At 44.7% G+C, this 72,089-nt stretch overlaps 1 pseudogene; it reads left to right on the top strand.

Annotated features, from left to right (window-relative positions):
* Window positions 1-63,741: 63,741 nt before the first annotated feature.
* On the top strand, window positions 63,742-69,913 carry LOC123140639 (ABC transporter C family member 8-like; annotated as a pseudogene).
* The last annotated feature ends 2,176 nt before the right edge of the window (window positions 69,914-72,089 follow it).

Genomic DNA, 72,089 nt, shown 5'->3' with positions numbered 1-72,089 from the left:
CTGGTGGCTTCCCCTTCAGAGGCAGGTACACGGATCTTGCTGCCGACGAGCCCCCTTTGGACACGCATCCTCACCATCACCGTCGTCTTCATGGCCACCACCACCATGTCACTGCCGGCAACCTCCCGTGTGGCGCGACCTAGTGGAGGATCGAATGCTGCAGCCATCGCTGTTGAGCACGACGAAGGCAGGGTCGAAGGAGGGGTGGGGAGGCATCAAGGTGTGGCGCCAGGGAGGGAGGAGGCGGCTGCATGAGGGAAAGGTCAGAGACAGTGGCTGCGAGCGAGCGAGACGTGGGATTCTTTCCTGATGTTTTCTTTAGGGTTATTCTTTTCCGATGTTGTGAGGCGTGGATAAATCGCGAGGGTCGGGCCGATAAAACCTCCTGGACTCAAGCGTCCAAACGTCCAAATGTCTAGATTTCAGTAAAACAAGAACAATACCCGTGCGTTGCAACGGTTTGTAAATTTTCTAGTGCATCGGCTTGCTATTTACCGGTCTATAATAATGCGATTGTGTAAATAGAAGAGCATCCCATTCGGCCGATGAATTATCTTATATTTTTATACAAAGTTTGGTAAGTAAATTACAGTAGAACTGGTTCAGAAGCTATGTAAATTAAGTCAATGTATTATCATATAAGGAAGGTTCGACGAAGGGGTGGTGGGAAGAAAGGTGAAATAGGAACCTTACATTCTTTTTAAATAGTAGAGATAATTAGGATAGATTCACCAGCGATCAACAAAACCACTTGCAGCTTGTCACCAAGTTTGACTCAGCTTAAAATATTGTCACACAGCGTTAGTGTTAGACAAATATCGTCCCTTATCTTGGTCTCCAAAATCCAAATAAATTTGTCCATGGAGAGCTTTTAGGGTGCCCATATATATGGTCCATCATAAAGTTTGAGGGCGCTTAAATTAATGATCCATGCTAAGATTTTAAGCAACATCAATTGCACCAAAGAAGTTACTATTTCCCAAAGTCCCTTCAAGGCTGCCCTATATATTTTCTAGCACAATGATTGTTAGTCCATGTTTTACCTATTTTTACTAACTAGGAGCACCTTTTGAGGCACCATTGTGAGGGTGCGAAATATATCTAATCTGTTGAACCTAAAAGTGAATTTATGTAGCTAGTTCGGATTTGCAACAAAAATAACATAGTAATGTAAAAGTCCATCAACCTTACATATCCCATCTAAAAGAAATCCCACTCGGTAAACCTTGGTCGTGCATCAAAGGCGATTATACCAACTTGATAGTGATGACACGAGCCGAGCAGAACGTCTGGTTGCCTACAAGGTAGACAGCCGAGCAGATGGTGAAGCTTGGACGGACTGCTTAGCAGACGGTTTATCTATGCCGGACCGCTGAGCTGGCGGTGCTGCTGTGACGGACTGCTGGGGTATAGGAGTAGAGGCATCGGACTGCTAACCATGCGTTGAAGTAATGTCGGATTTCTGCGTAGATGGTGCCAACTTAACGGTGTGCTGAGGAGGCCGTGCCAACATGTTGGTTTGCTAAGGAGGAAGTGCTGACACATTGGTATGCTGATCACACGACTGCGGACCGACACACTGATGAGCAGTCGGTTCTGGACCTACAGACTGCTTAGCAGGCGGTTCCGAAGCATTAGACTGCCTAGCAGTCCATTCCACCAGGTTGGTCTGCTGAGCATGCGCTGCAGCTGGGTCTCCCCCAGCTGCTTCAGCGGTCGGCATCTGAACCAGTGGTGCGTCTTCAGCAGTTCTAGGCCTTGCCACTTGCTGCTTTGGGGCGGAGGATGACATGGCCTGTACGCACAAAGTCGGGTCGGCTAATCACGGGTTGATACATTAGCCCGCGAGAGCTGCTATTGCAAGGAGAGCGTCACCGGTTGAGGAGCGACAGTGGTTGCTCTTGGCGGGGCTTCAGGGATCTCAACGATGAACTCTATTTCCTTTCGTGGCCACTGGATGTGAAGTAGTAGTGTTTCTCCCAAGGTCCTTTGCTCATCGAAGTCTCCTAGGACATTCTTCAGGGCAAATTCATTGAATCCAGACATTACTTAAGTCACGTAGCACTTCACACAGCCCGGCTTCAATCGACATTGTCCAACCAGAAGCCATCTTCAAAGAAGGGTGGGCAAACCCAGGCTGTTGCACATTTTAATGTACCTTCATAATGTGTAAGCGCGCCCTTCAGTCTGTCTTTCATTCGAGATAGATCAAATATAGCATTATCACAAGCAGCTACAGTCTCAGTGTCGCTGGGATCAGCTGATGCACAGCTACTCTTGTGCAGTGTTGTCGCGCAATAAACAACATCCTCCATGCCCGCCTCCGCTCCCATCTGTTGGCTATCTGTCAGTGTTAGACTCTTCTGCATCATCATTGACTCCTCAACATTTTTTCGAACAGCCGGATAAATCTCCTTCCTCAACCTTTCGTACAATGCATTCTGCTTCATTTTACTACTCGCTTTTTCATGCTGAGCCTCATTTTTATTCAAATTTTTTTTCAAAAAAAATTTCAATTTTTTTTTCTTTTTTCTTAATCTCGGGTCACTATGGCTTAATCTCGGATCAATATGCTTAATCTCAAGTCAAATCGCACTCCGTGGTCAAACTTCCCAGGAGATCACCCATCCTCACACTACTCTAGCCAGATCACGCTTAACTTCGCAGTTCTATCCAACCTCAGCACCACCTCACTTAACAGGCACTTGTTGATATATCCATCATATCAATCCTATTAAACCTTGTTGATGTCTAGGACTTTGTTCATGTTCATGAGTGTGATGAAATTTTGAAAAAATATTTCATACTTCGCGGTCATATTACGTATCATATTTTGAACATTTTTTCCAAAAAAAATTCGAAACCAATTTTTTTTTCTGTTACTAGTGGAGCACTTAGCAAATTGTGCGCCATTACTAAGTTTGAAATTTTTTCCATTTTCCCCCCTCTAGATCTTAAAAGCCCCGTATCTTTCGTTCTGTTAGGTTTTTGGGGATTCTGAAAATCTTCAACGGAGTTCCCCCGATTGAATTCGGATGTAACTTTTCGAGTAGATGATTTTTCATATAATTTTTTTTAATCCGAGTTCGTATGCAAAACTTATGCCCATTTTACTAAATTCCAGAGAGATTTTGCAAATAAAGTCGAAATTCATATTTGTAAATTTTGCCAACAACTAGACCACATATCACGTGGGAAACTTATTTTCTTTTATTTTTTTTGATATTTCCATCATTTTCTTTTATTTTTTAAAAAACTAAAAAGGCGGTCCACATGGGGGGGTGCATTTGGTTAGCAGTGGCGCACCAGGGGATAGTGCGCCATTACAAGTTGACATAGTAATGGCACACCTTCACAAAGTGCGCCATTACTATGTGTATGACTTGGTCAAACCTTGGTCAAAGTTAGTAATGGCGCACTTTGTGTAGGTGCGCGATTAATAAGTTTGACATAGTAATGGCGCACCTGTACAAAGTAATGACTTGGTCAAACCTTGGTCAACTAGTAATGGCCCAGAATTCCTGTAGAACCTTTCAGGTATCTTGGAAGCCTCTAACTACTAGAAAAAGGCTTACTAGTGGCGCACCAGTTTTGCCTACCAATGGCGCACTACTGGTGCGCCACTAGCACCACGCCACTAGTATTTTTTATTAATGGCGCACCGAATACTATTCATCATATTAGTCTCCGAATTCAAAAGACCGCGAGTAGCGAGTTTGTCTTCACATTACAAGTCGATATCGATCATCTAAACTACCATCGCATAGAAGAGAGCTGCGGTCATCACGATGAGCATCATCACGATGAAATTGGTCTTCATCCGGTTCCTCCAACGCTCCCTCCTCTCTCCCACTAGATAGCGCGCGTATCTAGATTCCGCCTCCGCCCTAGTGGTGTACCCTTTGTAACTGTTACCGCTGAAACGGTGAACCTGTCTCCGACACTCCTCCCAGTCGTCGTAGACTCCGGGAACCTTACCCTTGTACACGACATACGACGGCATCTCTATGCACTAGCCAAACTACAGACAATACATAAGCAATATATAAGTATGCAACAAAAGGATCGGAAGAGAAAAGCAAGACATTAATAGCATGATTCATGGTCCTACTAATAAATAGCATCGATTACATCTAAGTTGAACGACTGTCCAAACCAAAGAGACATACAAGTGCATTAAAGTTTAATTACAACATGGGCTAATCAATGTTTCAGAACTACACATAGCATCACTACTTTCGACTCGACTCATGGGACCGGAGCGTGGATGAAGCCGCCGTCTGTCGTGATGGTCATGAAGTCGCGGGCGTTGTTAGCCTGCATTTGTAGCGTTGTGTCTATCTCACTGTTGGACGGTTGAAATTTGAGGTAGAACTGCCCCGAGGTACGAAGGACATCTTGATGGATGATTTCTGCAAACTCGGACTGGATGCGAAAGAATTCTTGTCGGATGTCCGCGTCCTGGATTGCCGCCAAGCTTGCAGCCCAATCTTTGAGATTATTTGGTAGCAGAAGGTGATTATGGTCCCGCACGATCGCCCGCATGTGATGGAGGGCGTAGTAGGCATCCTTCTGACCGCCAGGCGGCTGCTTAACGCAGGGGAACGTCGTATTGTGGGTGAACACGTGCCTGCCGTACCTACGAACTGGCCTCTTAAAGGTGCCTCCAGATGCGGCGTAGCCGGGGAGAGCATCATCAAGAAGTTTCTTGATATTTGTGTAGTCTATCTTGGAGTCACGGTCCGGGTCGAAATACATGGCCATGGAATATTTCGGGCTTAAGAGGATGAGTGTGCAATGTGTGTCACTGCACAGAACATGGAATGTTAGAAAAAATAAAGAACGATCGAAATCTAAGAAATCATATGTTACGGGGCGGTTAGGAGATGACTTACTCGGGAAAGTAAGGCACGAGGAAGTTATCCTTATCTGGGTTTGCCAGAATGACGCCTTCGAGGTGTGAACTCGCGACTTGCCGGTCCCCAGCGCTGCCCAAGATCTTGGCACGCATGTAGAAGGGGTCGACTATCACAATGTCCCGGGTCTTGTCTCTAATGATCCGCATCTCCATACTCAGCGAAAATAGCCGAACGAAGGTGTAGTGCAGCGGATGAAGGTTAAGCATAGCAAAGATGTCATCAAACCGCAGGACGATCGTACCCCCGACGGCGCTATCCACAAAGCCCTTGCCCTATGGCACCTTGGCCACGAAAACCGGGTATGCCACATCATTCTCTCTGAGACGCCGCTTCTCCAAAGAAAGAACACTGTCATGCAGACTCCGCATAGCACCGGTTGCAGCATTGAGCATATTTGTCGGTAGCATCGGCCTACCCGCCACATGCACCCTCCTCGAGATATCCTTAGGTGAAGGTGGCCCGTCCTGAGCACGGATCGTACACGGTGCCGGCTGGCTCGCACTGGCGCCCTTGTTAGTCTTTCGTTTCCGTCCCTTCTTCCTGATCTGCTGTAATGGGATCGAGTTCTGCTCACAGACCGCCTTCTTGAGCGTGTTGGGGCTGATAATATTTGGCATCTCAGCTATCTGAGGCTCGGTGAAGGCGGCAGCTGGAGGCGTCTCCTGAGAACTGAACGCCAGACGACGCCTGTTGCAATTGGGTTTCTCCGCCGTACCAACTAGATCACGGTCGTCTTTTTCAGGGTTGGGTTCTTGAGAAGGAGGCCCGCAGAACTCGTCACCGTACCCATGTTCGGCAAAGTACTTATCGACGTTGGAAAATGTACCACCGTCGTTGTCGTCGTCGTCCGGATCCTGTGCCATATGCATGTCTGGATCCTGTGCCATAGGGATGTCCGACATGTCCGGTAGTGTTGCGGCGTTCTTGCCATGGCTTGGTGCTGGCACGACGGGTGGTCTTGTCTGTGGGGTGGTGTCCCCCGCCCCCAAACGAATCTGGCTCTTCGGCCAAAGCAGGGGCCAGCTTACACAGGCGCTGAGGGTCATCACATCATCTTCGTCGGCCCCAGCGGGTCGAATCGGAGGTAACAACTCGTCGCAGCCTGGCAGCACCCGAACTAGTTCAACCCTATACAAGGTGGGTGGCATCGGATTACCGTGGAACACGCAGTTGCCCGGTTGAACGATTCTGCCCTTGGCGACATCGACCAACTTGCCGCCCACGAAGTGCAGGAAAGTGCAAGGAACATCGGTGGCGCCTGCGAAAACATGTAGGGCGTCAGGGATGCCCAGTCAAAGGCAACGAGATGAAGTCATCGGCCGAGAGGCTTAGTTACCGTGATGCCGTCGAGCTCGGCTAATGTCGAGGCACCGCCAACGGCGGGCGTGCGCGTGCAACTGACGGAGGGGCCGCTTGCTGGCGAGGTGCCCGCCGGCGTACACCCGGGTGCATTAAGCTCCAATGCCCGTGCCGGCGCCGGAGACACGAATACCGCCTCCGCCGGAGACACCAATGGCGCCGCCTGCGCGTTGTGCGAGTTGCTGGCCATGAAGCTGGGAACTGGGGGAGGCCCCTGTTGGCCGCCCGCAATCCACGTCGTCAGCCCCTGAATCAAGGTAGGCACAATGGCGGTGAGCGTCGTTCCTAGTTGTTGTTGCACTTGCTCTTGGACAATCTCCGGAATCCGCGCCACTTGTGCTTTGAGTTCTTGAACCTCGCGCGACTGGCTTTCCGAGCTGGTCTTTTTCTCCTTTCGCCCACCAGCGGTATAGTATGACAACCATTTTGTGGACAAGCCTTTGCCGGCCACACGACCAGCTGACGAGGGCTTACTGAGCTTATCCTTGTTTTTCATTACGTTCAACGCCCTATTTAAAGGGGTGTCAAAAGGGGAGCTCTGAGACGACCCCGCGCTACTGCTTTCAGCATCCTGCGGAAGGAATGTGAACCATTTAGAAATTTGGCTTCATTAATTAGAATGCAACCATATGGAGCTAATTACGCGGGGGTGTATTCCTTACCAGAACAAGCTCAAGTGCCCTGGTCTTCGGATCCGTGGTAAGCTCCTTTGTTACCGGGTCCTCCTTGTACCGGGCCCTGACAAAGTTCCTGGTCTGCTTGTCACGTAATTTCTCGAAGCGGGGCGGTAGGCCTTGCTCGGCACGCTCCGCGTCCTCCTTGTCCCATATAGGCTCCGCCACTCTGTAACCGCCGGGACCGAGTTGGTCGACCCCTAAGTTCAACTCCCGCATTTCTTTCCCCCACTGACTTGATTCGGAGGTTGCGTTGCTCTCGCACTTGATCTTGAACTCCTTGTAGTCATCTTCGCTCATCAGAGGATATTTCGCCTTGACCTTGTCATAACTATCACCTTTTTCAATCATTGCCTTCACCGTGCTTCTCCATGTAGACAGGGCCGTGCTCATACTCGTGAGGGCGGCACTGTTCACTTTATTCCCTGAGAGGCGTGCGTTTGCAAACTCAGCGGGGAACTTGTATCGTTCGTGCAACTTCGTGAAGAGGAGGCTGCGCAAATTCCCTCGGTCCTTATGCCTTAGGTTCTCGGTGTTGATCGAGACGGTGCTCCGGAGAATGCACCCGAGCTGAACCGAGTACCCCTTGACTACATGTTTGGGCGCCGTTGGATGCCCGTCGGAGTTCACTTCAGTAAATTCCTCCTTGACGGTGCCGAGCACGTTCGGGGGACGGTCCTTCCGTTGCCTCTTTGGTTGGCTGCCATCTGTGCGTGCGCCGCCATCATCAGTGGTGGCATCCTCGGCGGCACCATCAGTGGTGTCATCCCCGACGCCACTAGGGGTTGTGTAGTCAGGATCGGTGTCTTCCGCGGCGTCCTCATAGCGGTGAGCTTCTTCCTCCATCTCCTGGGACAGCTCCCAGAATTGCTTGCCGCCCGAACCGCCGGCCTCATCGTTGTGGGCCATGGTTCGCTCTAAATAGGAAAAAAGTTTGGTCAAAAAGTTGGTTATTGTCAAGGAACAAGATCATGGTCTCATCATTTAGGGTTTGTCGACACCGAGGCATCCTAAAAGCTAAGCTTTTATCATTTAGGGTTTATCGATGCTAAGGAGAATTCTAAGTTGGGCCTAATCACTTGGCTCTATTGCTACCTATGGTTTAATGTAGCAAGAATGGCGGGGCAGTTGATCCTACTTAACTAAGTACTAAGATACCCCGGCCCATGCATTAGTCGCAAGTACCCCATATGTCCTATTTTTAGCAAAGTCATGCTAAAATTCACGGAAAATTTCAGCATGACCTTTGCTGAAAATAGGACATATGGAGTACCCGAATTTGCCGGAACGGAAGTTAATCGACATTCCAGCAAACTCAAGGGCCTCTCGGGGTACCTGCAAATTCATCACGACACAATGGTCGGAGACAAAACCCAGCAAACTAGCAAAGTTACTGACGTGTTTACAGAAATTGTTTTCTGTAAAAGATGATCATCATCTTTGCAAGTCTTTCTCAATGTGATCACAAGTAATTCAGAGGCATCACAATAAAGCAACACCCTGCACTAGCCTAAAAACAAGTGAAGTTTCACCCATATAAGAACAACTTTATAAAATCAGAGAAGTTGCTAAATTTTTTGTATCCTTCATACACACTGGAGTACAATGCTTTATAATGTTCCATCATCATTACAGAAATCCAAGAAACACATGGTCTTGAGGATATTCTTTATGACTGATTATTTCAGTTTTACATGCAGATTTTGACCAAAAAACACATGGTCTTTTTAACAGTTTTCAGTTTGGACAGAATACTGAAAACTACAGTTTGGACAAAATTCCTAACAGTTTGGTCTTCTAGTTACAAAACAAAACTGACATAATTCTAGATGCCATAACTAAATTTTTTTACAGTAGCTCATGTTTTTGACAGTAGCTCCTCACTGTCTGTCGCCTGCAACACTTTTTATGCTAGCAGCTCAAGTTTGTGCCATTGGAGCAAATAAGCAGGAACCAACATATGTAAGGTTTCAACAAGACTCATCATCAGTATATATAAGCAGGATCTTTGTAAACAAACGAACACTAAGAGCAGAATGTTCTTGCAACAGACATTATTGTGTGACATCGAAAGGCATATTTATCACCTTGGAGGTGTTGCTGCTGCTGCTGTCTGGACTTCACTTACTTTACCTCCTCGGAAACCTGAAATATGCAGATGTTAGAAAGGTTCTAATTTGTATATGATGATTCTAAGAAAAGGGAAAAGGAGTATCAAGAACAGATTCACATGTCTGGCTGTTAGCCATTACAAACTTAAATTTATCTATTTCTGTATCTCACAAACTATCATAAATGAAAAATTGTATTATAGTTCAGCTATTCCATGGAATAATGGGCTTAAGATTAATGAACCAACAGATGCCCTAATGGAAGTAATAACAACATGACAGCAAACAACCAACAAACATGATGGGCAGGCCAAATACTCATGTCACTTCCATTAGGGCATCATCTTCCTACAACTACTCATCTTCAGCAGCACATGATACTGCTACTGTATCTAATACAACAACATGACACTTGTTACTGTAGCACATGATACTGCTACTGTATCTACAACTACAACTACTACAACAACATAAAACTACTATGCATCATCTTCCTACTATACTTGCTAGTCATCTTCAGAACCAAACAGCAGCAAAAACAGAACCAAACTACTATCCATCCATCTAGCAAGCAACTAGCACAACTCATCCATCCATCCATCAAGCATCATATACCTAACTAACATCAACATACATACATCTATCTAACATCCATTGATCCGTGTAACTAGTAGCATGAACAAGAGAGGCTCACCCCAGGCCGTGGTCGAAGGAGAGCAGCCGCTGGCCACGCGCAGGAAGAGACGGCGGGAGGTGGCGGCGAGGGTCACGGCACCGTCCTTGGCTCGCCGGCTGCTGCGGAGGTGACCGGTGGCGGAGGACGGCAGGGGCAGGCGGGGTGTGGGCACGTCGGGACGGCGCTCGCCGGCTGCTGCAGGGGCCGGAGGAGGCCCTCGCTCGTCGGAGGGAGGAGGAGAGGAGAGGAGCGCTCGGCCGATCTCGTTCGGGGGGCGCGGGGGCGGCGGGGGTGGAGTCACGCGGGGGTCGGGGCGGCGGCGTTGGGGCAGCGCAAGACCACAGCGGCGGCGGCGTCGCCGACGGCGTGTAGGCGCGGCGGACGGAGGGGGCGGAGCAAGGGGGCGACGGCGTACGGTTGGGGTCGAGTGGGGAATCTGGCGAGGGAGGGAGGGAGGCCACAGTGCGAGGGGAATAGGTGGAGTGGGGGAGGGTTAGTAATGGCGCACCTCCCCCAAGTGCGCCATAAGTACGACGATTGCAATGGCGCACCTCACCCTGGTGCGCCATTAGAAATTACTAGCCCGACTGGTTAGGTTATATTCCACCTAACCCTATCTCCATTAGAACACGCCCACTAGCCCGATTGGTCAGCATGCAGCACACACACTAGGAGGTCCTGGGTTCGATTCCCAGGCTCCCCAATTTTTGTTTTTATGCATTTAAAATGCTGTTTGATATTTATTTGTGTTTAAATATATTCAAACTTGTTTAAATCATAACAGTAATATTTTTTTATAAAAACAGTAATAATTTTTTTTAAAATATCATCAAATTTATTATTTGAAAATATCATCAAATTTATTATTTGAAAATATCATCAAATTTGTTATTTGAAAATATAATCAAGTTTGTTTTTTTTGCAATTTTAGTTGCATTCATTTGTGACAGTGGAGCGGGCCGGGGAGGGTGCGGGGGAGAGGGTACGGGGGGTGCTCGGCGGCGGTGGAGCGGGGGAGGGTGCGGTGGGTCATCGGCGGCGGTGGAGTGGGGGAGGATGCGGGGGTCGGCGGCGGCGGCCGGTGGAGCGGGGGAGATGGTGCGGGGGGTGCTCGGCGGTGAGGGGGACCGGATCTGGCGAGGTGGGATAGCGATCGAGATGGAGGGGGATCGAGATCGAGTGTCCATGAAATACAATCGAGAAATGAAGACTACAATTTAAATATAATCGATCTTAGCTAGCTATCTGTTCACAATCTTCTTGCCCTTATTTTTCGTAAATGGAGTTCTTCTCTTGAACGGACGTCCTTTAGGTAGGGTGGTCCTGCTTCTTCTTGTGGTGTATGCTGATACTTCATCGTCGTCGTCATGTTCCATCTTCGGGTCGCCGTACTTGTCGAAGTCTTGCTCATTGGCGACTCCATCCATTCCGATGATCTTCCTTTTGCCTCTCCTCACGACAACACGATTGGGCTTTGGCGGGTCGGTAATGAAGAAGCATTGGTCCACTTGGGAAACCAGTACCCATGGCTCATTTTTCGCGGTGACGTTCGCGCCTGCGGTCTTGGATTTGGCTTCGGGTATAACCATGGTGGTGAAATACCGGTCTTCTTTTATGACGCTCTTGGCCCATCTGACACGGAACATCGGGACCTTCTCTCCAGCGTAGCTCAGCTCCCAGATCTCCTCGATCCTTCCGTAGTATCTGTCCTTGTCGTTACCGGTGTAGGATTCCATCGTTACCCTGGAGTTCTGATAACCATCGCTCTTCTTGTCCTTGTCCTCGGTGTAGAATGTGTAGCCGTTGATATCATACACCTCATACGTCATCAGGTTGTGCTCGGCGCCCTGTGACAAGGCGAATATGAGTTTTTCTTCCGCGGAAGAATCCTCATGTAAAGGGTACGACAGAAGCTTCTGCTTGAACCAACGCGTGAAACATGAGTTGTGCTCTTTGATTATATCTCCGTCTGTCCTCTGTTGGCCTCGGTCATTGCACGTCTTCTCAATAAACGTTTTGTGCACTACCACCCAAGGATCGACCACGTCTATGTGTTGTAGCGCGACTAGGTTTGCTCTTTCAAAGTCGGCGAGTCGACCATCGAAGTCGACATGCATTTCGCGGCGACCCTCACGGTGACCCCATCCAGCAAGCCTGCCGAGGTGCCTGTTGACGGGCAGACCAACGGAGTTCTCGATGCCTAGATAATTCGTGTAGTAGGAGATGCACTCTTCGGTCAGAAAGCCCCTGGCTATGCTTCCCTCTGGACGTGACATGTTGCGAACGTATCCTTTGATGACACCATTCATCCTTTCGAACGGCATCATGCTGTGCAGGAACGTCGGCCCGAGTTGGATGATATCCTCCATGATACGGACCAGCAGATGCACCATAACATCGAAGAATGTGGGCGGGAAGTACATCTCAAGCTCGCATAGTATCACCACGATCTCTTCCTGTAGCCTTCTGAGTTGCCTCACGCCAACCAACTTCCGAGAGATGACGTCGAAAAAGTTGCATAGGCCAAATAGCATTTCACGGACGTGCGCGTCCATGATCCCACGGATTGCAACTGGAAGTATCTGCGTCATCAGCACGTGACAGTCGTGAGACTTCATCCCGCTGAACTTCTGCTTCGCTGAGTCTAGGTATCTGCTTATCTTCCCCGCGTAACCGTAAGGAAGTTTTACTCCTACGAGGCAGGTGAAAAACTGATCGATCTCCTCCTGACTTAGAGTGAAGCACGCGGGAGGGAAGTCATTTTCGGTCTTCTTCGCCTTTTTGCCTTTGCAACGACTTTCCGTGTCCTGCTTCGCCTCATCATCATCATCATCATTAGCGTGAAGCTCCTCCCTGATGCCCATTGATTTCAAGTCTGCCCTTTCTTTTGGCCCATCTTTGGTCCTCTCTGGCATGTTGAGCAGGGTACCAAGCAGACTCTCGCACACGTTCTTCGTGATATGCATGACATCAAGGCTGTGAGGCACACGGTGGATCTTCCAGTACGGCAAGTCCCAGAAAACAGACCTCGTTTTCCATACCTTCAGCAGTGGCTCTGGCCTTAAGCTTTCGCTTCTTTCCCGGCTCTGGCGCCTTTTGCTTCTTTCCCGGCAGTGGGCAATCTTTGCAATTTTTCAACAGCTCGTCTATTTCCTCGCCGCTCCTCGTACGTGGGCGTCTTCGGGGTTCGGTTTCACCATCGAAGAGATCCTTGTGTTTCCTCCACGGGTCATCGTCGCGAAGCCACCTTCGATGTCCCATGAACACGGTTTTCGAAGACCCGGGATCTCTATCTAGCTGGCGATACGTTGTGTCATCCATGCACCTGACGCATCCAGAAAATCCGTGGACCACCTGCCCCGCGAGATATCCGTAACCGAGATAGTCGTGCACCGTCGTTAGCAGTGCGGCTCTCATAGGGAAATATTCTTTCTCTGCGGCGTCCCACGTATTGGCTGGCGTTTTCCACAGCGTGTCTAGCTCCTCTTTCAGCAGCCCCAGATACAGATTGATGTCGTTCCCTGGTTGTTTCGGCCCTTCAATTAGCATACTCATGTGAATGTACTTCCTCTTCATGCACAACCAGGGGGAAGGTTGTACATCCACACAAACACAGGCCAGGTGCTATGTGTCCTTCTCTGGCTGCCAAACGGATTGAATCCATCGGTGCTCGCGCCCAGCACGATGTTCCTTGGATCGTTCACAAATTCTGGGTGTTCGAAGTTCAACGCTTGCCACTGGCTCCCATCCTGAGGGTGACTCGGCATCTTGTCTTTTTTATTTATCTCCGGATCATTTGCGTCATCTTCTCGCTTCTTCTCCTCCCTATCGGTGTGCCAACACAGGAGCTTTGCTACCTTAGGGTCCGCGAAATACCGCTGTAGACGAGGAGTGATCGGAAAGTACCACACCACTTTTCGAGGAGTTTTCTTCCTCTTCTTGTATTGAGTGACGCCGCACACCGGATATATGGTAGACTCCGCGTGCTCGTCCCGATAAATGATGCAATTATTCATGCACAAATGTATTTCACGTGCGGTAAATCCAGAGGACACACGATTTTCTTCGCCTCCTCGAAACTGGTCGGGCACTTGTTCCCCTTGGGAAGACGTTCGTGCCAGAATGGCATGTTCTCGTCGAAACAGGCGTCGGTCATTTTGTGTTTTACCTTCATCTCCAGAGCCATGAGCGTTACTTTCAGGCGGGTATCCTCGGGCCTGCATCCTTCATACAATGGAGTAACCGCGTCTATCTCCAGTTGATCCAGCTTGGCTTTCTCTCGGGCGGCAGCTCTTGCGTTATCCGTCTGCTTGAGAAGCAGCTCTTGAATATGAGGGTCCTGCACCCAGCCCATCGATGGTCCATCGTCGTCTGCTCCGCCGGCATCTTCATCTTCATGATCATGCCCTTCGTCTGCTCCTGCATCTTCCTCATCATCGTGTCCGGCATCTTCTACATGATGACTGTGTACAGCATCACCGTCGTGATCATGTCCTGGATATTCTTCGTCTTCTCGCCCGCCCGAGCCGCGGTGGTTCTCTTGCTGCCCATCCTCATTTCTTGCCCGACCCCCATGGACGACTTCATAGTCATCTTCATCACCTTGCCACCGATAGCCATCCATGAAACCACGCAAGAGCAGGTGGTCCCGCACCTGCCCGGAATACGGGTCCGCAATAAGGCTCTTCAGCTTGCATCTTCGACACGGACATCTTATCTCCGTCTCATTCTTTTCAAGCATCTCGGCCTTCGCGGAGCTCAAAAACCTATTCACGATGCTTTCGGTCATCGTGCGGACCATGGTCGCCTGCAGGGTAGAGCAAAACGATATTTTAGAACCAAGAAAAAATTTGGCATGACTTTCCCTAAAAATAGGACCAAAAAGAATGCATAGTGCCAAAATTCTCGCCGAAACGGAAATGAATCAACATTCCGGCAAAATATTGGCAACTATCGCATTTCAAATACCGGTACCTGCAAACACAAACATATATGCAACACCACAAACATATGCAACACCACAAACATACATAGATCTAGCTAGGACATAAAAAGTGCATGTGCACGTTGTTGGAGGGAGAACAACATAAAGATAGCTTCCCCCTTACTTACCTATCAAAAAAGGGGGTTTAACCACTTAATTTGGATGAATTTATGGTGCAAATGAGGTGAGGAGGAGGAGGCAGCCGAGACAAGCTTGGAGGAGGAGGTGGAGAGAATGAAGTGGGGAAAGTGAGTGGGTAGGTGTAGCTGTCCAAAAATCTAGCTCGTCCCAGGTTACTAATGGCGCACCACCACCTAATGCGCCATTAGTAACCCTGGTTACTAATGGCGCACCTGCTGGTGGTGCGCCATTAGTAGTTTTGCAAAAAAAACAATAATGGTGCACCAGGGAATAGTGCGCCATTACTAGTTTAAACTAGTAATGGCGCACTGTACCCTGGTGCGCCATTAGTAGTTTAGCAAAAAAGTAAAAAATAAAAAAAAATTGTAGTGGCGCACTATGTGGCTGGTGCGCCATTACTAGTTAGAACTAGTAATGGCGCACTGTGCCCTGGTGCGCCATTAATACGTCTGGAAAAATAAAAAAAATTGTTACTAATGGCGCACCGTGTGTCTGGTGCGCCATTAGTGTATTTCACACTAATGGCGCACCAGCACATGGTGCGCCACTGTTACATAGCAATGCCGCACCACATGTCTGGTGCGCCATTAGTGGCCATTCCATCTATAGCCCTTTTCCTAGTAGTGAGAAACAATACCCGTGTGTTGCAACGGTTTGTAAATTTTCTAGTGCATCGGCTTGCTATTTACCGGTCTATAATAATGCGATTGTGTAAATAGAAGAGCATCCCATTCGGCCGATGAATTATCTTATATTTTTATACAAAGTTTGCTAAGTAAATTACAGTAGAACTGGTTCAGAAGCTATGTAAATTAAGTCGATGTATTATCATATAAGGAAGGTTCGACGAAGGGGTGGTGGGAAGAAAGGTGAAATAGGAACCTTACATTCTTTTTAAATAGTAGAGATAATTAGGATAGATTCACGAGCGATCAACAAAACCACTTGCAGCTTATCACCAAGTTTGACTCAGCTTAAAATATTGTCACACAACGTTAGTGTTAGACAAATATCGTCCCTTATCTTGCTCTCCAAAATCCAAATAAATTTGTCCATGGAGAGATTTTAGGGTGCCCATATATGTGGTCCATCATAAATTTTGAGGGGGCTTAAATTAATGATCCATGCTAAGATTTTAAGCAACATCAATTGCACCAAAGAAGTTACTATTTCCCAAAGTCCCTTCAAGGCTGCCCTATATATTTTCTAGCACAATGATTGTTAGTCCATGTTTTACCTATTTTTACTAACTAGGAGCACCTTTTGAGGCACCATTGTGAGGGTGTGAAATATATCTAATCTGTTGAACCTAAAAGTGAATTTATGTAGATAGTTCGGATTTGCAACAAAAATGACATAGTAATGTAAAAGTCCATCAAACTTACATATCCCATCTAAAAGAAACCCCACTCGGTAAAACTTGGTCGTGCATCAAAGGCGATTATACCAACTTGATAGTGATGACACGAGCCGAGCAGAACGTCTGGTTGCCTACAAGGTAGAGAGCCGAGCAGATGGTGAAGCTTGGACGGACTGCTTAGCAGACGGTTTATCTATGCCGGACCGCTGAGCTGGCGGTGCTGCTGTGACGGACTGCTGGGGTATAGGAGCAGAGGCATCGGACTGCTAACCATGCGTTGAAGTGATGTCGGGTTTCTGCGCAGATGGTGCCAACTTAACGGAGTGCTGAGGAGGCCGTGCCAACACGTTGGTTTGCTAAGGAGGAAGTGCTGACACATTGGTATGCTGATCACATGACTGCGGACCGACAAACTGATGAGCAGTCGGTTCTGGACCTACAGACTGCTTAGCAGGCGGTTCCGAAGCATCAGACTGCCGAGCAGTCCATTCCACCAGGTTGGTCTGCTGAGCATGCGCTGCAAGTGGGTCTCCCCCAGCTGCTTCAGCGGTCGGCATCTAAACCAGTGGTGCGTCTTCAGCAGTTCTAGGCCTTGCCACTTGCTGCTTTGGGGCGGAGGATGACATGGCCTGTAGGCACAAAGTCGGGTCGGCTAATCACGGGTTCATACATTAGCCCGCGAGAGCTGCTATGGCATGGAGAGCGTCACCGGTTGAGGGGCGACAGTGGTTGCTCTTGGCGGGGCTTCAGGGATCTCAACGATGAACTCTATTTCCTTTTGTGGCCACTGGATGTGAAGTAGTAGTGTTTCTCCCAAGGTCCTTTGCTCATCGAAGTCTCCTAGGCCATTCTTCAGGGCAAATTCATTGAATCCAGACATTACTTAAGTCACGTAGCACTTCACACAGCCCGGCTTCAATGGACATTGTCCAACAAGAAGCCATCTTCAAAGAAGGGTGGGCAAACCCAGGCTGTTGCACATTTTAATGTACCTTCATAATGTGTAAGCACGCCCTTCAGTCTGTCTTTCATTCCAGATAGATCAAATATAGCATTATCACAAGCAGCTACAGTCTCAGTGTCGCTGGGATCAGCTGATGCACAGCTACTCTTGTGCAGTGTTGTCACGCAATAAACAACATCCTCCATGCCCGCCTCCCCTCCCATCTGTTGGCTATCTGTCATTGTTAGACTCTTCTGCATCATCATTGACTCCTCAACATTCTTTCGAACAGCCGGATAAATCTCCTTCCTCAACCTTTCATACAATGCATTCTGCTTCATTTTACTCCTCGCTTTTTCATGCTGAGACTCATTTTTTCAAAAAAAAATTCAAAAAAAATTTCAATTTTTTTTCGCTTTTTCTTAATCTCGGGTCACTATGGCTTAATCTCAGGTCAATATGCTTAATCTTAAGTCAAATCGCACTCCGTGGTCAAACTTCCCAGGAGGTCACCCATCCTCACACTACTCTAGCCAAATCATGCTTAACTTCGCAGTTCTATCCAACCTCAGCACCACCTCACTTAACAGGCACTTGTTGATATATCTATCATATCAATCCTATTAAACCTTGTTGATGTCTAGGACTTTGTTCATGTTCATGAGTGTGATGAAATTTTGAAAAAATATTTCAAACTTCCCGGTCATATTACGTATCATATTTTGAACATTTTTTCCAAAAATATTCGAAACCAATTTTTTTTCTGTTACTAGTGGAGCACCTAGCAAATGGTGCGTCATTACTAAGTTTGAATTTTTTTCCATTTCCCCCTCTAGATCTTAAAAGCCCCGTATCTTTCGTTCTGTTAGGTTTTTGGGGATTCTGAAAATCTTCAACGGGGTTCCCCCGATTGAATTCGGATGTAACTTTTCGAATAGATGATTTTTCATATAAATTTTTTAATCCGAGTTCGTATGCAAAAGTTATGCCCATTTTACTAAATTCCAGAGAGATTTTGCAAATAAAGTCGAAATTCATATTTGTAAATTTTCCCAACAACTAGACCACATATCACGTGGGAAACTTATTTTCTTTTATTTTTTTGACATTTCCATCATTTTCTTTTATTTTTTAAAAAACTGAAAAGGCGGTCCACGCGGGGGGGGGGGGGGGGGGGGTGCATTTGGTTAGCAGTGGCGCACCAGGGGATAGTGCGCCATTACTAGTTGACATAGTAATGGCACACCTTCACAAAGTGCGCCATTACTATGTGTATGACTTGGTCAAACCTTGGTCAAAGTTAGTAATGGCGCACTTTGTGTAGGTGCGCGATTACTAAGTTTGACATAGTAATGGCGCACCTATGCAAAGTGCGCCATTACTAAGTTTGACCAAGGTTTGACCCAGTCATACACATAGTAATGGTGCACTTTGTACAGGTGCACCATTACTATGTCAACTAGTAATGGTGCATTATCCCCAGGTGCGCCACTGCTAAGAATTTTTTTATTTTTTTACTAGTAATGGCGCACCACACACCAGGTGTGCCATTAGTAATATGTCAATAATGGCGTACCTGTATCTGGTGCGCCGCTGCTATATAGCAGTGGCGCACCACAGACATGGTGCGCCATTAATGTCCATATTAGCTATAGCCCTTTTCCTAGTAGTGTCTTGTGTGGGACATTAACACCTACACCCCTTGCACGGCCAAGGGGCTCTTTTGTTTCCAGGGCAACAGACAGAATGTCACATGGCCCAGAATTCCTGTAGAACCTTCCAGGTATCTTGGAAGCCTCTAACATCACTTGATACAATTTGGCGTCATGTGAGTTTTCAAAGTAATAAGTGTCGTCATCACGCCTCTTTGCGCATGCCCGCAAGTAGTCTCTGGCGCGTTGGCCCCTGATTTCACTAAAGGCCGGATTCCCACCCGCCGCTACTGCTTCTTTGTCCTCCTGGTACCATATCAGTTTCATGCCGTAGTATCCTGCCACACCCATACGGTGGGGGTGTATGTTCTTCTTCTGAAGTTTCGATTGTTTGAAACACTTCTCAGCAAACTCTTTAGTTGCCCTAACCCTTTTGAATTCTGCCCAGTCCGCCTTTGTAATTTGGGGGTATGCGGGGATGGGGTCCTTGCCTTCACTGCTTCCAGTTTCTCCAAGCATCCCTAGCCTTCTTCCGTGCAGCATGTTCCACCTGCATTCTCCACTGCTCTGGAACGTTGAAGTGATCCATGATCTCCCGGACTATCCTTCGCCGTGTTTCCATGTCAACCTTCCGAAACCTCGGCAGATTAATATTGAGCCTTGCCTTGCCAAGAAATCCACACACACTCCTGAACCTAGTGTGTGATTTATCTAGTTTAGTTGGAGCCCAAGACTTTAAATCAATATTGGTTACTTGATATACACCATTAGGCTAGTGTGTGTGGTTCCTTGGAGTGTTCGTCCGTGTCCTGACCAGAAGGGTAATTGTTGCAGCTCCATCCCGTTCAAGATTGCTTGATCCCTCACAATCTGCTGAAGACCTATGGTTGTCGGAATCAGATGAAGATACATCGCCTGAAGCATGAGTGATGTCACTGCTACTCGGCATCTGAACACATGCGAAACTCGGGAAAGGAGGATATGCATAAAGCTAACAACTTGGTATCAAGCTTTCTAAACATGCCATGCAATAATTTAGAAAAATGTACGGCTAATTTGTTAAGTTTGTGTGACTCGGGTGCCCGCGATCTGTAAATAGGCAGTAACTTGTTGGAACAAATACAACTTATATGTAGTAAGGAAAGTAGGTAGTGAACATATGTACGCTCTCCGTTATTTTATTGCCAATTTGGGAACATACGGAATGAAATAGGAAGAGGGATTGCGAGGAAATATGCCTCACCGCAATGGTGAGCAGTAAGTAACAGACTTCTTAATGCAAACTCGGCCGGACCACAGGAGAGGGGAGGGTTACTGAATCGATATGCTCGAGGGTGGCTGGCGAGAAAATGAAGATGGCGAGGTGCGCGCAGCCGCGTGTTGGGAATGGCAGTGGCGGTAGGCTTGATGCCGAAGAGGAGGCACACGGCCGGGGTGAGCACGGCGGCGCTGGAGAGGGTTCTGTTGTGGATTTGGGGAAGGGGGATCTGGGGCTGGAGGTTGGGTGGACTAATTGAGTGAAACGCGGGCGGGTGGTGGGGGGTGTTGGCGGCCTAGGTGAAAAGGGTGAAAAATATCCCCGGTCGCCGCGCGGAAAGGCCTATGCAAATGGTTGCGTCCAAGCGCTCGTGTGCACAAAGAGAATAATTTCGTTTAAAATGAAGACGTACTAATTTTGAAATGAAGACGTTAGTTCATCATTTCGCCTCTAATTTGTTCCCACGTAAAGCAATCACAATTATACCACGGGTTTGATTTGCTGGCGCATTTCAGGTCTCGTGTGCTATATGTAAGACATTTTTGGCATTCACCGTGCATTTTGGCATATAAATCAATTCCTAGCCGGACTGCATTTCCTGTCGAAAGGGATGAGGATTGCCGTTCGATCTGGGAGCATCCAACGGTGCAGACATACGATCCGTGGGGTTTGGGTTCTGGCCAATCAGAATGCACGACTCAGATCGCGCGCGCAGCAAAGGGGGGGCATCGGCCACGGTTTGGTAGGCACACGGCTTTCGTGGGTGAACCGTGTGCTATTTGAAAATATTTTTTGCGATGGGCTATTTGAAAACATTTACATGTGTTGTCAAAAGGGATGAGGATCGTCGTTCAGTCAAGGAGAATCCAACGTTGCAGACGTACGATCCGTGGGGTTTGGGTTCTGGTCAATCAGAAAGCACGACTCATATCGCGCGCGTGGCAGAGGGGGGGCATCGGCCACGGTTTAGTTGGCACACTGCTTTCGTGAGTGAACCATGTGCTATTTGAAAACATTTACATTACCTAACATCATATTTTTATTTGAATGAAAACATGAGTTCATCGTTTCGCCTCCAATTTTTTTTCGCGGTAAGAAATCACGATTGTACCCTATGGTTTAGTTTTCTAGTACATTTTACCAGGTGGCAGGCCTCGCTAGCAATCTCAAACTTTGAATATTCAAAAAAGAAGATCTTGTTTGTATGTATATATATGTGTAGTCGCGACTACACGTGCGTATTAGCAAGATCATTTGTGTGTCGCTTTGCGAGTTTTCATTGATTGTGCGAGAAACGGGAAAAAACTTGAAACAATTCGGTCGCAGGGTGCGGCCAGAGGCGTAGGCCTTGTTGGTATTTTAATTTCAGGAAATGCATATAGAGTCCGGAAAATGATGAAAATCAGTGTGTCACTGTCGCGTGCTCTCACGATCGCATTGAAATTTTTTGGTAAATTCGGCACAAGTTTTGGTGCTCGCACCTTCCATACCGGAGCATCTCACAAGAAGGATCATAGTTTCGAAAAGGAGATGCGGCACTTCGGACTACAAATCGTCAGTTACTAGCTACATCGTTCCAGCCCATTTCAGGTCAATCGTTTGCTATGTTTAAGTCATTCTTTGCACTTACCTTGCATTGCATTTTAGTGCATATAATTAATTAAAGTCAAAAACCCTAGTACAACTACATGTGGGTGTTTTAGTTAGGCTATATATACTTAGGCTACTCATAGTGGAGAGTGTCATATACTAGCTAGTATCATGTATATATATATGATACTATTGTATGATACTACCTTTAATTAATTATAGTGCATAGTATAATACATAAAGTATAGTATCATAGATCATATTTATTGCCATGCATGACACAAATTAGCATTGCATTTAACATGATACGGTATCTACCTATATGTTACTCTAACTCTCTCTCTCTACATATATTTAATTCTTGGCCACATCAACATACTTGCTATTTCGGAGTGCATGATATCATCGGCTATGATACCACCACTATGGCCAGCCTTATATAGTGGGGAGTATCATATACTATATAGTATCATGCATATGATAGTAGTGTATGATACTACGTACGTACCTTCACAGTGCATATATAGTATCATAGAGTAGTATATATCATAGATGACCGTATTTATGGCCATGCATGACACAAAGTAGTATAGCATTTATTATATATTTTACGGTATCTACCTATGTTACTGCTTCTTTGTCACATCATCATATTTTCTATTCCCAAGTGCATGATACCGGCTATGATACTCCCACTATGGCCACCCTAAGGCTGGTCGTAATATGGGAGTATCAAGCGGTATCATGCATGCCAACCAGACTTTTTGGATGATGTGGCACACGGTTAAATGAGGAAAGAGAGGGTGTTGTATCATATCATGATACCGCATCATATTAAATGTTGTGCTACTTTGTGTCATGCATGGCAATTAATAAGGTAACCTAAGATACTATAACTTATGATACTATGCATGCGCGTATTACGGAGGTATTACCGATCATATACTAGTATCATGCATATATACTCCCTCCGTTCCGGTTTATAGACTTATCTCAAAATTTTATTTTTTCCATTTTATAAGGCTCAATTTGGTTGTTCCCAATCACATGTTCAGATTCCAAGGCGCATTAAATCATTGCATGCAAGTATTAAGAGAAAATTGACCAATGCATGTACTTTATGCATCACTACTACGGAAAACCTTATACACAGAGGTATAGCAGTAGTGCTGGTTAAAACAGGGCGCTACCGCTACATGGTAGTAGTGCGTTCTAACAAACCGCGCTATAGCTACAGATATAGCAGTAGTGCGTCTTCTAGAAAAAGCGCTACCACTATAATTCACAACGTGTTGGCGGTAGGCTAGGAATAGTAGTAGCGATTCACCAGAAAGCGCGCTTCCACTAAGCACGTTGTAGAAGCGCGTTTCCGGCATAGAGCGCTACTGCTAATAAAGAAAATAAAATGGAAAAAATAGAAAAGTAAATGAAAATGAAAGAAGTAGGAAGAGGAGAAATGAAAAAAAATGTAAAGATAAACAAAAGAAAAAAAATAAAGGAGAAAGGCATAGCAGCAGCGTGTTTTACAGTCCCGCGCTATAGCTATGTTCCTTAGATAAAAGGAAAAGAAGTAACTGTTTCCTATAGCAGTAGCACGTTTTGCTAGAACCCGCTATAGCTAACTTAGCTATAGCGCGTTTTTCTACGAGCGCTACTGCTAGTTTGACTTAACCACCCGCAGGCTCAAAATTTTGCTAAGTCCTTTCCGCCCTCTCCCCCATGTTCCCCCAACTCCTCTGTCGCCGCCATCGATCGCGTATGCCATCGACCTCACCGCCGCCTCCCGAGGCCGCCCGAGCCCGCCCAGGACCGCCGCCGCCCGAGCCCGAGCCCGCCCTCGCCGCCCCTGCCTCCATCGCCGAGCACCTCCCCGCCAGTAGTAGTAGTAGTAGTAGTAGATGTTAATTAGTAGTAGGGTTCATAGATAATGTTTTTATTAGCAGTAGTAGTAGATGTTAATTAGTAGTAGGGTTCATAGATAATGTTTTTTAGTAGTAGTAGTAGTAGTAGAAGTAGATGTTAATTAGTAGTGGTGGTACTAGTTAACTAGGATAGTAGGGTTAATAGTAGATGTATTTTAGTTACGGTAATAATAGATGTTAAATAGTAGATAATGTAGATGCTAATTACTTAAGTAGGGTTTAGTTTTTGAATTGAGTTCGTTTAACTAGATGTTAATTAGGGAAGTAGGGTTTGGTTTAGAGTAAAACATAGTTCAGTAGTTAAGTAAATATAATCTATATTTGGTTTTTGAATTGAGTTTGAGAGAGCATGAGATTTATTTATATTTTATTGAGGTGTCAAACACTAGGAGATGCAAATTTCAAGTGGTCATGATATATGCAAATTCCTCAATTGTGTTTGCTCATGTTTATCTACTATTGTAGTTTCTCATGTACATATTCTTAAGTGGTCGTGTTATATGCAACATTGAAGTGGTTCGATTGTGGCCAAGTGGCCTTTTGTTGTTTCCAGGGAATGAAGCCGAGTGGCCTATGTTTTTCCAGAATGTTGATTCATTTCCATTCCAGCAAATTTCAGGTGCTCGATTTATCCACTTTTTAGGAAAGGTCATGCCGAAATTTTCCGTGAATTTCGGCATGACTTGTGCTATAAACTAGGACATATCGAGTGCCCGGGATTTGCCGCACCGGGAAGGAATCAATGTTCCTGCAAAACATACGCCTTTCTTTTTGTCATTTTTAATTTTATTAGGTCTAGAATTAGTTTACTAGATTTAATCTTAGGAAACATGGCTAGCAACGATGAAGGACAGGGTTCTGGTGATTGCGACGACGTCTACCAGGCGCCAGACGAATTTTTGAACCTTGCCGATGATCAACGGTTGTTCTTGCTGGGCCCACCTGTCGCATCGAAGACTGAGACCGACATCGAGACCGGCGCTGAGACTGAGACCGGCGCCGATACCGGCACCGAGACTATCGGAGCCGGTATAGAACTGAAAGCAAAGAGGCAACGGCGCCCAAACCAGCTCATGACTACTAGACTGGTGGTCACGGAGGTGGACGACGGCAATTTTGAGCCAAAAGAGCCCCCGGAAGCGTGCCGCTTGCTACGGCAATCAAATAGGTTGCATCGTACAGACAACCACCACCATCAACGATGAGAAACTAAAGAAGATAGATAATATGAGGCCATCCCTCCTAAAGAAGCTGCACCAGGTATTCCTGTTCCCGGGCCGGGATGAAAAGGAATATAAAAATCCAGATAGAGACCCGGCAATGAAGAAGATAAACAAACACGCCATGACCAAGTTTAGCGACGCGTTGGCCACCTGGAAAGTAAGGGTGAAACATCGGATCATCAACAGAAAGGAACCCTACTCCGGGATTGTAAAGGATATTCCAACAATCACGAAAGAGCAGTTTGAAATATTCAAGGTGGCTTGCGATGCCAAAGCTGCCCAAGAAAGTCGAAGTACATGAAGGGGCTTCAACAGAGCAGCATGGGGTGCCACCACATCGGAAGTCATGGTTTCGGCGGGAAGAGGTCCATATGGTCCAAGGAGGAGGCGGAACGCGAAATTGTGGGCATCCCAGACCCGTTGGCGGATTTCACCGTCCAGCAGGAGCGTGACATCCTCAGGGCCCGGTACCATCGAGACCAGGTCAAGAAGGTTTTCGAGACGGACCCGGTCATGACGGAGTTCATGAGACTGCTTGTAATTTTAGTTTCTTATCAATTCGACTACACATTTAGTCATATTTGTAAATGATCCTTGTTCCTTTTGCAGGGAGAGCAGCACAGGATTGCGGCCGAAAGCGACTCGCCGTCTGAGGCGTTGGCGAGGCCCAAGTGGGACACCCCATTCAACTGGGCGTTGAACATATTGAAAGCACTCCCGATGGACACTCGGCCGTCGTATGGACGCGTGCACGGTGTCGGAGACGTTGCCACATGGAAGAACTACCGTGAGACCACAAAGGAGAGAAAGGAAAGACGGAGGTTGAATGAAGAAAACATCGACAAGAAGGTTGAGATTGCGGTTGAGAGGAAATCAGCTGAGACAGTTGCAACAGCGGTAGCTGCCGCAAAACAGGCGATTGCAGATATGTCTACTGTCATGGTTCCGGCCATTGTCAGTTGGAGCCGGCAAAATCTAGAAAAAAATGCAGCGGACTTTCCCCTTGCCGAGTTCTTTGGGAGCAGCTCTACTAGCATTGCACCAGCACCTGCACCTGCTCTTGCACCGGCTCCCGCACCAGCTCCTGCACCGGCTCCCGCACCTTGTCATAGCAGCCCATCCTCCGTCTCGAATGTGCTCGGCGGTGCTTCATCTTTGGCTGAGCTCGACACCCTCACGGTATCTGTCACACCGGCCCTCTTCACTAAAAGTATAATCTCCCATTTCCATTGCCTTTTAGATGTCTCATGTCGCAGACATGTCTTTGCAGGCCGACGTAACCCCGTGCACCATATGGTACACCATTAGCAACCAGAAGGTGGATGTTGGGAAAGCGACGATAATGAAGCCGAAGGAACCATTGTTCCACAACCGGCTGATCCCCCCTGACATCTTCAAGGTTTTCGTGGCCAGTGTCAAACCGGGCCACGAGAATTTGCCTCCTCTGGTACTAGGGGGGATGACGACGAGACCCCGCGGCAGATTGGTGATTACAATGGGTGGGTCCTGTTGTGGCCAAAGAGTCTGCTTCGTCTGGAGGCGGCCGGGAGCACACCCACGAGCACCCAGCCTCAGCAAGGTATGAACATCAACACCCCACCTACCCAATTAGCATCGGCTATCGTGCTAGGTGATAGCGGACGCGGTGAGGAAGAGGCTCCATTAGTCGCTGATGACGTCGCCATAGATGAGGATGACGATGACGATGACACTCAACAGTATCTCGATACTGGCGCCTATGATGAGTACCCGGGGTTTGAGCATCATGAGTCGGTGCCTGAATTGCCGCCTCCAGAAGCTGAACATATTATAGACAACCTTCCTTAGCAAAGAAGCATAGGAAGAGACCGAGGAAAGGCAACAACGCTGCTTCTATGATCCAGCAGCCTCGGGTTCAAGACCGTATACCTATCCCCGGTGCGGCAAAATGGCATATCCCCGGTAAAACCAATCCTACCTAAGGCAGTGGTAGAGGCCACACTCGGCGATCTAAGGAGACTTCATGACGATGTGTTGCAGACAAAGAATAGCCTCATCGCCTCGGAAAATCCACGATACCCACTCTACGTGCTTAACATGTAGCGGCAAATGTCGTACGTCCATACATTCCCCGCACAGAAGTTCTTCCATCGCTTCGATTATATCTTCGACATGTTTCACTTGACGAAGCTGGATTTTACGTTTGTCCGCCTTTATGCCTTGTACATGAACTACATCATCGGGATTGAGCAGATACCTTATATCTGTGTTGTTGACCCGTACTTCATGCACGAGGGCTTCTTGGCAGTCTGCGCAGAGCACCATGAATACACGAGGGACTACATCGTCGATTTCATGGTCGCCAATAAGGACAAGGAGACGATTCTCGTGCCTTATCAACCCCTGCAAGTCATCCGCGCGGATATCCTTCCTTCGATTTCAATCATTCATTTGCACGGTGGAGGCCAATTAATTTGATGTGTACTTATTTTGCGCAGCGGCGGGCGCGCCATCCTCATCATTGTTTAGCCCCGATACTGCAACGCTCTTTACTTGGACTCGTCGAAGAACATGAACAAAAAGGATTACACCCACATCAAGTTTGTTCTCGACGGTGCTATCTTTTTCTACGGCGTGCGGGGTGGAGAGATCAAGACCAAGAAGAAAAGGGACGGCATGCCCGCCTTCGGCCATAAGACCGACTTCTGCTGCATCCAGCAACCGAGTGATACTCTTAGTGATGGATTCTATGTCCTACACCACATGCTGGAGTACAGACGGGATCAACAGAGGCTTCGCATGTCACCTACAACCAGCGATGCCCATATTCTGCAATGGGCAAAGAACGTAGGAGATATCCCAGATCATCGATTTCGAGCTGAGTTCTATCACATCCAGCGTGAACTTGCCCAAGTCATCATGAAGGAGGTCCTCGACAAAACAGGTCTGTTCTACGAGGAACGGCAAATGTCGCGGGAAGACATCCAAACACGCGTAGCCGCTGAGCGTCTCGACCCGAAGCCTTTCACTAAGCTCGGGGACTATCTCCCTGACTTGGATGGATGGCACTACATGTTGGAGTGATTGTCGATATATGACAATGTGTCCATTTAGTCCATACTTTCTGAATGACGAAACTTTGAGTTATGCACGACGAAACTTTATTTGTGATGTAATTAAACCGTCCTCCTCAACTAGCGAAGATCACTCTAGTTAGGGCATTTTTGGTATGATGAACTTTGTTATTTATGCTTATGATATGTTGCTTCTATTTTTGCCAAGTCTGTCTCTTTATGTTGCTCAACTATATATGTTGCATATCATCGACTCATGTGACGATGCAAGTGCATAGATCATCGATGGCGAAGAAGTGCTACGCGAGGAGTATACGACGAGTGGCCAGAGTGTCAGGCCCAGATGTAGCGGTTTCCGGTTTCCGAGCGACAGGCAGTAGTTAGTTTAGGTTCACGCTAATGCGAGAGAGGGATACGTACCATGTACTGCATAGTTCCGCTCTCACTCATAGTTATAGCTCTTCTCGCGTATATCATTGTTTAGATGGATGACGATGTAGTTGCAAGTAATCGAGACTTGTATCGCTACTTTCGAGATGATGACGAGAGACCACTTTGTGTTGGATGATGATTATGATGATGACATGATTTGATGAGACTATTTGTATGTATATGCTATGATTACATTTGTATGTGTTTGATATGCTAAAGATTGTTGTATAAAGCCTGCTAAAATACAAAACAAATATGCAGAAAAAAACAGAAACTAATAAAATTAGCAGTAGCGAGGGGAATAAAGTTAGCAATAGCGCTCTCTTACCAGTAGCGCGTCCGAGTTAAAAGCGCTGCAGATATTAGCAGTAGCTCGTTACACTGAAGCCCGCTGCTACTAGCCATGTATAGCAGTTGCGTGGGACAACACGCGCTACTACTACATGTTAGCTGTAGCGTTGTATCAGTAGTGCGGCACCCCGCGCTACTGCTAGGCAAAATACGCGCGCTACTGCTAGGCTTTTCCCTAGTAGTGCATGCATGTATTGCAATTAATACATTGGTAAACATAATTTTTTGTGGAAAACAAAAGCATTAATTGGGTGTTTTTGCCAACTACAAAAAGTATTGCACCACTCACCATCTACCTTGGTTAGTGAATTTTTAAATTGAGCCCTATAAACCGGAAAGGAGGGAGTATGATAATAGCTAGTCTATGATATACTAGCTACCTCACTAAGAGAATGGTTAATAATACAGCCAACGGTCGCCTATTAGAAGTTGCCATGTCATATACAGCCAACCTCTTAGCTGGCATGTACAATAATAAGTTTTAAATACGTACTAGTTTATCAATAGTTGGCCCACCTTACATCCTCACAAAGTGTCTTGGGTTTCGTGTTGCATCTGGCTCTACTAACCAAGAGCCCGCTTCTCTTCTCTCTCCTCTTCTCTTTCCTCCAACAAATAAGCACATATATATTATTCTATTCCTTATAGCCTGCTTCTGTCACTCTATTGTACTTGCTCTAAGACTAGCCACAATGTAGAGTAACATACACTAGTAACATACACATATCCCTAGACTATGTTACTACCTTCATAGTGGGTAGTAAAATAAGTATGGTAACATGCAAAGCCTCATTTATTAGGTTATAGACTCATATTGCATTGGGAAATGTGATGTTACAATAACTAGCTAAGTTACTCAAACTACCTCTCTCCTCATTAACTCATTGCCACATAAGCAAATTTGCTGAGTTGGACTCGATGTTACTGCTGAAGTTACTCCTACTGTGGCTAGTCTAATACATAGTATCATAGAGTAGTATCATGTAGTACTTTATTTATTGTTATGCATGACACATAGTAGCATAGCATTTATTATGATACAGTTTCATGATATGATACTTAACCCTCTCTTTCTTCGTTTAATCCTATGACAACTCATCAAAATTGCCTAGTTGGCATGCATGATACTAGCAATGATTCCCCCTTACTATCAGCCTAGCAAAGAAGGTGTACAGATCATTTGTGCGTCGCTTTGTGAGTTTTCAGTCGTTTGTTTGAGAAGCGGGGAGAAGTTTCAAACATTTCGGCCGCGAGGTGCGGCCACTGGCGTAGGCCTAGTTGGTATTTTAATTACAGGAAATTCAGATGGAGTTCGGACATCATCAAAATCGATGTGTGCCCGTGGCATTCTCTCACGACCCCGTGAAAAAAATTGATAAAGTTTGGCAAAAGTTTTGATGACCGCTCCTTCCAAACCGGAGCATCTCCCATGAAGGATCATGGTTTCCAAAAGGAGACATGTCAATTCAAACTCCTGTGGCCGGTGACTTCATCGTTTGGCCTCATAAACATTTCCATGGTACGCAATCACCATTATACCACGGGTTTGATTTTCTGGCGCATTTCAGGTATCGTTTGCTATATTTAAGACATTTTTTCAGATTAACGTGAATTTTGTGCATAAAAATAAAATTACAACCGGAAATGCATGTGCTGTCGAAAGGGATGAGGATCTCCGTTCAATCTGGGAGCATGCAACGGTGCAGACATACGATCAGTGGGGTTTGGGTTCCGGTCTCCGAAAGCACAACTCAGATCGTGGGCGGGGTTCGGTCGGCACACGGCTTTCATCAACGAACCGTGTGCTATTCGCAAACCAGATTGCATATTTTTGTTCACACATACTGTAGTGAGATCAATTGAGTGTGCTACCTCTATGATATAATAATAATAACAAAAAACAGTTCATATTCATTGTCTGAGCTGACAGCATATCAAGGTCAACATATTAACGGTTCTTACATCAACAGAAACCGGGCATAACTCACAAATTCAGTACACGCGATAGTTCTAAATTGAACGAATTAAGTTGCAGGGTAGGCATAAAGACTAGTCTTACGGCTTAATTCCCATGTACATGGGGGAACTAGGATCATTACGTTGACCCCGAATGAACTTGGGTTATTTGATGTTTTTACACTTCTCTGTTACAAGGTTGCGTGATCCCTTGGCTGGCAACTCATCAAATTCATTGTAGTCATCCTCATCGGCAACATCATCGAAACCCAGTACCCTTCTCTTCCCATTTATCACTACATGGCAGTTCTTATGCAAGGGGTCTTCCAAAAGAAAATCTGGGTAGCATCGCTGGCAAGAATGAAAGGGTCCGCGTGATATGCCATCGTTGTCCTGTTAACACAGGTCTTCCTGTACTCATCAATCCTTACCTGACCAAGAGGGATCCATGCGCACCTGAATAATGCCACCTTAACTTTCAGATAGTGAAGCTCCCAAATCTCTTTGATGGTTCCATAGTATACCCTTTTATCATCTTCATTTACAGTCATGCATTCTATTCGAACAAAGTTGTTCTGATATGAGGTCTTCTGATCACGTTCCTCATTGTAGAACGTGTATCCATTTATGTCATATGCTTGTTACGTCAACACCATTGGTGATGGCTTTTGTGCTAACCACGTGGCAATGTCATCGATGGATCCTTGTGCCAAACAATTCTTCAGCCATTCGGCGTAGTTCTTAGCGCGCTCCTTCATCCCCACATCTGATGAAGGCACCATTGGCAAGAAGCTTTGGCGTATCTCCGCCCATTGTTCTTCGGCATAAGCGCTGAGAACTGGGCTGTTAAGCAGTACCGTCAAATAGGCTTTCTCTGCCAATTCTCCGGGTGCGGCCATTTGCGTGCCAGCAAGGACTGGCTTACCTTTCAGCCTTCCCTCGTCTCCCTAGTATGCTGAGCTGAACTGAAGTGAAGTGAAGCTGCGGGCGCGAGAGAGGGGCAAACCTATAGGTCTTTGTTTCATGTATTCGGTGCAAAACTCAACCACCTCCTCCGCGGTATAACCTTGTAGGGTGCTTTCCTCTGGATGCTTTCAGTTCCAACAAAAGAGCTTCAGTATTCCCATGAACCGCTCGAAGGGATACATGTTGCGAAGAAACACATGACCACAATACTTTATCTCATCGACAAGGTGCACAGTGAGATGGACCATGACATCAAAGAATGATGGTGGGAAAAACATCTCTAGGTTGGACAATATTCCTGCAATATCATCTTGCATATGATCCAACTCTTCAGTATCTACAACTTTCTGCCATAGTTGGTTGAAGAAATCACAGAGGTCAATGAGTGTGTCTCTTATTTCTTTGTCCATTAGATTCCTGATGGCCACTGGGAGGATTTGTGTCAACAGTACGTGGCAATCATGTGACTTCATGTGTCCCAACATCATTTTACCTGAGCTCACATCCACGAGACTTTTGATGTTTGCGCAGTAGGAAGAGGGTGTCTTAACTGACAACAAATAGGTGAAGAACTGTGTTGCTTCTTTTGCACTGAAATTGTGACTCTGGCGAGCTTTGATGAATTTCTCATCATCTTCTGCTTCAATCTTGCGTTATGATTGATCAGCAAGCATATCGAGATGTGAACCGTCACCATCCTCTCTTTTACCTTGAATATTGAGCAGAGTACCAAGGATGATTTCACATACGTTCTTCTCTACATGCATGGCATCGATGCAGTGACGTACACTTAGAATCTCCCAGTAAGGTAATTTCCAGAACATCGATTTCTTCTTAAACACTTAACACTTGGGTGCTTTCTTCATCGTCAATGGGTGGTTCTTGCCAAGCACAACATTAATTATTTTAGCCATGTTGTGGACCACCTACCCTTCATAGGGTCTCGGGCCCACACCTGCCTCTGTCGTACCATCAAATTCAGCTTTCATCTTTCGGTATGGGTGAGTTTTCCGTAAGAACCTACGATGACCCAAATACACGGTTTTGTGTGAGTTGGGAAGTCTTCTGCTAGCTGTCCTATCCATGCATGTGACACACCCTGCATCTCCCTTTCTCTTCTGCCCCGATGTGTTGCCTAATGCCGGCATATCGTGAATGGTGTGCACCGGCATCGCATGTAGATTGAAAATTTCCTTTCTGTAAGCATCATAACAGTTTAGAGCAGGCGCATCTATCCACACAGTCAACAGTTCTTCTACCAGTAGCTGAAAGTAAATGTCGATGTCATTTCCAGGCTGCTTCGGGCCTTGGCTAATCATTGACATCATAATGTATTTTTTCTTCATACACAACCAAGGAGCTATGTTATATATGCACAGAAGCACCGGCCATGTGCTGTGAATGGGGCTCATATCTCCAAAAAGATTCATGCCGCCAGTACACTCCCCGAGCCTTGTACTTCTAGGATCCTTGGCAAAGTCTACATACTTGTTGTTGATTAATTCCCACTGAGCCCCATCTTTCGGGTGCCTCATAAACTTATCCGCAATTCGCTCATCATTATGCCACCACAACCTATTTGCCTCTCTAGGGTTTGCAAACAAACGCCTCAACCTTGGAATTAAAGGCAAGTACCAAACAACCTTGAACGGGATTCCTGTCTTGATCTCATCGTCCAATTTGTACTTGTACTTTGCTCTCATGCGCTTGTATCGTGCATGCTTCCATGTGGGGAATGCACGGAAATCTTTGTACTCACCACGGTACAATATACAATCATTCACACAAGCGTGTATCTTCTGTACTTCAAGTTCCAATGGGCAAACAATTTTCTTCGCTTCATTCGTGCTTCTGGGGAGCACATTATCTTCCAGAAAAATTTCTTTGAAAAGACCTAACATCTCTGTGAAGCCCTTGTTTGATAGACCGTTTGCTACTTTAAATCTAAGAAGCGCCAGGGTGGCACTTGTAGGAGATATGCCCTAGAGGCAATAATAAATGATATTATTTATCTCCTTGTTCATAATTATGTTTATGTTCCATGCTATAACTGTTGTGGTTCCTGAGCCCGTATATCCATAAAGGCTCTGGGGAGAACCCATATGCACGTGTGGAATAATAAACGGTAAAATGTATTCCTAGTCGTGCCTCTAAGACTAGCTCAAGTGTTGCATGATGATTATGTTTTCCCAATCATGGGCATGTCTATGCCAAGCAACTTTGAGGGCACAATATCAGGAAGGACATTTGTGTTGAATCGACCCGAATTGATGTTATGCTATGAGATACATTCGTCACAAGTTAATGGTTTATAACACAGAGATAGTTAATGTTTGCATAATTCCTTAGACCATGAGAGTATCGAGTTTCTTCATGCTTGCTTCATGAACTTTGGGGTTTGTTAAACGTCATCCGTCACTGGATGGCTATTACGGCGGCTTACGGGTTCATGCGAAAGTATGTTAAGTAACTTGATAGCTCGAGATTGGGATTTGCTCCTCCGACGATGGAGAGATATACTCGGGCCCACTCGGTGTTACGGTGTCCATCATCGTCTGGCCAGACACTTTGTGATTTGATCACGGGGATGCCGGAACACGAAACGAGAAAAGAGAACAAAACCAGTAACGAGGTAACTTGCATAGTGGACAAAGTGTTGGCCCACGGGGATGCAATAAATCTCACCTCAGGTGTTTGTGATATATCGTGAAGCAACAGGAATAGCTCACCTCAACTGGAGGTTCACTCGAATATTCATTCGTGTGGGTATAGGGGTCAATATGGGTGTCCACGGCTCCGATGTTGATCATTGATCGGAAGGGGTTCCAGGTCATGTCTATACTTCACCGAACCTATAGGGTCACACGCTTAAGGGTCATCTATCTGCTGAATAGTAGACAGGGAGTCTGAGAGAAAATCACCGAAAAAGTTTCGGACACCGAAAAGTTTCGGACAGCGGAATCGTACCGCAGAGAGAGGTCACCGGATGAGTTTCGGTGAAACCGAAAAAGTTGTTTCGGGGTATCCCATTAAGTCAAAATGGTTTCGGCACATGCCTGATAATTCTTGGAGGGTGCCAGAATCATTCTGGAAACTTTTTGGAATTTTCAGAAATAAAACCGAAAATGTTTCGGAGCTGCCGATACCGCTTTGGCTGTTTTTCGCAGATGAAATTCACTAATCTGAAATTATTTCAGAACGAATCCAAAATCATTTTAGTGGGTACTGGAATTATTCTAAGACCCACAGAAATATTTTCGGATTTAGTGGACGCGAAAAATTGTCTTCATGAATAGTGAAAACGCATTCTTGTTTGCTTTTCGCAGATGAAAATCACTAAACCGAAATTGTTTCGGAACGCGTTGAAAATTATTTTAGTGGGTACTGGAAATGTTCTGAGCCCACATAAATATTTTCAATTCGAACGGACGCTGAAAAATGTCGTCATGAATAGTGAAAGTGCTTTTTGCTTGGCTTCTTGGAGAAGCCACCTTGAGGGCCTTTTTGGTATTTCCCCCTTGGCTTCTTGGAGAAGCCACCCTTGGGCTTGGCCTATAAATAGGGGTGGAGGGGGCTGCCTAAAGGATCATCCCTTCTCACATACATGCCATTGCAATGATCTGGCTTCTTCTCTCCCTCCCACGAAAAGAGTTTCGTAGAGCCGTAAGGCTGTCTGGGTTCCGGCAGGAACTAGTTCTGGACGGCGAAGCCCTGCCGGATAGATGACACCGTATGTGTGCAACTCTGTAGAGAGATCGTAGTTTCGGTCTTAGTTCGTGAGTGCCTCCCGAAGGGCTGTCCGTGTGACCGTCCGAGTTTCGAAGGTCCTCCCGAAGGGCTGTCCGAGTGACCGTTCGAGTTTCGAAGGTCCTCCCGAAGGGCTGTCCGCGACACCGTCCGGGGGACTGTTCGACCGCCTCCCGGAGGGCTGTCCGTATGGCGGATGAGGGTATTCATCCTCGCGGTTGGGAGGTTGTAAATCCTAGCTGCGGGGATCTGCACCGCCGATCGTCATCGACTCTACTTCCCGCTGCGCTACGAGTCGGTAACGAAAAAGATCAAACCTTGTATGCAGTCTCCATAGTGGTCCTGGGCTGGTGCGTAGGTCAGAAATTTTTTGTTTTCTGCTACGTTACCCTACAACACTCAACTTGGAGTATTTCTTTTTGTAACCTGGATACAATTCTTTCTTGGAGTCCACATCAATGGTCGGCAGATCCTTGTACCCAATCATATCCTTTTTTGGGCCCTCGAAATCTGCAATCATAGCAGCAAAATCTTGTATATCAAGATCTTCGTTATCTGCGTCGATGTCTTGGCTTTCCAGTGGGCGTTTTGGCTTTCCGGTGTTCCATTGGTAGCTTGACGCCTCTACCCCCATGTTAGATCCAACATCCATGAGACACTGATCAGGGTTTGGCATCTCGCTGCCCTAGGTATCTTCATCCATGATCTCGTCTTCACCGTGTCTGGTCCAACGTGTATATCCATCCATGAATCCGCTAGAGACTAAGTGCAACTGGACATCTACAACTTCATGTGATTCTATATTGGCACAATCAGTACATGGACATAGGATGTAATCCGCATCACCAATTCTCCTCTTAGTACTTTCAGCCAAATTCATGAACCCTGTCACGCCACTGATAAAATCTGCGGTTTTCCGATTCTTCATCCATCGAGATCGTTCCATCTGCAGCAACACGAATGGTAATTAAAAACAAAAACAACAACATTAATACACGGATTAACTACTACCAAAAGATGTGCACATTAATCACAAGGTTTTATTTTCATAATTACTGAGGGCGCTCCACATGCTGTTATCCAGACGTGCAATGACAAAAATTAATGGCCAGTCAATTTACACGCAGAGTACTAGTACAACACTACCCTTAGGAATTGAATACCTTAATTAAGCCACTCATGAAAAGAATACCTTAATTAATTAGCCGCGCGGCGACCTCCACCCAGCAGATAGAGAAGCACGCTGCGGCGGCACGTCGAGACTGCAGGGTCGAGGAGCAAAGCTTAGTGCGGCTGCTGACTGAATTTCGACCTCCACTATCCCGCCATTGACCGTGATGAATGTGCTCGAATCACGCTGCCGCCGACCTCGATGGTTGAGCTCCTCCTATCTCTCGCCGCAGACCGAGGATTGACCTCCTATGACGCCGCCACCAACTACGGACCGAGGATTGACCTCTTCTCCGGTAGCCGCTGCCTAGGCCGCCGCCGCCATCTCTATATGCAGAGCGGCTATTTTTTTACGGATATCCGCAGAGCAGTTGTTTACACTGTATCACTGTAACTCAATTATATGGACAGGGCAGTACATCACATACGGTTATATAACGGCAACTGTGTCTAACCTACGTTGTCATCTCACACGTTTGGTGCGGAAATCGTGTTGGACGTTTTAATACCTAACACAAACGACATGTATAAAGAGTGTGCCGTATACAACATATAGTGCCATAAGCAGTTCCCGACCGTTAGCTTATCCCCACAGTATCCCCATTTCCCCCAAATCCCTACATAGCCTCCAAATTCCCTCGCGTGGTGCTGACATTGGGGTAATGCGGACGACTGGTGCTGATAGTTTTGGTGCGGCTTCTCCTAATCGTATCACCGCCACGATGGCGGTCGCCGCTGAGCACTTGCCTAAGGTCATCAGAAGGCAGGTGTACTACGGATCTGAATCGTCCTGTCAGGTTCCAATCTATCATGATCTTTTTTAGCATGTCCAAAGTATAGCTCCTTGCTGAATCCGTCCTGAATGACACCCCGCTCCCCCCAGGAAAGCGATCTGCTGCCGGTTCTGGAGCATGACTCCAGACTCCCACAACACGAGTTCGACTCCGAGTTTTGCGCCATCGAGAAGTACCAAAAGCTGAGTTGTGTGCACGGGCACACTCCCGCTCGATGTGTATGCACGGAGGGATTCGACATTGGCAGGCGGTTTCTCAGTTGCCCCATAGAGGTTAGTGCTAAGTTCATCATTTTACTTCAGTTAATGCCATCGCTCATCCTGAATACTATTTAACATTGGTAGGGATATGAGGCTTGTGCCTTTGTTAACTGGCTGATTGAAGAATGGCATGGCAGGGCTGGAGTGTTATCACCAAGCTCGCAGAAGATTACGTAAAGCTGAAGAAGAAACTGGCTGATCTGGAATGTATAATCGGTACAAGGAAGCAAGAAAGAATCAATCACAGGCAACATATGAAAGCAAGAGACAAGAAGGAACTACCATGTGTAGTTCTGGTTGTCGCATTAGCCATGTTCTATGCACTTTTTGCAATGATGATTAGGGGTTTTGTATGACATTATTGCTAAAGCATATCTAGATGTGCTCTAAGTAATGCACATCTAGGTCCTATGCCACATATGTTACGCCAAGATTCATGCAGATATTTTCCTTTGTCTTTTTTTCTTTTCCATTGTAGTTTGATTATTATTGGCTTTATCAATAAGAAGAGCTCAATGTATTGCTTGCCAACTTTCCTACTCCGTTCGTACCAGTACCGGTGCATAATCCCAAAACTCGTTCCTTCTTTTTATCCTGAAAAAATAAACCAGCCAATAGGAGTCCTGCGCAACCCCGGGAATTTGGAGCGACTGGGTACAAATAATTGCGGTTGATTATATCAGCAGTTAGATAATACGTCAACCCCCGCTTCAATTGGCATTTCCTCTTCTCTGCATACCCCGCTTAAGTGTCCACCATCTTCATCGTCTCCAGCAGGCCATGCTACAAACTGGCACACACTCTGCAGCCATGTCGAGCGACAGCGAGGACGACAGTTCGGCCAGCAGTCTGGCGCCCGATGATAGGTCAACATCGGAATCATCCCGCTCATCTTCCATGAGTCCGGCGTCGAGCCCAGAAGTCGATTATATCCAGATCATTGAAGGGACGCCGCCTCCGGAGTCGTCAGCCGACAACCAGATGGACGAGGAGCCACCGGAGGACGGAGAAGAGGACGACGATGATGATGAGGAGGAATGGTCGAACAAGGAGGAGGAGGAGGACGACGACAGCAACGGCGATGACGATGGCAGCGGCGATGAAAATCCAACCATCAGCGGCAAGAAGCGTCCTCGCCAAGACGATGTCGCGGGGCCATCCAACAACAAAAAAAAGAAGAAGAAGGACTAAATTAAGCAGACTGTACATATCTCTGTTTCTGTTCGCTCATATTAATTTGTTATCTCTGTTTATCCTCTCAATCTCATCGCAGATGGTTAGTAATAAGTATTCGACAGAGACCTTCTACATTATCGCCCACAGGTTGGTTTGTTAAAACGGTGTGCCCTGACGAGCACACAATTCACAATAAAAGACCATATGGGCTGTCTATAATGATCGCACACAATTTTGATTACCGACATGTTTGCCGGGTATCACACGCATCTTGTTACGCCGAATCGTTTGTGTTCACCTCGATCATCGCAAACAGTTCATCGGAGCGAACTGTATGCCGTATATCACACACACATTGGTATGGCTGCCCGTTTCTGTTGTTCTATCTAATCGCAATTGTTCGTATGGATGAACCATATGCTCAGCATCGGACACGCAACTAAAATCTGAACCGTGTTTGATGTGCCCGCCATTGCAAACGGTTTGCACCTTTTTTATAGTTATTTTACACCACCGTTTGTGATTATTGCATCGAACACAGTTTCGTCGAAGGGTCTCTGATCGTAGTGTCGCGTTAGCAGCATTCTGCAGTAGTGATAGTGGATACTAGGGATAAGGCCGTAACAAAACTAACTCGACTACATGATGAATCTCATCCAACTCCTCACTAACCAGCGAGCCTAAGAAGGAATTACTCCACGCGGGGAGCATCATGGAATTGGCGATGGAGAAGGGTTGGTGATGACGAAGATCAAAGATCCCCCTCTCCGGCGCCCCAAACGGACTCCAGATCTGGCCTCCCGATGAAGAATAGAAGACGACGGCGGCTCCGTCTCGTGGAACGCGATAATTCTTTTTCCCTGATTTTTTTCTGGAAATATAGGATTTTATAGCGTCGGTTTCAGGGTCTGCGGGGCCACCAGGTGGGGACAACCCACCTGGGCGCACCTGGAGGGGGGCGCTCCCTGGTCGGTTGTGCCCACCCAAGTGCCCCCCTCCGGTGGTTCTTGGCTCCAGAAATTATTTTTATTGATATAAAAAATCCTCGCAAAGTTTCGTTCCAAACTGATAACTTTTATTTCTGCACAAAAAACAACACCATGGTAGTTCTGCTGAAAACATCGTCATTCCGGGTTAGTTTCATTCAAATCATGCAAATTAGAGTCCAAAACAAGAGGAAAAGTGTTCGGAAAAGTAGATACGACGAAGACGTATCAAGTGGCACTTCTTCCAATTCAAGACAAGATTAGTTTCTTTACATCTCTGCAAAACCTTATCAAGGTTGCCTAAGCAATCATCAACAGAAGTCCTATAAACAGAAAAATCATCCCTGAAAGGTAACAGGTGCATTACACGGAGTGACAATAATCTTTTCACAAAAATCAGAGATATAGCCGTCTAGATCTTTGAAAGGTAGCAGGTGCATTACATAAACCGAAAGGCATACGTCAATAAGCATAAGTTCCAAACTGACATGTAAAAGTAGTTTTCTCTTGATCTTCTTGTGATACAGGTATTTGAGAAAAAACAGAATAACCATCTTGAAAGCAAAAGTGTGTATGCTTAGACAATCTTCCTAGCATTTGATGAACAAAAGGCAAGGGGGAAATGATATTTTCTAGTAGCTTTATCTAATTTTATGAAATCAATTACCATCCTATAAAAAGTTACAATTCTTTGTGGGATAAGTTCATTCTTATCATTAGGAACAGCTGTGATGCCTCCTTTCTTAGGGACACAATGAATAGGTCATACCCATGTACTATGAGCTATGGAATCGATTATAACTGCTTCAAGTGAAGGAAATATGCCCTAGAGGCAATAATAAAGTTGTTATTTATATTTCCTTATATCATGATAAATGTTTATTATTCATGCTAAAATTGTATTAACCGGAAACTTAGTACATGTGTGAATACATAGACAAACAGAGAGTCCCTAGTATGCCTCTGCTTGACTAGCTCATTAATCAAAGATGGTTAAGTTTCCTAGCCATAGACATGTGTTGTCATTTGATGAACGGGATCACATCACTAGGGAATGATGTGATGGACAAGACCCATCCGTTAGCTTAGCATTAATGATCGTTTTAGTTATATTTCTATTGCTTTCATCATGACTTATACATGTTCCTCTAACTATGAGATTATGCAACTCCCGAATACCAGAGGAACACTTAGTGTGCTATCAAACGTCACAACGTAACTGGGTGATTATAAAGATGCTCTACAGGTGTCTCCGATGGTGTTTGTTGAGTTGGCATAGATGGAGATTAGGATTTGTCACTCCGTGTATCGGAGAGGTAACTCTGGGCCATCTCGGTAATGCACATCACTATAAGCCTTGCAAGCAATGTGACTAATGAGTTAGTTGTAGGATGATGCATTACATAATGAGTAAAAAGACTTGCCAATAACGGGATTGAACTAGGTATGATGATACCGACGATCGAATATCGGGCAAGTAACATACCGAAGACAAAGGGAACAACGTATGTTGTTATGCGGTTTGACCGATAAAGATCTTCATAGATTATATAGGAACCAATATGAGCATCCAGGTTCCGCTATTGGTTATTGACCAGAGATCTGTCTCGGTCATGTCTACATAGTTCTCGAACCCGTAGGGTCCGCACGCTTAACGTTCGATGATGATTTGTATTATGAGTTATGTGATTTGATGACCGAACATGACGAGGAATCTCGAAATGGTCGAGACATAAAGATTGATATGTTAGACGATGTTATTCGGACACCGAATGAATTCCGGGAGGTACCGGATAATTATCAGAGTGCCGGAGGGTTATCGGAAACCCCCGAGGGAACTAATGGGCCTCAATGGGCCTTAGTGGGAAGACAGGATGGGCCAAGAGGGGCTGGCCGCCCCCCTGGGTTTGAATTGGACTAGGGGAAGGGGACGGCGCCCCCCTTTCCTTCCCTTCCCCTCTTCCTTCCTTCTCCCCCCTCTTACTTAGGTGGAAACCTACTAGGACTTAGAGTCCTAGTAGGATTCCTCCCTCCTGGAGCGCTCTAGGAGGACCGTCTGGCATTCCCTCCCCTCCTTTATATACAGGGGCAAGGGGGCACCCTAGGACACACAAGTTTCTCTTAACCGTGTGCGGTGCCCCCCTCCACTGTTAGACACCTCGATCATATCGCCGTAGTGCTTAGGCGAAGCCCTGCGCCGGTAACTTCATCATCACCATCACCACGCCGTCATGCTGACGAAACTCTCCCTCGTCCTCAACTGGCTCAAGAGATCAAGGGACGTCATCAAGCTGAACGTGTGCTGAACACGGAGGTGCCGTACGCTCGGTGCATGGCTCGGTTGGATCGCGAAGACGTTCGACTACATCAACCGCGTTACTAAACGCTTCCTCTTTCGGTCTACGAGGGTACGTGGGCACACTCTCCCCACTCGTTGCTATGCTTCTCCTAGATAGATCTTGCGTGATCGTAGGAAATTTTTTCAATACTACGTTCCCCAACAGTGGCATCCGAGCCAGGTCTATGCGTAGATGTTATATTCACGAGTAGAACACAATGAGTTGTGGGCGATAATAGTCATACTGCTTACCAGCAACGTCTTACTTTGATTCGGCGGTATTGTTGGATGAAGCGGCCCGGACCGACATTACATGACCGCGTTCATGAGACTGGTTCTACCGACGTGCTTCGCACACAGGTGGCTAGCGGGTGTCTGTTTCTCCAACTTTAGTTGAATCGAGTTTGACTACGCCCGGTCCTTGTTGAAGGTTAAAACAGCATACTTGACGAAAAATTGTTGTGGTTTTGATGCATAGGTAAGAACGGTTCTTACTAGAAGCCCGTAGCAGCCACGTAAAACTTACAACAACTAAGTAGAGGACGTCTAACTTGTTTTGGCTGGGCTTGCTGTGATGTGATATGGTCAAGACGTGATGATATATAAATTGTTGTATGAGTTGATCATGTTTTGTAAATTTTATCAGCAACTGGCAGGAGCCTTATGGTTGTCACTTTATTGTATGAAATGCAATCGCCATGTAATTGCTTTACTTTATCACTAAGCGGTAGCGACGATAGTCGTAGAAGCAATAGTTGGCGAGATGACAATGATGCTACGATGGAGATCAAGGTGTCAAGCCGGTGACGATGGTGATCATGACGGTACTTTGGAGATGGAGATCGAAAAGGCACAAGATGATGATGGCCATATCATATCACTTATTTGATTGCATGTGATGTTTATCCTTTATGCATCTTATTTTCCTTAGTACGGCAGTAGCATTATAAGATGATCTCTCACTAAATTTCAAGGTATAAGTGTTCTCCCTGAGTATGCACCGTTGCTATAGTTCGTGATGCCGAGACACCATGTGATGATCGGGTGTGATAAGCTCTACGTTCACATACAACGGGTGCAAGCCAGTTTTGCACACGCAGAAAATACTCGGGTTAAACTTGACGAGCCTAGCATATGCAGATATGGCCTCAGAACACTGAGACCGAAAGGTCGAGCGTGAATCATGACATAGAAGATATGATCAGCATAGAGATGTTCACCATTGAAAACTACTCCATCTCACGTGATGATCAGACATGGTTCAGTTGATATAGATCACGTGATCATTTAGATGACTAGAGGGATGTCTATCTAAGTGGGAGTTCTTTAGTAATATGATTAATTGAACTTTAATTTATCATGAACTTAGTACTTGATAGTATTTTGCATGTCTATGTTGTTGTAGATCAATGGCCCGTGCTACCGTTCCTTTGAATTTTAATGCGTTCCTAGATAAAGCTAAGTTGAAAGATGATGGTAGCAACTACACGGACTGGGTCCATAACTTGAGGATTATCCTCATTTCTGCACAGAAGAATTACGTGCTGGAAGCACCGCTAGGTGCAAGACCCGCTGCAGGAGCAACTCCGGACGTTGTGAACGTCTGGCAGAGCAAAGCTGATGACTACTCAATAGTTCTATGTGCCATGCTTTACGGCTTAGAACCGGGACTTCAACGACGTTTTGAACGTCATGGAGCATATGAGAAGTTCCAGGAGTTGAAGTTAATATTTCAAGCAAATGCCCGGATTGAGAGATGTGAAGTCTCCAATAAGTTCTATAGCTGCAAAATGGAGGAGAATAGTTCTGTCAGTGAACATATATTTAGAATGTCTGGGTACCACAACCACTTGACTCAACTGGGAGTTAATCTTCCTGATGATAGTGTCATTGACAGAGTTCTTCAATCACTGCCACCAACCGACAAAATTTTCGTGATGAACTATAGTATGCAAGGGATGAATAAGACAATTCCCGAGCTCTTCACGATGCTAAAGGTTGCGGAGGTAGAAATCAAGAAGGAGCATCAAGTGTTGATGGTTAACAAGACCACTAGTTTCAAGAAAAATGGCAAAGGGAAGAAGGGGAACTTCAACAAGAACGGCAAGCAAGTTGCTTCTCCAGTGAAGAAACCCAAGTCTGGACCTAAGCCTGAGACTGAGAGCTTCTACTCCAAAGGGACTGGTCACTGGAAGCGGAACTGCCCCAAGTATTTGGCGGATAAGAAGGATGGCAACGTGAAAGGTATATTAGATATACATGTTATTGATGTGTACCTTACTAATGCTCGTAGTAGCGCATGGGTATTTGATACTCGTTCTGTTGCTCATATTTGCAACTCGGAACAGGGGCTATGAATTAAGCGAAGATTGGCTAAGGACGAGGTGGCGATGCATGTGGGAAATGGTTCCAAAGTTGATGGGATTGCCGTCGGCACGCTACCTCTACATCTACCTTCGGGATTAGTTTTAGATTTGAACAATTGTTAATTGGTGCCAACGTTAAGCATGAACATTATATCTGGATCTTGTTTGATGCGAGACGGTTATTCATTTAAATGAGAGAATAATGGTTGTTCTATTTATGTGAGTAATATCTTTTATGGTCATGCACCCTTGATGAGTGGTCTATTTTTGTTGAATCTCGATAGTAGTGATACACATATTCATAGTATTGAATTCAAAAGGTAAAAGTTTACTAATGATAGTGCAACTTATTTGTGGCACTGCCGTTTAAGTCATATTGGTGTAAAGCGCATGAAGAAACTCCATGTTGATGGGATTTTGGAATCACTTGATTATGAATCACTTGATGCTTGCGAACCATGCCTTATGGGCAAGATGACTAAGACTCCGTTCTCCGGAACAATGGAGCAAGCAACTGACTATTGGAGATAATACATACTGATGTATGCAATCCGATGAGTGTAGAGGCTCGTGGCGGGTATCGTTATTTTCTGGCCTTCACAGATGATTTGAGCAGATATGGGTATATCTACTTGATGAAACATAAGTCTGAAACATTTGAAAAGTTCAAAGAATTTCAGAGTGAAGTGGAAAATCATCGTAACAAGAAAATAAAGTTTCTAGGATCTGATCGTGGAGGTGAATATTTGAGTTACAAGTTTGGTCTTCATTTGAAACAATGTGGAATAGTTTCGCAACTCACGCCACCTGGAACACCACAGCGTAATGGTGTATCCAGACGTCGTAATCGTACTTTATTAGATATGGTGCGTTCTATGATGTCTCTTACAGATTTACCGCTATCGTTTTGGGGTTATGCTTTAGAGACGGCTGCATTCACGTTAAATAGGGCACCATCTAAATCCGTTGAGACGATACCATATGAACTGTGGTTTGGCAAGAAACCCAAGTTGTCGTTTCTGAAAGTTTGGGGCTGCGATGCTTATGTGAAAAAGCTTCAACCTGATAAGCTCGAACCCAAATTGGAGAAATGTGTCTTCATAGGATACCCAAAGGAGACTGTTGGGTACACCTTCTATCACAGATCCAAAGGCAAAATATTTGTTGCTAAGAATGGATCCTTTCTAGAGAACGAGTTTCTCTCGAAATAAGTGAGTGGGAGGAAAGTAGAACTTGATGAGGTAATTGTACCTTCTCCCGAATTAGAAAGTAGTTCATCACAGAAATAAGTTCCGGTGATTCCTACACCAATTAGTGAGGAAGCTAATGATGATGATCATGAAACTTTTGATCAAGTTACTACTGAACCTCGTAGGTCAACCAGAGTAAGATCCGCACCAGAGTTGTACGGTAATCCTGTTCTGGAGGTCATGTTACTTGACCATGACGAACCTACGAACTATGAGGAAGTGATGATGAGCCCAGATTCCGCGAAATGGCTTGAGGCCATGAAATCTAAAGTGAGATCCGTGTATGAAAACAAAGTATGGACTTTGGTTGACTTTCCCGATGATCGGCAAGCCATAGAGAATAAATGGATCTTCAAAAAGAAGACTGATGAGCTCGACTTGTTGCGAAACGTTTTTGAAAAGCTCAAGGTGTTGACTATGATGAGACCTTGTCACCCGTAGTGATGCTTAAGTCTGTCCGAATCATGTTAGCAATTGCCGCATTTTATGAGTATGAAATTTGGCAAATGGATGTCAAAACTGCATTCCTTAATGGATATCTTAAAGAAGAGTTGTATATGATGCAACGAGAAGGTTTTGTCGATCCTAAAGGTTCTAACAAAGTGTGCAGGCTCCAGCGGTCCATTTATGGACGGGTGCAAGCATCTCGGAGTTGGAATATACGCTTTGATAGTGTGATCAAAGCATATGGTTTTATACAGACTTTTGGAGAAGCCTGTATTTACAAGAAAGTGAGTGGGAGTTCTGTAGCATTTCTGATATTGTATGTGGATGACATATTGTTGATCGTAAATGATACTGAATTTCTGGATAGCATAAAAGGATATTTGAATAAGAGTTTTTCAATGAAAGACCTTGGTGATGCAGCTTATATATTGGGCATCAAGATCTATAGAGATAGATCATGGCGCTTAATTGGACTTTCAGAAAGCACATACCTTGATAAAGTGTTGAAGAATTTCAAAATAGATTAGGCAAAGAATGGGTTCTTGCCTGTGTTACAAGGTGTGAAGTTGAGTAAGACTCAATGCCCGACCACTGCAGAAGATAGATAGAAAATGAAAGTCATTCCCTATGCCTCAGCCATAGGTTCTATTATGTATGCAATGCTATGTACCAGACCCGATGTGTGCCTTGCTATTAGTTTAGCAGGGAGGTAGAAAAGTAATCCAGGAGTGGATGACTGGACAGCGGTCAAGAACATCCTGAAATACCTGAAAAGGACTAAGGATATGTTTCTCGTTTATGGAGGTGACAAAGAGCTCGTCGTAAATGGTTACGTCGATGCAAACCGGATACATATTTATATTGAATGGTCGAGCTGTCAGTTGCTGCAGTTCCAAACAGAGCATCATGGCGGGATCTATGTGTGAAGCGGAGTACATAGCTGCTTCGGAAGCAGCAAATGAAGGAGTGTGGATGAAGGAGTTCATATCTGATCTAGGTGTAATACCTAGTGCATTGGGTCCAATGAAAATCTTTTGTGACAATTCTGGAGCAATTGCCTTGGCGAAGGAATCCAGATTTCACAAGAGAACCAAACACATCAAGAGACGCTTCAATTCCATCCGCGATCAAATCAAGGAGGGAGACATAGAGATTTGCAAGATACATACGGATCTGAATATTTCACACCCGTTGACTAAGCCTCTCTCACGAGCAAAACATGATCAGCACCAAGACTCCATGGGTGTTAGAATCATTACTATGTAATCTACATTATTGACTCTAGTGCAAGTGGGAGACTGAAGGAAATATGCCCTAGAGGCAATAATAAAGTTGTTATTTATATTTCCTTATATCATGATAAATGTTTATTATTCATCCTAGAATTGTATTAACCGGAAACTTAGTACATGTGTGGATACATAGATAAACAGAGTGTCCCTAGTATGCCTCTACTTGACTAGCTCGTCAACCAAAGATGGTTAAGTTTCCTAGCCATAGACATGTGTTGTCATTTGATGAACGGGATGACATCATTAGAGAATGATGTGATGGACAAGACCCATCCATTAGCTTAGCATTAATGATCGTTTAGTTTTATTGCTATTGCTTTCATCATGACTTATACATGTTCCTCTGGCTATGAGATTATGCAACTCCCGAATACCGGAGGAACACTTAGTGTTCTATCAAACGTCACAACGTAACAGGGTGATTATAAAGTTGCTCTACAGGTGTGTCCAATGGTGTTTGTTGAGTTGGCATAGATCGAGATTAGGATTTGTCACTCTGTGTATCGGAGAGGTATCTCTGGGCCCTCTCAGTAATGCACATCACTATAAGCCTTGCAAGCAATGTGACTAATGAGTTAGTTGCGGGATGATACGGAACGAGTAAGGAGACTTGCCAGTAACGAGATTGAACTAGGTATGATGATACCGACGATCGAATCTCGGGCAAGTAACATACCGATGACAAAGGGAACAACATATGTTGTTATGCGGTTTGACCGATAAAGAACTTCGTAGAATATGTAGAAACCAATATGAGCATACAGGTTCCGCTATTGGTTATTGACCATAGATGTGTCTCGGTCATGTCTACATAGTTCTTGAACCCGTAGGTTCCGCACGCTTAACGTTCGATGACGATTTGTATTATGAGTTCTGTGATTTGATTACCGACGTTTGTTCGGGGTCCCGGATGAGATCACGGACATGACGAGGAGTCTTGAAATGGTTGAGACATAAAGATTGATATATTGGACGATGTTATTCGGACACCGGATGAGTTCCGAGATGTACCGGAGGGTTATCGGAACCCCCGGGGGAACTAATGGGCCTCGATGGGCCTTAGTGGGAAGAGAGGAAGGGCCAAGAGGGGCTGGCCGCTACCCCCCCCCCCTTGGGTCCGAATTGGACTAGGAGAAGGGCGGCGCCCCCCTTTCCTTCCCTTCCCCCTCTTCCTTCCTTCTTCCCCCTCTTCCTTAGGTGGAAACCTACTAGGACTTGGAGTCCTAGTAGGATTCCCCTCTCCTGGCGCGCCCTAGGAGGATCGGTCGGCCTCCCCTCCCCTCCTTTATATACGAGGGCAAGGGGGCACCCTAGGACACACAAGTTTCTCTTAACCGTGTGCGGTGCCCCCCTCCACAGTTACACACCTCGATCATATCGTCGTAGTTCTTAGGCGAAGCACTGCGCCAGTAACTTCATCATCACTGTCACCACGCCGTCATGCTGACGGAACTCTCCCTGGTCCTCAACTGGATCAAGAGATCGAGGGACATCATTGAGCTGAACGTGTGCTGAACGCGGAGGTGCCGTACGCTCGGTGCTTGGATCGTTTGGATCGCGAAGACGTTCGACTACATCAACCCCGTTACTAAACGCTTCCACTTTCGGTCTACGAGTGTACGTGGACACACTCTCCCCGCTCTTTTCTATGCTTCTCCTGGATAGATCTTGCGTGATCATAGGAAAGTTTTTGAATACTACGTTCCCCAACATCATGAAGCTCTAATATTTTAGTTCTTACCACATCCTCCACTTTAGGATTCAAACGACGTTGATGGTTAACAACTATCTTAGCACCAGGCTACATATTAATCTTGTGTTGACATAGGGTGGGACTAATGCCTTTAAGATCATCAAGAGTATATCCAATAGCAGCATGGATAGGATTTAAGTAATCTCTTTTCTTCATGCTCTGAAAAGGATAGGATTGATAATAACAGGAATTTTTTTCATCAAAATTAGCATATGTCAACATATCAGGTAATTTCTTTAGTTCATACACGGGATCACCCTTAGGAGGAGGTGAACCTTGATAACCCACAAGTATAGGTTATCGTTTGTATCCTTTTTCGATAAATAAGAGTGTCGAACCAAACCAGGAGCTAAAGGTAGAACAAATACTCCCTCAAGTTCTATCAACCACCGATACAACTCTACGCACACTTTAACGTTTGCTTTACCTTCAACAAGTAAGAAACTATTTTGTACGTGTGATGCTAGAACTACTTTGAAAGAATAAAACCAGGAATATATTGCAAGATAATAAAAGATAGTTGTTTAGTAAAAAGGTTTTGTCACACAAGAAACTTATTTGTCCCTAGGCAATCGATAACTCGACCAGCGTTCCATATTATATGAGGGAGAGGCATGAGCTATCATACTTTCCGTACTTGTATCATATGCACTTATGATTCGAACTCTAGCAAGAATCCGCAACTACCAAATATTATTAAGGTAAAACTCAACCATAGAATTAAGTATCAAGTCCTCTTTACTCACATACGCAACAACCCCCTTACCCTAGCCACCCACCAAAAGAAAAGCATGAACGTATTGCAACACCCTACATATGGGATCCCTCACGTTTGCGCGACATGGAGGGCACCATAGGACAACACAAAAAAAATATACAACTCAGACCAACCACGATCATCTATTAACCCATAGGACAAAACAGATCTACTCAAACATCATAGGATAACCACATATCATTGGGAAATAATAAATAGTGTTGAGCACCAAGTTTAAGTAGAGAATTACAAAAGGAATATGGAGGTTACACCACTGCATAGAGGGGGAGAAAGTTGGTGTTGACGAAGCATCATTGTTGGTGTAGATCGCCGTTATGATCCTAGCCCGACGACACTCCGGCGCCATCGGAAGAGTGGGAGAGAGCCCCCCTCCTTCTTCTTCCGTGGCCTCCCCCCTAGATGATAGGAGAGTTCCCCCTCTGGTACATGGCCTCCATGGCAGCGGAGGGGCGAGAGCCCCTCCGAGATTGGATATCTCTCTCTGTTCTCTTCTATTTCAGTCCCTGTTTTCTAGCCCTTCACCATTTCTTAAATTCCCGGAGATCCGTAACTCCGATTTCGCTGAAATTTTTACACGATTTTTTTCCATAAACTATCTTTCGTGCGGCGGAAGAAGGGCCCAACCGACTTACGGAGTGCCCACTAGGCACCTGCGCGCGCCAGGGGGCATGGGTCGCGCCCTGGTGGGTAGTGGAGGTTGTGGGCCTCCGTTTGCGTTGATTCCACCTCACAAAAATCATATATATTCCGAAATAAATTTCTGTAAAGTATATCGCGTTTGGACTTCGTTTGTTATGTATGTTCTGCGAAACAAAAAACATGCAACAAACAGGAACTGGCACTGGGCACTGGATCAATGTGTTAGTCCCAAAAAATAATATAAAATATTGCCAAAAGTATATAAAAGTTGTATAATATTGGCATGCAACAATCAAAAATTATACTCCCTCCGTTCCTAAATATAGGTGTATAGTTTTTGGCACGGAAATTAAGGAACGCACATGGAGAGAAAATTTCACAAGTTTTGGGCGAGATTTCACCTGACTAATTGACATGAGAAAATAGAGAAGCTTGCTTGATATAAGGAAATGTAATCAAATCCCTAAAAAATACCCAAATGAGTGATGCAACGCAATACACCTTATATTTTGGTTTTTTCTCAAAAAACTATACACCTTATATCAAGGAACGGAGGGAGTATATAGGATGGAGACGTATAAAACCTCCAATAGTTTCAACCAGCAAATTATGTTTAAGGATAGGTTCTTAATTAAAGAATATCTCATCTATTTCATTTCTTTCTTTCATATGAGTATCATTTTCATGGTCTAGCAAATATTGTTCTAACGGATCAGTAGGAGGTATGGCAATAGAAGCAAGACCAATTATTTTCATCTTTACTAGGCAATTCTTTATCATGTGGTTGTCTACGAAACTTTGAAAAATTGAACTCATGAGACACATCACCAAAATTAACACTGACTATATCCCTATTGCAATCAATCTTAGCATTAGCTGTATTCAGGAAAGGTCTACCAAATATAATGGGACAAAAATCATCTTGTGGAGAACCAAGAACTAGAAAATCAGTAGGGTATTTGATCTTTCCACACAAGACCTCAACATCTCTAACAATTCCAAGTGGTGAAATAGTATCTCTATTCGCAAGTTTGCAAGTACTCCCTCCATTCCCTTATACAAGGCCACTATGAAAGATCCATTTTGCATCTATACAAGGCCACTAACAGTAATCGAGGCAAAACTAATGATGTTTCCTCGTACTACCAACTTGTTTAATACTTGCATGCATGAAGTCATAATGACATTGTGCTACTTCCTTCTCATCCATTCCTTGCATGCATGCGGGGGTATTAATGATCCCGGTTAACGAAAAGAAAAGTGGGCTTGAAAATTTTACCTTAGTACCTTAATTTGAGTTTGTGTCCTTGTATAAGGGAATAGAGGGAGTAACATCAATGACTTCAATTTGAGCAGGTGCAATATCATTCATAATCTCTTGATATAAGGTAAAAGGAATAGCACTCACAACAGCACCCAAATCACATAAACCATTGTAACAGTGATCTCCTATTTTAACAAAAACAACAAGCATGCAAACAACATGTTTATTCTTATCTTTAGTATCAGGCGTAGCAATTCTAGTTTCTCCATTACAGAAATATATGACGTGCCCATCAACATTATCAAATAAGAGATCTTTAACAATAGCAACATTAGGTTCAACTTTAATTTGTTCAGAGGTTCTAGGTGCTCTAATATTACTTTTGTTTCCACAGTTGAAACCTTACATGTTCCTTAATCCTAATAGGGAAATGAGGTTGCTCAATATAAGCAGTAGGCACAACTGGATCAACATTGTAAATGATAGTTTCATCTTTAACTATATCAGGTTTCTCCAATTTTTCTTCAACAGGGGGATGATATTTAAATCACTACTCCTGAGGGAGATCAACATGTGTAGCAAATGATTCACAAAAAGAGGCTACTATCACAGAGTCAAGTCCACATTTAGTACTAAACTTATGAAAAGCATTGTTTTAGATAAAATAATTAACACAATCAAACTCAACTTTTATACTTGACTCTTTATCTTTGTCGAGTGCACAATCTTCAGAGTTGTGATTAATTCTCTTCAAAAGACCCCATTTTGATAGTTTTCTTCATAAAGGAACCAGTAGAAGAAGAATCGAGGATCGACCGCTCATTATGAAAAAGGCGAGCATAATTTTTTTTGTATAATAACTTCTCTTGAAAGCTCACGATTGGGCCATGTGTACATCATGTAGTTAAGCCTCCCCCAAGCTTCAGCGATACTTTCTCCTTAACGAGGCCAAAAATTATATATATAATTCCGATCACGATGAATCAGATGCATAGGATAAAAGTTGTGATAAAATTCCAATTTCAGTCTGTTCCAATCCAACGTTCCACCAAGTTGGTGTAGTAACTCATGCACGGCCATGAAGTTGCACACCCCGTCGGCATAGTCGCACACTCTCATCGGCATAGTTGCACACGCGCGACCGAGGCGGTGCACACTCTCATCGGCATAATAGCTCACGCAGGACTGCAGGAGTTGCACATGCGCGGTGGCATAGTCGCATACATAGGCCCACAGAGTTGCACATTCTAGTTCGCATAGTAGCTCATGCACGGTCAAGGAGTTGCACACACCCGTCGGCATAGTTGCACATGCACGACCATGATGTTGCACATTCTCACTGTCATACTCGCACACACATGACCAAGGTGGTGCACACTCTCACCGGCATAATAAATCATGCATGATTGCGGGTGTTGCACACGTACGGCGGCGTAGTCGCACATGCACGACTACGAGGTTGCACATTCACATTGGCATAGTCGCACACGCATGGTATTGAAGATGCACACTCTCATCAGCAAAATAGCTCATGCACTACTACATGAGTTGCACATGGGCGACGACATTGTCGCACATAAACGACCAGGAATCTGCATACTCTCGCTGGCATAGTAGCTCAAGCATGGCTCCGGAGTTGCACAGTGTCGTCGGCATTGTCGCACATGCGTGGCAGCGGAGTTGTTCACACACAGCCATGGAGTTGCACACTCTCGTCGGCATATTTTACGGACGACTGTGGAAGTTGCACACGCGAGGCGGTATAATCGCACACACAGGACCACATAGCTGCACAATCTAGTTGGCATAGTAACTCATGCACTGCCACGAAGTTGCACACCCCCGTAGACATAGTCGTACATGCACGACCATGGAGTCGCACACTCTCATCGGCATAGTCGCACACACGCGATCAAGGTGGTGCACACTCTCATCGGCATAATAGCTCACACACGACTGCAAGAGTTACACATGCGCACCAGCCTGGTTGCATACACAGGACCATAGAGTAGCACATTCGAGTTGGCGTAGTAGCTCATGCACGGCCATGGAGTTGCACATCCTCGTTGGCATAGTCACACACACGCGACCAAGGCAGTGCACACTCTCATCGGCATAATAGCTCATGCACGATTGCGGGTGTTGCACACACACGGCGGTATGGTCGCACACGCATGACCACAGTGTAGTAGCTCATGCACGGCCATGGAGTTTTACACTCCCGTCGGCATACACACACACACACGACAGTGGAGTTGTACATTCTCGCCCACATAGTCGCATAAGCGCGGCCACGGACTTGCACACTCTCATTGGCGTAGGTGTCCAATCTCGTTGACTACGGGAGTTGCACACTTTATCGGCATTGTAGTTCAGGCACGACTGCATGAGTTGCACACACGCGGCAACATAGTTGCACAAAGGACAACGGAGTTGCACACTCTTGTTGGCGTAGTAGCTCACGCAGGACAAAAGAGTTGCAGATTCCGTGAGCGTACTCGCACACGCGTGGCAGCGGAGTTGCAGACTCATCCACATAATGGCACACACGACCACGGAGTTGCACAGTCTCATCAGCATCGATGCACCCGCGTGGCCACGGGGTGCATACTCTCGTCGGCATAGTAGCTCACGCATGACCGCTAGAGTTACACACGTGTGGCACATAGTCTCACAAGCACGACCATGGAGTAGCATACTCTTTGTCGGCGTAGTAGCTCACACACGACCGAAGAGTTGCAAACCCTTGCGTACGTAAAAAGTTGCACATCGACTGTCGGGTGGTTATACATGGACTACTAGCCAGTTGCACTTAACGGGAAGTAAATTAGACCCAAAAAAAGTTTGTCAAAACATGCCCATGTGGGGTCTAGTTTTGAATGGCACGTCATGAGGATTCTTGCAGTCAAAACGGATTTTAATTATGTTCGAGTCAAAAGTTATGACATTTTCTTCCAGAAAAAAATGAAAACCCGACTTAAATGTGTTCACATTTGTTTGTATGAGTGAAAACTGATAGTCCACGAGTAGGAAGAAAGTTGCACATTGACTCTCGTGTAGTCACACATTGACACCTAACAGTTGCACCAAAGGAGGAATGAATTGCACACAAAAGGAATTTTCCGTATCATACTCATATGGATCTACTTTTGAAGAGCACGTCGCGATGGTTTCAACGGTGAAAATGGATTTTACTTCCGATGCGCGGTTTAAAAGTTACAGCTTTCTAAAAAATCTGAAAACCCAAATTAAATGTGTTCATACCTGTTCACAATGTTGCTTTTTAAATATATTTTTTCTTCTTTCTTCTGTTTAAGGATAGTATTTTCTTAATATAATTAGAATTTCCCTTATATGAATTATAGGAGACAAATTATTTCCACTAGTCGTCAACCCGTGCATTCGCACGGGCTAGTATAAAATGTAGAAGAAGTGTATAAATACGCCTTTGAAGTCTGTAGTTATACTCCTGGATTCTTTCGGGCACATTAGCTTCAATATATAGTTACTTGATTTGACACTATATGTTTGCTTTGTAACAATATTTTCGTTGTCTTGTCTTTCCATGTCTTGTAATTCTTGTTGTATACATTAGTACCAATGGTTATTGCTTCTTCTAAGCCAATTGAGTTGTCCGACTCTATTTGGGATTGCTACATGTCACATTGGGATGTGTAGTTCTTTTGATATAGTTATCTAAAACATGGTCTATCTTCATAATATTGCATAGAAGGATCATTTAAGCATTACTCTTCAAAGGTTCTTGCTTTGTCTATGACAACTAATAAGATATATCAAGGAGCTACCATGTGGCACACATGGTAAGCAACTCAAACTTGTGAAACATATACATCAAGGAACTAACTTGTTTTTCACATATCTACCACTGTGTTCTGGTTAAAATTGATAAATAATTTGTGTTTTGCATTCTGTAGACAAATTAATAGAAAATAGTGTTGTTTTATCGTACTTCTACCTTGCTCCAAAATGCCTAATATTAGGGTTGTGATATTTCTCCGATGTTGTGTGCAATCATATAGTTGAAAAAACACGGGATTTCATATACAGGGAGAGCATATGGTGGTAAGCTAAGTGTTGGAATTCCGGTTTCCATCATATAAGGACTGTTGAAAAAAAGGTAGATATACTCAAGTGATGCACGCATAGTTCCCTACACGTATGTTTGTTTTTCTTATTCAGGAAGGATGTAGAGCTACTGAATATACGGACGTGGCCTATTATACATGTAAATGTCTCAAAATATGTTTTAACAAAGAACATTTGGAGAAATTATTTTTTGCCTAAAATATTCTTCTGAAATGCAAATACGTATCAGAAATGTGGTCAATATCATGAAGAATAATGAAAGGCCGCCTATACCCATATACAAATCAATGTTTTCATGAGGAAGCCATCGATGGCTTTCCACAAATTGAGATTTGGCCGTAGAAGGATCGAATTGTATCCGAGAAACAGGGGGATAGCAAAAAATTAATGCATAGACCAATCAATCGTATCGGTCCACATGTATGCTTATTCATTTTGCTGACTTGAATATGGGATAATAGTATTTTGTGCAACATGTGACTGTAAATGGATGAAGTGGTCCTAAAAAGTTTGCGAACAACCATTTTCAAGTTTGACTATAGGAATATGTTATATTTTCTTGATTTGTGATACTATCATAGAATATTCATAGAAAATAGTTGCACAATATCGTAGGGTTACTGTGACTTATTAACATATGATATAAAGCTCAAAGATCAATGTAACATATTTTAACCGTGTTATGGGCAAAATGTCTTCAACTTTCAATAGATAGTGTGTATAGTACAATAGTACGTGAAAGACAATTGTTATTTAGCTCCATGATAACTAATTAGCCTTCGTTGTACATCTCTACCTATATAAGTACATAGTTGATATATGACCATATATCACCCAAAATTCCTTGATGTTTCAAAAAATGGAAAAAACTAAATGCTTCATTAATGAGTTCCTTAATCCTATACTGACTAAAAGCTGAGAAATTGGGTAGTTGTTCAGTCAATAGGCAAAGAGTAGAAGATATATGCCAATATAAAAAATTCAACGGGTATATTTGCAAAATGAATAATATATAAATACTGATAACAAAAGCATCATTATCGACCAGACATGCAGAACTTGATTTCCAATAGAAGGGAAATAAGACAAAGTAATGCAGCTAAATTAAAGGAAAATATTACGGTAAGTAAAAGCTGATTTACATGTTAACGGTGGATTCCACTGAAAATTATAATCAACCACTGTACACTAGGAGTAAAACAATATGCCATTATTATTTGTTTGTAACTACATGGTTGCCACTTAAACGCGACAGTGCCTCGGTTGAATAAAAGGTTCCATTGAGCCAAGAGCCCAAGAGCTAAGACAACGATGACATTTTAGATAGCAGAAACCTTAGCCGTGCAACACAGCCCTATAGGAAAATAGAGTGCTACTGATGGAAAATAGTGATGGATAAATAAGTTCTATCAACCAAGGTACTCAATACGAACATACAAAATCTACAACTAATTGCATTCCCATAGGCACAAATATAGTATATCAGAAAATGTAATTCAAACAAATTGTAATTTATCTTGTTTATATGATTCTTGTTGATCCAAACAATACCATGTAGAGGAAGCACGCACAATGCTAAAGCAGCTTGTCGTATTTATCCCAAGTAAGAATCGTGTAAATACCGCTGCCGAAAAAGTTAGTGTCTGGATGATGGGCTGGACAGAGTACTCTCCAGCATTGCTAATCCCACATGATGGCACCCAAAGTGGCAGAGATAACCCGGCCACTGAGGGGGCTTCTCATTGCATGAAAATGTTGAAGAAATTCAGTCACTGAATGATTGGATGGTCATGTCACTCAATTGTTGCTTTTTGGCACAACTCCGTTAGAAGGGGCGTAGAGTATCTCGCAGCTTTTTTTTCGATAAAGGACATTTCATTGAATAGATATATCGAGATGATACAATCATGTCAAAAGAAAGCCCGGCCTCTGCATAGCTAGATGCACACAGCCAAAAAATCCAGAGCACCCTAAAAATAAAATAATTTGATACAATGCCAAGCAATAAATCGTGTCCAGCCTAAGGAGCGGTAAATCCTATCCGTAAATCACACCGCCATCCATGGGGGTAGAAAACCTCCCTGGCCGTACGCTCCAGCCGTGTAGACGCCATCATAAAAATGTCCCTGTCTTCCGGCTTCTGCAGGATAGACCAAGTACGGAGCCATCGTGTACAAACATAAATAACCTGCATAGGAGATGAGACACATTTATTGTTAAAAACCACATCATTCCTGGTAAGCCACATTGCCCAGCATAAGGCCGCCGCTCCCACAAGAATATGTGCAGAAAATTGTTTATCTATACCCCGTAACTAGTTGCCGAACATATTCCGTGCACTACGTGGTGGATATAAATTCGAAGCTACTTGGACCGTAGCCCAAACTGCCCGAGCGAACTTGCACTCAAAAAATAGGTGTTTGATAGACTCGTCATGTTGGCAAAAGACACATGTCTTGGAGCCATGCCAGTTTCGTCGTGCCAGATTATCTCTAGTTAGGATGACTCCTTTGTTAAGAAACCAGAGGAAAGTCTTCACTCTTAGGGGAATTTTTAGCTTCCATAATTTCCTGTTATCTACAGGAACATCACAATGAACCATTGCATCATACATGGATTTGACCGAAAATTTGCCATTCTGATGCAAGTTCCATCGAAAAGTGTCCGGATCATCTGACAGTTGAATGTCCTCCAGGCGAGTGAGTAATTCATTCCATGCTGTCAGACGAGTGCCCAAAAGATCCCTACGGAAAGAAATATCGGGGTTTTCCTGTCCTAATACTTGTTTGATCGTGACAAATTTATGTCGGACGATCCGGTACAAGCTCGGATATTGCACCATTAGGGGAGTGTTCCCTAGCCAGGTATCTTCCCAGAAACGAACCTGAGCACCGTCCCTAACCAAGAAGGTCCCAAATTGGAAGAAGAATTCCTTGGCCTTCATGACACCACTCCAAAAATGTGAATCCCCAGGTTTCCAATGAATTTGAGAAATGGCATTGGATCCCACATACTTGTTGCGAATGATTTCCTGCCATACTCCATTCTCAGTGAGTAATTTATAGACCCACTTGCTGAGAAGAGCGATATTTTTAATCTCAAGGTCTTGGATTCCCAGGCCCCCTTGGCTTTTAGGTCTGCATAATACGCTCCACCTAGCCAGTCTATATTTCTTGGTTTTGTTATCACACTGCCAAAAAATTCTGGATCTAAAGTAATCTAGATGCTGTAGAACCCCTTTCGGCAGGTGGAAGAATGACAATATGTATAAAACCATGTTGCTTAGGACAGAATTGATCAAGATCAATCGCCCCCCATAAGACAAGAGTTTGGCCTTCCAACTGGCTAAACGTTTCTCAAGTCTCTCTTCCACATGCCTCCACTCAGCGATAGTTAAACGCCGATAGTGTATGGGGATACCCAGATACCTAATCGGAAACTGCCCGAGCTGGCATCCAAAAATGTCGGCATACTCGGGTGCAGATTCTGCAGCATCTCCAAAGCAAAAAAGTTCACTCTTATGAAAATTAATTTTGAGACCAGAAAGTTCCTCAAAGGCACATAAGAGCAGCTTGAGACTTCTTGCTTTATCAAGATCATGATCCATAAAAAGAATCGTGTCATCGGCATATTGTAGAATGGATAGACCATCTTCTACCAGATGTGGGATGACCCCGCTAATTTGACCATCCAGCTTGGCCCGCTCCACTAGGGTAGCTAGCATGTCGGCCACAATGTTAAAAAGAATAGGAGACGCGGGGTCGCCTTGGCGAAGCCCCTTCCTTGTCTGAAAATAGTTGCCAACGTCTTCATTAACTTTTATGGCCACACTACCGCCAGAGACAAAGCTCTCTACCCAGCGGCACCATTTTGGTGAAAACCCTTTCATGCGTAAGGTTTGCAACAGGAAGGGCCACTTAACTTTGTCATAGGCTTTCTCAAAATCAATTTTAAGAATGACACCGTTCATTTTTTTCCGGTGCAGTTCATGTACAGTTTCGTGCAGGACGACCACTCCATCTAAAATGTTGCGACCTTGCATAAATGCTGTTTGTGTGGGTTTTACGACATGGTCAGCTACACCGTTCAACCGATTAGTCGCTACCTTCGTAAAAAATTTAAAACTTACATTGAGAAGGCAAATCGGTCGATATTGTTGAATACGACTAGCCTCCTTAATCTTAGGCAGTAGGATAATTTCCCCAAAGTTTAAACGAGAAATGTCAAGGTCCTCGAAATGCAGTTGGTTAAACAACTGAACCAAGTCTGCCTTAATGACGTCCCAAAAGCATTGATAGAACTCTGCGGGAAAGCCATCCGGTCCCGGTGCCTTGTTGTGTTCCATCTGAAACACAGCGGTTCGAATTTCCTCCTCAGAAAAAGGAGAGGTTAGGAATTCATTTTCCGCTTCCGTAACTTGAGTGATGTCATGAGTAACGGATTCATCTAGATGAAAATTAGTCTCGGCTGAAGGCCCAAAAAGGTATTTGTAAAACTTAGTGATAAAATTTCTAAGTGGTACGTCCCCCTCTATTCGGCCTTCCTCCTGATCAAGGGCGAATATACGCTTCTTTCTATGTCTGCCATTGGCAAGCATCTGAAAGTATTTCGTATTATCATCACCTAGCACTAACGAATCCGCCTTGCTACGTTGGTACCATTTAATCTCTTCCTCACGTAGTAGGTGGGCAATCTGCTCGTTAAGATTGCTTTTTTGCTCGATCTCAACAGCAGACAGAGGCCTCACCTCCGCTATTTTATCAAGGGAATCAATTAGGGTAGACAAACGCAATTTTTCTTTTTTATAAATTCCAGCAGTATGCTTGGCCCATCCTCGAAGGAATCGACGCAGGGAGCGGATTCGATTATTCCATCTTTGGATGGGTGTGTTACCGCGGGGCTGGCGTGCCCACACTTTCTTAACTAGCTCCTGAAATCCCTCTCTAGTGAACCATCCCAGTTCAAATTTAAACTGGTGGCGATTCGAACTCGGGATTGGTTGTCCAAAATCGATTAGCAACGGAGCGTGATCCGATAAGGCCTCAATTCTTTCAAGTGCCCGAACCAATGCTAGGGGATATTTGTATTCCCAGTCAGTGGTAACTAGCACCCGGTCCAGTTTTTCAAAGGTCGGCACCGAACGGTTGTTGGCCCAGGTATACTGACGACCAGACATTGTGATTTCTCTCAGATCGAGGCTGTCAATAACAGCATTAAAGAGGAAAGGCCACCTAGTGTCAAACCGATCATTGTTTTTTTTCCTGCTGATATCGAAGTATCTCGCAGCTACAGAGGCTTGGTGTAGTTGATATGGTTTGCAGTAGCAGTGACCAATGTAGTACCGTGGAAGGTTGGCAAAATGTCATGGTTGTACCGCTCCTACGCTAGGATGTTGGAAGTCTGCAAAAGAAGTAAACATGAGAATACACATGAATGCTAGGGTCTGGTTGGACGTTCTGCCTAGAGTGCAGTATTGACCTTATAATAGCCACTGGACACGGCATCCATAGTCTTAATTAATTAAAGACTTGGATAGGATGCACTGCAACTATATAGGAATATCTGGCGTATTGACAACATGAATTATAGGACAATTAGTCGAAGACTTGGAGAGGTTGTAGTGTAGCTGTGCAGCTTTGTTTCTCTCGCTTTTCACTTCAGATTAATCTTAGTTCACGAAATTGTTCCTTTGGAAGATCGGGGATACACTGAGCAATTAATATAGTTCATCTTCATTTTGAATCCATTCATTTACATGATACATCACAACTACATCTGACCTCAGGGCAATCTGATTGCAAGGGACTCAATGTTTTCTGTGAACTTGCGAAGATGTGATTAGATGAATGGAAGAAAGAACTTGTCTGACAACCTGCAGAAATCTAGAAAATATGAAGCCTAATATATTAGTGTAGCAGCACAGAAAAAATTAAATGAATCTGATATGAGCAAGCACCCTATATAGAAAAAGAAGTAAAAATCTTATTTTCAAAACCTTGCATCCTCGAGAGTATAAATAGTGACCAGCTTCTAACATTGAGATTGTTCTAAACTATCATCTAAACCACGGGTAAATGTACATATAACATAACTAAGACACTGGTGGAATTCCGTTGTTGCTGAAAAAATTAACTAAAACAAATAAAGAAATTTAGCAATTAAAATTCTACTTCAAAGTTTTTGAAGTCGCATAGGGGATCAAATCTGAAAGCGCATTCAGTTTGCAAGTTGAGGACGAAATAGCTATAGAACAGAGAATGCACACTTACGTTAGAGCTCCAAAGGGGAAAAAATAAGGGAGCAGTACACTGGCCACCATATAATTTGCTTTGCTCAGCACTCAACAGTTTGTTTCGGCATCGTTTTTAGTGAACTTGAGAAGTTCTGATTAGATGAATGGATGAGAGAACTGGTCAGACAACCTGTAGAAATATACAAAATCTGAAGCCTAATATATCAGTGTAGCAACAGAGTAATAGTTTGCTAAATCAAAGAATCTGATATGGGCGAGTGCCCTATATCGAAGAAGAACGGCAACTATTATGTTCAAAATCTTGTATCCTAAAGAGTGCAAAGAGTGATCGAATCTCTAGCATCAAGGCATGCATCCATGACTTTAACATGTGCTCGTGACTGGTTCTGAGCTTGCGTCCGGCATGCCGCTGCCATACATCCATAAATGCTACCACGGTTAAGATATGAGAGACGACGATGAGCTGCCCCTGCTAGGCCATGCAGCGGACGCTCCAGAGCTATCGAGAGATGGCAATCCTGATTTGGTGAGCCATAACCACGCTGTTATGATTGTCATAGAGATTCTGATGCTAGTTGAGAGCGCTCGAGACACACATCCATGACTTGAACATGCTTGTTCTCAGCTTGTGTCCGGCATGCCGCTACCACACATCTATACATGCTTCCATGGTTGAGATGTGAGAAACCACGATTAACTGCTCCAGCGGATGTGAGATGGCGATCTAGAAATCTGCACCAAAAAGATCTTCTACGTGAAAGATGAGAGATTAGATGCATATTAACTGCTAGCTTGTAAGAGAAGGAAAGCTAATGTATGTATTTTTTTTGTTTTCCTTTTGACTTCTATTCCCCTCCTCCCGTACGTGCAAGCATGCGGGCCTTTGCAACTTAAAAAAAAAAGTTAACTTCTACTCCCTCCGTTCCTAAATATTTGTCTTTTTAGAGATTTTAAATGGACTACCACATACGGATGTATATAGACATATTTTAGAGTGTAGATTCACTCATTTTGCTCCCTATGTATTCACTTGTTAAAATATCTAGAAAGACAAATATTTAGAAACGGAAGGAGTAGTATTAAGTAAGTATAAGTACAAGATTAATGGCTCATAAAATCTAAGTATAAGTATAGGTATAGATTTATAGACTATAGGGATCAAATAAATTTGTTTTGGGCGGCCACTCGGGAGCGCTAGGACGCGTCCAATATTTTTGGTTATCCGTTGTTTGTTACACCCTCCGTTTCAAATTATTCAATTTGAACTAAAACCACGACGAGTAATTTGGAATGGAGGGAGTAGCTGGGTGGTTTGGAGGTCTTGTAGGTAGGGTGGACATTTTTCGCAAAAAAAAAGGTAGGGTGGACATGGTCTAGCACGGCCGCTATAGATCATTTCCCTTGTATATATACATGTACGTGGCTCAGCTGTAAACAATCCAAATCAAAGCCACATGTTCTTCTTCTCGCCACCTATATATTATCCTTTAGTAGGTACGTGCACGTGTGTGTTCGTGGGGAAGTAGCTGCGCCAGCATGCACGACTCGGAGCTGTACCGGGCCGGCCTGTTGAGCCAGCTCGCCTTCTCGTGGCTGAACCCTCTGCTCCGCCTGGGCCGCTCAAAAGCACTGGAGCTCGCCGACGTCCCGCTCATCGCCTCCGAGGACTGCGCGCGGCGAGCCTCTCGTAGGTTCTCCGAGGCGTGGAGCCGCCACCGGCAGGAGGAGGCAGAGAGCAGGAGGCCCAACAGCCTCGCCCTCGTCTTGTGCAGGTGCTTCCTCCGAGAGATCATGATCGCCGGCTTGTACGCCTTCATGAGAACGCTCGCCATAGCCGCCTCCCCTCTATTGCTCTTTGCGTTCGTACGCTACAGCTACCAAGAAGAGAGGGATCACCGCGTCGGCCTGTCGCTCGTCGGCTGCCTGCTCGCCATCAAGCTCGTCGAGTCCTTGTCCCAGCGGCATTGGTTCTTCGACTCCAGGAGGACCGGGATGCGCATCCGGTCTGCCCTAGTGGCGGTCATCTTTCAAAAGCAGCTCAAGCTGTCCAGCCAGGGGAGGAGGAACCATTCTACCGGGGAGATCGTCAACTACATCGCCGTGGACGCTTACCGGCTGGGCGACGCTCTCGGCTGGTTTCACGAGGCGTGGAGCTCGCCGCTCCAGCTGGCCTTGGCAGTCGCCACGCTCTTCTGGGCACTCAGGCTTGGGGCACTCCCGGGTCTAGTCCCGCTCATCATCTTCGGCTTCCTCAACGTGCCCTTCGCAAGGCTTCTTCAAGGGTACCAGGCCAAGTTCATGGTTGCACAGGATGACAGGCTCCGGTCCACCTCCGAGGTGCTCAACAGCATGAAGATCATCAAGCTGCAGTCATTGGAGGACAAGTTCCGTACCATGGTCGAGTCCCTCCGAGACGCCGAGTTCACATGGTTGAGGGAGACCCAGATAAAGAAAGCCTACGGCGCGGTCATGTACTGGATGTCCCCCACGGTTGTCTCTGCGGTCATGTACACCGCGACGGCCATTCTGGGGAGTGCCCCCCTGAATGCCACTACACTCTTCACCGTCTTGGCCACCCTCAGGGTCATGGCTGAGCCAGTGAAGTTTCTTCCTGAGATCCTGACAATGATGATCCAGTACAAGGTGTCGCTGGACCGTATCGAAAAATTTCTCATAGAAGATGAGATCAAAGAGGGCGCGGAGAAGGGGCCTCCACATAACTCTCATGTCAAGGTTCATGTCCAAGATGCAAATTTCAGCTGGAATGCAAGTGCAGCCGATCTGACGCTAAGGAATATTGACCTTAGCATAAACCAAGGAGAGAAGGTGGCTGTCTGTGGTGCAGTTGGCTCAGGAAAATCTTCGCTCCTTTATGCATTACTCCGGGAGATACCGAGAACATCAGGATCAGTAAGTGACAGAAAAGTATATATTGCTCTTTCCTTATTTAGCTGAAATGATTAAATCATACTCCCTCCGTTCCTAAATATAGGTCTTTTTTTAGATATTTCAATATGGACTACATATCGAGCAAAATGAGTACGTAGTACACTTTGAAATCTCTAAAAAAGACTTATATTTAGAAACGGAGGGAGTAGTACTGTTTATTTCTCCATTTTCAATAAAATAAAGTTAAAACTGTGTTATTTCAGGTTGAGGTATTTGGTTCACTGGCATATGTTTCACAAAACTCATGGATACAGAGTGGTACCGTCCGCGATAATATACTCTTCGGAAAGCCTTATGACAAGGCACTGTATGAGAAGGCAATCAGATTCTGTGCTTTGGACAAGGATATAGAAAGTTCCAATCATGGAGACCTTACCGAGATTGGTCAGAGAGGGCTCAACTTGAGTGGAGGTCAGAAGCAAAGGATCCAGCTAGCTAGAGCTGTCTATAATGACGCAGACATCTACCTCCTAGACGACCCTTTCAGCGCGGTGGATGCGCACACTGCTGCAATTCTTTTCTATGTAAGAGGGCTCTTCATCTGCATTACAACTTGTAGTAAATAAAATAAATAGGTATTCTTAGTCTGTTTTGCTATTTTATAAAAAAAAAAAATGTTTTTGACATTAAACCCGTAGTACATATCAAATGTTTTTTAAAATACTCATATCTTCTAAACCATAGCTCCAAATTTAACATGTTATATATGGAATTTGATTAGAAAAATATGTAGAATTTGAATATGTTGTTATTTTACCTGTTAACAATTAAAAAAATACTATTTAAGATGCAATGTTAATCAACAATGTATTATCCGTCCTTTTTCATACCGGTACTGATTCAGATTGGGGATGAACGCCTCGGCAAAAATAGGATTGGACATGAAATTAAAGATAAATTTGTTAGAGACACCGAATAAACAAGGACATGCATGTAAAGAAATAAAAGAAGGACCCAATAAAGATGGGATGTCCGCTATAAATGAAATAAAAGAGAAAATGCAGAGGAGATCCGATAAAGATGAGATGTTGCGCTATTCTCCTATATATAATAAGAAAAAACAGGACATGCATGACAAAAAATAAAAAAGGGGGCATGCATGACAAAAAATAAAATAAAAGACAAGTTTGATAAGATATAAATAGTGATGAAACAGGGACCAATAACTATGACATGTATGGCAAGAAATAGTGATTAAATAGGGGCGCAAGTACCTGAGTCCACAGGAGACCATACAAAAATGTTCTTTTCGAGACAACAAAAAAATCTCTTTTTACGATTAAAAAATCCTGTATCTTTTGAACAATCTGTTTAACAACTCTTCATGTATTTAAGAGATACGCATGTGAAAAAAGTGTTCAAGAGTTACCAAGTTGGCGATTCTTAAACTGAAAACTGCCATTGATGCACACATGTCTCCGTAGTGTGCTAATGTGTCATCGTTTGTTTTTGCCGTTTTTCTTTACTCGACCGTAACAACACCCCATTCCAAACATGACATGAATAAATGCATGATCACTTGCCCGTTTCTTTGTACGGATTAAATCTACATGCAAGCTGTGATGAAATAGAACACCTATAGAATCTTAAACCACACTTTTGTAGGTCAAGTCCATCTTTGTTTGGCCCGTAGCTACAAATTCTCATATTATAGACAATTTTTTGTAAATTAAGACCGTGTGGTATTTTTTTTCTCCCGTTGCAACGCACGGGCCTTTTTGCTAGTAGTTCTAATGTCAAGTTTCTTGCAGGATTGTGTAATGGCAGCACTTTCATGCAAGACCGTTGTTCTTGTGACGCACCAAGTTGAATTTCTGACGGAGACTAACAGGATTTTGGTAAGTTCATCTTCTGAACATGTCTGCACATGATTTCATAAATTGATGATCCCTCTATCAGATAAAAACTCCGTGATTATTTGAATCAACAGGTAATGGAAGGCGGTCAAGTTAAACAACAAGGGAAATATGCGGATCTTCTGGAATCCGGGACGGCATTTGAGAAGCTAGTTTCGGCTCACCAGTCCTCAGTCACTGCACTTGACATCGCCAGCCAACAAAATCGAGTCCAAGGGCAACAGGTTCTTGATGACATTACTATGCCAGGTGCATTGGTGGCAACACGGCAGACTAGCGAAATCGAAGTCTCAACCAAGGATCCTTCAGTGGCCCAGCTCACTGAAGTGGAAGAAAGGGGGATCGGCAACCTTGGATGGAAGCCATACAAAGACTACATACAAGTCTCAAAGGGCATTTTGCCACTCTGTGGGATGGCTGCAACTCAAGTCCTTTTTACAGGCTTTCAAATCATGTCGACATACTGGCTGGCCGTGGCTGTTCAGCTCAATGTCAGTAGTGCTCTTCTGGTTGGGGCATACTCCGGGCTCTCCATCTTCAGTTGCTGCTTTGCCTTCCTCAGAAGCCTATTCGCTGCTACTCTGGGACTCAAGGCCTCCTAAGCATTCTTTACGGGTCTAATGGATTCTGTATTCAAGGCCCCCATGTCATTCTTCAACTCAACGCCCATTGGAAGGATACTCACAAGGGTATGGTTGCTTTACTGTAATTTCTCAAGTGTGATGAATGAACATTCAAGTACAAGTAAATCCCTGACTGAATGTTTACCTCTATCTCTATGCAGGCTTCGTCAGATTTAAGCGTTCTGGACTTTGACATACCTTACTCCATGGCTTTTGTGGTGACTGGCAGTGTGGAGGTGGTCACGACGGTGATAGTCATGGGTACTGTAACTTGGCAGGTCTTAGTTGTAGCAATCCCAGTTACACTCACCATGGTATATGTTCAAGTAAGTCTACTTTGTTGTACATTGATCCAGGGAAATTATTTGAAACGAGTTCAATCGATGAACTGTCTCTTGCCTGAGTTCAAACGCTGATCCTTTGTTTCAGAGGTACTACATGGAGTCAGCTAGAGAGCTAGTCAGAATTAATGGAACAACAAAGGCACCTGTCATGAACTATGCATCAGAATCGATTCTTGGCGTGGTGACAATCAGGGCTTTCAGCGCAACAGACTCGTTCATATACAATAACCTGCAACTAATAGACAATGACGCGACAATGTTCTTCCACACAATTGCTGCGCAAGAGTGGGTTCTTATAAGAGTGGAAGCACTGCAAAGCTTGACGATACTCACATTTTCATTGTTCCTTGTATTGGTTCCTCCAGGAGTAATTTCACCAGGTATTCTACATGTATAGCCATTACAGTGAACTGATCCTTTTTGTTCGTTCTTAATTCTGTCCGCAGATTTGATGATTGCTTGTGAAATATGTTTCCAGGCTTTGCGGGTCTTTGTCTCTCCTATGCTTTGACCCTGACTGGGGCACAGGTTTTCTTGACAAGGTTCTACTCCTACCTAGAAAACTATATCATTTCAGTTGAGAGAATCAAGCAGTATATGCACCTTCCATCGGAGCCTCCTGCCGTAATACCTGATAACAGGCCTCCAATTTCATGGCCACAGGAGGGAAGAATAGACATGCAAGATTTGAAGGTAAATAGAATATCCTTTGCACATTATACTCATGGAAATCGACAATATTAATAAAAGGTTTCAATGACATGCACTTGTGAGCAGATTAAATACCGCCCAAACACGCCACTTGTTCTCAAAGGAATCACTTGCACCTTCCCTGCTGGAAACAGAATTGGGGTTGTAGGGAGGACGGGAAGCGGGAAATCAACACTTATCAGCTCACTGTTCCGTCTCATTGATCCTGTTGGTGGGAGGATACTTATTGACAACTTGGATATTTGCTCTATGGGTCTCAAGGATCTAAGAACTAAACTGAGTATTATCCCCCAAGAACCTACACTTTTCACAGGAACTGTGCGCAATAACTTGGACCCCCTTGGTCTGCATTCCGACGATGAGATATGGGAGGTGAGAAAAAGATGTTCCTGCAAAAAGGATGCAAAGTAGTTCAAGATAGGCGATAAAAAGTCTTACTTGTATAGTTCTTAAGAAGAGTCATGTTAAATGAATTTTCTTATCACAATTCAAGGGAATGGAAAAAAAAAGATGTACGATCTGACCGTATTTAACACTTAAACTGCTTGCAATGAACTTTTCAGGCCTTGGAGAAGTGTCAACTGAAGAAATCAATTAGCAGCACTGCTGCTCTTCTCGATACAGTAGGTAAGTATTACAGAGATATTAATATTCTATCAGAACAAAATAATTACCATGGCAAGCACTTTGTGTTACTGGAAGGTTAAAATGATTTCTCCTTCTGGCCTATGGCAGTGAGTAATGATGGCGATAACTGGAGTGTTGGACAGCGCCAACTCTTCTGTCTTGGCAGAGTTCTCCTCCGTAGGAACAAAATTCTCATGCTAGATGAAGCAACGGCGTCCATCGACTCCGCAACTGATGCAATCCTACAGGGTGTCATCAGGAAGCAATTCATAAGTTGCACAGTGATAACCATTGCTCACAGGGTCGCAACTGTGACAGACAGTGACAGGGTCATGGTACTTTCCTACGGTATGTTATATTAGTTCGGTCATGTATCAAGTGATGAAATTTCTGGTCCATTCCCCTCTCTAGTGATAAACTAGCAATAGCATCAAACCTGATCATGTTATAAGTAAACAACTACACTTGCTAGATTTGATGACGAGTGCTGACGACTTGTACGGGTAAGCTTCTAGAATATGACACACCCATCAAGCTGCTGGAAGACAAACAATCTGCCTTTGCTAAACTTGTGGCGGAGTATTGGGCTAATTGCAATCGGAACTCAACCTGATTCTGTCATTCTGTGTCAGGCATGACAAATGAGATGACAAATTCAATTCAGAGAATCCAGGTACTGAAAGATTGTTATACCGGCTTCTTGAATTCCATCTGTAACAATGCTGACCTTGTCCTCCACACTTTCTGCTTGGTGAAATAACTTGAAATAAAGAAGACATCAACAACAATGTAAATCTGGTCAGTGAGGGCAAAATATTTGGAGATAAGGTTCATGGACAGAACAAGGTGAAGATGCAATGGCCAGAGTCCTCCCACTTTTAGCATGATAAATCGTACACTTCATATGTAAGTTCTATTGAATAACATGCAAAGGAAATAAAGTGTCAAGATACCAGTAAAAACAATATTTGCCCAAGTCATGGGACAAAAAGTTATTACTATGTCCCTTATGTGCTAAATACTGTTGATTGTACCGCGAGGAAGTGCATGTTGTCCAAAATGAAGATATATAGTGCCAAGAACCATTTAGGATTTCATGCAAATGAAGTTGTGATTTCATCATATGTTCCTAAATAATTTGAAATTATCGAGAATCATGCTGGAGGATTCTGCGCAGCAAGTACTATTACTGATGATACAAAATATAATCAGTATCATCCATGCATGATTGCCTCTCCACTGATTAATCAATCCATACCTCTCATGATTGCGAGGTTATGCAGTGTTTCTTCTTAAAATCCTTTTGCAGCACCTTAGGGCATAACCACCCCATGTCAAGATTAAACGAGCAGAGCTACCAAATAAGTTTATTATGGGCATAATTATTGATACCTCCAAATTAATCTTAGCTTAGTGGTTTGGACACGTAAACTCAATAGAAATACTTAACATGGATTACTGACAGATAGCAAGCTGCATCATCTTTCACGTTTCAAATTCTTGAGCACTTCGAATAATGCATAACAGCACGAATTTCTGAGATTTGGAATTTGAGAACCCCAGAAATATATATTATGCAGGGAAGTTGTGCAAACGAATTATGTTAAATAGAAGCTAGTCCAATTGTTTCTCTAATTTATTTATTTATTTCAAAACTGAGGCAAAAGATTTGACGCATCCATTCATTAAGTAGAAGAGAGTTGTCCGATTAATTAATGGGAAATCAGGCAAAAACCATTATAAACCGCTGAGCGGCACACAAAAGATAACCCATAGATACCACTCCAAGAAGGCCTTGTCAAGAGAACATGCTGCCTCACGCCATCACTTCTTCCCAAGAGGCATCATTGCCATCCCAAACTCTGAGCAAGCGACTCCGACTTTGCTATAGACGATCGTCGACAAAACCCACATTGTATAGGCCGTGTGGATTGACATGAAGATGTGTGCCAGACCTCAGCCACTGCAACAAGACATCGCACCTCATCAGCGATGGAGAACAATGAAGGAGAACTAGGCAAGGATGGTGTCCTGGAAGATTAGTGAATGGACCATCTGCTGCCCATTATTGTACGCCACCGGGCCCCGCTACCGGAGCTTCGACTTCACAGCAACAAACCAGCCGAGACCATCCCATGAACACGTCGGAGAAGAGCTGACTACCTCAACCAATGTGGGATATTCTACATTGCTCCTCGCGACACTGTTGCCATAGAAGCCTCGACTTCAACACCAACGCCATCCACAGGCCCCCCTTGCCAGTGCCTAGCTCAAAAGACGAAGCCCCCAAGAGGAAAACGACAACAAGGCACCGCCATCGTTCGATCACACGGGATCAAGGGTTTCGCCCAGAAGAGTTGCCTCTAGGAAGGTCAACGATGCCTGCAATCATTGCCATTGCTGCTCACGGCACATAGCGGAGACAAGGTGTTCACCCAAGCTCCGAACACACCTTCCATCACACATCAACCGGCACCGACGTTGGCAAGACCACCAGCCACCACCATAGAACCCGCCCGTCGACGAAGAAGCACCGAGATCCAGCGGAGCCAACCGCACCTAGCAAAGGCTACCAGTGGCCAAGCTCCAGCACGAGGCACTAGATCCATCAATGGCCAACCAGACGTAGCACCACCCGACACAGCACGAGCCGCCCCGCCCAATGGAGCACCATGCCAACAGGGAGTAGAGAGCGCTGCCGAATGCCAAGAACCGCCATGGTTCCAGGCAGCAGCCATACATCAGGCGTGCCCCATGGACGCCACATCGCACCTGCCAACGACTAGACC

This window comes from Triticum aestivum, chromosome 6D (genome assembly GCF_018294505.1).
Source record: "Triticum aestivum cultivar Chinese Spring chromosome 6D, IWGSC CS RefSeq v2.1, whole genome shotgun sequence".
Lineage (NCBI taxonomy): Eukaryota > Viridiplantae > Streptophyta > Magnoliopsida > Poales > Poaceae > Triticum > Triticum aestivum.
The sequence above is the reverse complement of the archived record's forward strand: the minus strand, read 5'-3'. Positions and strand labels throughout refer to the sequence as shown.